At 52.9% G+C, this 69609-nt stretch overlaps 3 protein-coding genes across 11 annotated transcripts; all 3 read right to left on the bottom strand.

The window, feature by feature from the left end:
• Window positions 1-14217: 14217 nt before the first annotated feature.
• Window positions 14218-19650, bottom strand: LOC101323292 (uncharacterized). Of its 3 annotated transcripts, none has more exons than XM_033863461.2 (3): window positions 19484-19650; window positions 16681-17571; window positions 14218-14928 (listed from the first exon to the last, which is right to left on the bottom strand). In XM_033863461.2, the coding sequence occupies exon 2, from the start codon at window positions 17541-17543 to the stop codon at window positions 16929-16931; it is 615 nt and encodes a 204-aa protein (XP_033719352.1). In that variant the 5' UTR covers window positions 17544-17571; window positions 19484-19650; the 3' UTR covers window positions 14218-14928; window positions 16681-16928. The 3 variants fall into 3 exon arrangements, with proteins under 3 accessions (XP_033719352.1, XP_033719353.1, XP_073666162.1); XM_033863462.2 differs by having other exon boundaries at window positions 19488-19650; XM_073810061.1 differs by lacking the exon at window positions 19484-19650 and having other exon boundaries at window positions 16681-19428.
• Window positions 19651-27044: 7394 nt separating this feature from the next.
• Window positions 27045-47662, bottom strand: ZNF775 (zinc finger protein 775). Of its 2 annotated transcripts, XM_073810056.1 has the most exons (4): window positions 47538-47579; window positions 37500-37580; window positions 36049-36221; window positions 27045-30068 (listed from the first exon to the last, which is right to left on the bottom strand). In XM_073810056.1, the coding sequence occupies exons 3-4, from the start codon at window positions 36101-36103 to the stop codon at window positions 28549-28551; spliced, it is 1575 nt and encodes a 524-aa protein (XP_073666157.1). In that variant the 5' UTR covers window positions 36104-36221; window positions 37500-37580; window positions 47538-47579; the 3' UTR covers window positions 27045-28548. The 2 variants fall into 2 exon arrangements, with proteins under 2 accessions (XP_073666157.1, XP_033719351.1); XM_033863460.2 differs by lacking the exon at window positions 36049-36221 and having other exon boundaries at window positions 27046-30068; window positions 47538-47662.
• A 3605-nt stretch (window positions 47663-51267) lies between these two features.
• On the bottom strand, window positions 51268-57005 carry REPIN1 (replication initiator 1). 6 transcript variants are annotated; one of them, XM_073810055.1, is made up of 3 exons: window positions 56458-57005; window positions 55597-55782; window positions 51268-54049 (listed from the first exon to the last, which is right to left on the bottom strand). In XM_073810055.1, the coding sequence occupies exons 2-3, from the start codon at window positions 55739-55741 to the stop codon at window positions 52338-52340; spliced, it is 1857 nt and encodes a 618-aa protein (XP_073666156.1). In that variant the 5' UTR covers window positions 55742-55782; window positions 56458-57005; the 3' UTR covers window positions 51268-52337. The 6 variants fall into 6 exon arrangements, with proteins under 6 accessions (XP_073666156.1, XP_033719350.1, XP_019789483.2 ...); XM_033863459.2 differs by having other exon boundaries at window positions 55597-55711; window positions 56458-57004; XM_019933924.3 differs by having other exon boundaries at window positions 51268-54052; window positions 56458-57003.
• Window positions 57006-69609: the final 12604 nt, after the last annotated feature.

Here is a 69609-nt window from a genome sequence, read left to right as displayed (position 1 = left end):
CGCTGTTGCGAGCGGGCTTCCTCTAGTTGTGGAGATCAGGAGTAACTCTTCGTTGTGGTGTGTGGGCTTCTCATTGCAGTGGCTTGTCCTATTGCGGAGCACGGGCTCTAGGCGCGCGGGCTTCAGTAGTTGTGGCGCATGGGTTTAGTTGCTCCACGGTATGTGGGATCTTCCCGCACCAGGGCTCAAACCCATGTCCCCTGCATTGGCAGGCGGATTCTTAACCACTGCGCCACCAGGGAAGCCCTCCAAAAGCCTAGCTTGCAGCCGGTGGCCTTGGGGTCCCCACAAGCCTCTCTCTTTGGTGCCCAGGACTGAGTCAGCACCTTCTGAGAAGCAGAGAATGAGGTTAGCCTCATAATATACTTGAGAGTCGTTAAGAGATTAGATGATAAACGTTATCACTACACACACAAAAAGGTGAGGGGCAGAGGTGTTAACTAACCTCATTGTAGTAAACATTTTGCGATATATACGGTTATGAAATCATCTCATCATACACCTTAAACTTACATATATAATATGTCAAGAATATCTCAATAAAGCTAGAAAAAATTTAAAAGTCACCCTTCTATTTAATAAAAAATAAAGTTCACCACAAGGTGTGACACCCAGGTCCCCTGACTTCTCGTCACAATGTTTTCTGTCTTTCACTACATGCGTTCCAGAAGCCTAATGAATTATAAGAGAAGCCGGGCACCAGGCAGCCAATCTTCCTGCAGCTTCTCCAGGGCCCCACAGAGCACCTGGAATTAGTTGTTCATCGGAAGATGTTGGCAACTCTCCTAAAAATAACCCACCAAGTAATCACAATCTACATCAGTGAAAACAGGAAGCAGGTTTTATTATCTTGCTTTTAGAAAGGGAGCGCTTGCCTGGGGAGGTAGAGAAAATCCCGCGGGGTCCCAGCTGGCAACAGTGGAGCAGGTGTCTGGCCACTTCCTGCAGCTCTGGGCTTTCTCCAGAAGTGACCCCTTGGTCGCCAACTTGAGGGCATCACCCTCCTTGCAGCTGGAGGACCTGTGGATCCAAAACACTCCTCAGGCTCAGCGCCTCTCTGCCGTCTCCCACCAAGGGGATCCTGGCTGTGGGCCCTAGCACCTTCCCCGCAACCTCCAATCCCACCCTGTCTGGAGCAGCCTTCCAGGCACACTTGGTCTGACTTTGCCCTTCTCTCCTCCAACTGCCCAGGGCCCAGAAACCCACTGGGCTGGGCCTGTTGCAAGAGTCTAGCTTGGGTGGACCCTCCTTTGGGTTGGTTCAGGCGTTTCCCCTGGGAGCCCAGCACTAGGCTCTCTCCACACCCACCTCCTGCATCCTCTCTCCATCTCCACACCCACCTCCTGCATCCTCTCTCCATCTCCAGGACTACATTCTTTGCATCCTCTCTCGGTCTCCTCCACACCAGCCCTGTACGTGGTCTTACTTTTGTGCAATGAACTTACAGGACTTCCCTCAAACATCTTGTACATTGCCTTCAACCAAGATATACCTGTTACAGGTGAGGCCTCAGACCCAAACAGACTGGGGTCTTTCCAGCCCAATTGGACCCCCTCAGCTCCCCTGTTTCTGGATGGCACGGTGCCCACCACAGCTCATGGCCTTCCTCGGATCTCATCTGGCCCCAGGACGATTCCAGCCAGAAAGGAGGGATCCGGGCCTCACCAGGTGGGACTGCAGTATCTGGAAGGGGAAGATGAGGTGCGGGGGGCATTTCAGACTCAGCATCCCACCCAGTGGGGGGGGCTAACAGCTGGAAGGTGGCACCAGTAGAAGGGTTTCAGGCACTAAGTCCAACCCAAGGAAAAGCTGCCTCCATTCTATTCACTGTGGAAGCGAAGAAACGTCTGGAGCCCCAACTTCCATTTCTAAAACCCCTCAAATTAGAGAAACAGAAATTCCTCATTTTATTCTTCCAGCCTCGAGTGAAAGTTCTGGAGGGTTTATTGGGGCCCTTTTAGAAGTCCTGGAAACCTCAACCCACTGACAATTCCATTTCCATACCCGTACCCAGGTTCAGAACCCTGGGGCCAGCCATGCCCCTCCGGGCCCGAGGGTCCCCCTGACTTTCCCCATCATGCAACCCCTCCACCTGCTGGGTGGGAAGCAGGTGGCCAGGAGGGGGTGGTGCCTGTGCTCAGCTGGGACGGAGGATTGAGGGGTGCAGCCTGGAAACGGACATCGAAGGAAGTGCTTTGGAAAGAGGGGGACGCATCATACTGAGTGAAGTGAGCCAGGCAGAGAAAGACAACTATCATATGATAGCAGTTAACATGTGGAATCTAAAAGGATGCAAATGAACTTATTTACAAAATAGAAATAGACCCACAGACATAGTAAACCAACTTATGGTTACCAAAGGGGAAAGGTGGGGAGGGATATTTTAGGAGGATGGGATTAACATATACACACTACTATATATTAAATAGATACCCAATGAGGACCTACTGTCTAGCACAGGGAACTATACTTAATATTTTGTAATAACCTATAAGGGAAAAGAATCTGAAAAAGAATAGATATATGTGTATATATATATATATGTGTGTGTGTGTGTGTGTGTGTGAATCACTGTGCTGTACACCTGAAACTAACATGCCATTGTAAATCAACTGTATTTCAATTTTTTTTAAGTTAGCAATAAACAACAAAAAAAGAAAGAAAGAGGGGGACGCTCGCCAACAGGCACCTGTGCCTTACTTCAGGCAACCTTTGGAGTGCAGAGGACCAGACAATTCCTGTTAGGAGCGAGTTTCCCCAAGATCACAGCTAGAAGTGGCAGAGCTGGGATTCTAACCCAGTTTTAACACCAAGACCCATGCTCTTCCTACCACAGCCATTTCTGTCTAGTGGCCACTGAAAAGTCAGCGGAAGCCTCTTCAATCCAAATACCTGCTTCTACCAGTCCCATGGCATCACCCCCCGCCCCACCTTGTCCAGAAAGAAGACCCAGAGCGTGGAGCCCAGAACCTGTCTCTACTGGAAGTTGACATTAACGCTGCATTTCTTGATGTGATCCCTAGTCATTTCTAGTGTTCCTCAGAATTTTTCTAAATTAGGGCAAATACGGAAATTACTTCCAAAAATTCACTCACAGTATTGTTACAGCTGGGCATCAATCTCTGAAGTACTGGCAGGGGCTCAGTGTCCCCCACCTGCTCTCTCACTGTTCCAGAGGCACCGCGCTGCCCTCCCCCGCGGGATCAGAGCAGGAACATAGTCACTCTAAAGAACTGGGATTCTCTCAAAAATTATTTATGTCATTTTTCCTTTTAAAAACATTTAGTTCAAAAACAACAAAAAAGGGCCTCCCTGGTGGCGCAGTGGTTGAGAGTCCGCCTGCCGATGCGGGGGACACGGGTTCGTGCCCCGGTCCGGGAAGATCCCACATGCCGCGGAGCGGCTGGGCCCGTGAGCCATGGCCGCTGAGCCTGCGCACCCGGAGCCTGTGCTCCGCAGCGGGAGAAGCCACAACAGTGAGAGGCCCGCGTACCACACACACAAAAAAAGAAAAACAACAACAAAGACCCTCAAAGCATTCCAACGTAGAATTAACATTCTAGAGGTCAAAAGTCGGTTCATACTCAACTATCTGACGCACAGCAAAGAGGTCTTTGCTGCAATTTTATTTCCTCAGTAGCATTTGGAAAACTTTTCAGATTTTCCAGTTAATCTATCCGTAAGTCAATCCGACCACAAAATGATTTGGGTCAGTTATCTAATGAGATCATCTTTCCCCATCTTGAAAGGACTAGTAGAATGACATTACTCCCTATGTAAATTAAGCAGGGCATCTTCTTAGCCCCTGCCCCTTCTCAGCCATCCTGATCTCTTGGACAAAAGGAAAGGGCTCAAAACCAACATTGCCAGTCAGCCTCAAACACCTCCTCTGCCCCAAAACATCCACAACACTCCCGTTTCTTCGGGAGTATTAAGAAGGGATCTTTCAAAAAGCCAGAAGGATTAGGCAAAAACATACCTCAACTGGTTATTAAGGAAGCTTTCCAACACACAACAATGGTAGACAGAGGCTCTAATGAGCCCGATCCCCTCTCGCCCAGCTTCAGATCATCAACACACAGTCAACACTGTTTCATCTCTAACTGCACCTTCTCACGCCCATGCCCCAGACGATTCTGAAACAAATCCCAGAGAGCATTTCATTCCCTATGTATCTCTGAAAGCTAAAGATCCTTTTATTATGTAAGCATAATAACCTAATTGTAACTGAGAAAGAATTAACAATTCTGTATTATCGAGTATCCAATAAGTGTTCAAATTTCCTCAATAACATCTACATTTTATCAATAGTTTTTATTGAAGTATAGTTGATTTACAATGTTGTGTTAATTTCTACTGTACAGCAACGTGATTCGGTTATACATATACACATTCTTTTTTTATATACTCTTTTCCATTATGATTTATCACAGGATATTAAATTTAGTTCCCTGTGCTCTACAGTAGGACCTTGTTGTTTATCCATTCTGTATATAAAAGCTTATATCTGCTAACCCCGACCTCCCACTCCATCCCTCCCCCAAGCCCCTCCCCCTTGGCAGCCACCAGTCTGTTCTCTATGTCTGTGATTCTGTTTCTGTTTCATAGATAGGTTCATTTGTATCATATTTTAGATTCCGCATGTAAGGGTAATATCTACATTTTAAAGATTTGCTTACAGATGAAAACAGCCCACAACTTTTCAGCTAGTGGTTGTTTTTCCTGCTCTTATTACGTGCTTCCTTCTCTCACATCCTGTGGTCGACTCAGCCAGCCGATGGAGTTGGCGTATCAACCCCTTTGGGGTCTACTCCCTTTTTAAAAGTCCCTCTAACACTTTCATGAGCAAACTTTCATTGCCGGCTTTTTGGCTCATTCTGTTTGGAAAGTTACTCTATGTTTTCTCCTTCTCCCTTCTGGAAACTCAGAAAAGAAACACGTGTTGAATTTCACTACCTCCAATTTTCTCCCCTGTATTAGCCATCAACCTTCACTTCATCTCTAAGGGGACAGTTAACTTTACAACTCTGCTTTTATTTATTTATTTTTTTTACTCACTTCCATAGGGCACTCTGCAAAGCCTCATGGTTCCATTTATTCATTCAGAAAGTATTTACTGACCGCCTACATGGTCCCTGACTTGTGCATTATAATAAAAACGTGGCCAGGCTGGCCTTAGAGAACAAAAGTCCAATTCACTCAGCATCAGTTCTCCAAATGTGCGCTAGAGGGCGCCACTCTCCCATTGACATCTGTTAGAAAAGTCTGGCGTGACTAACTCACTACGCAGCTTATGTAAGCTCTCTACACCTCACCACATAGTCAACCAAATAAAGAATCTCACACAACTTTCTCCTTAAAAACGAAATAAATTCCATTTATTGGATGCACAGACAAAAAGAGAGAGAAATTACATAATTCCCCCAAATAGGTCCATTTTTCCATTAGACATCATAGACAGAAAGCCTAGGGCTTATAGGTTTTGCAAAACTATAAAAATGTTGCAGACTATTTTTTCATTGCAAAATACCAAAAGAAAACTGAAAAGTTAAAATCAATAAATATCTACAGAGAGCAACATATCAACTTTGCTGTTACATGTAGTCTCAAAAGTATTTCATTACATTTGAAACTATTAATAAGTTTAATTTGCTATATTATAAAATTTCCTGAATATGCCCCAGTAATGGCCAAAAACCCCGTGTCAGTTAACACAACAAATATTTATATAGCACCTGACGTGTGCCAGGCATTGTACTGTCCTTGGTGCTTACATCTGAAGGGGGAGATCATGAACAAGCAAACAAATAAATAAACAAGGTCATGTTTGTGATAAATGCAAGAGAGAAAATAGAGCTGGTTGATGTGAAAAAGAATAGATGGGGAGTTATTGACCTAGAGTGTTTAGAAAAGGCCTCCATGAGATGACAGCTCTACTCATACCTCAGTGGCAAGAGAGCCCTGGGAATATCTGGGAGCAGAATATTCCAGAATATTCCAAGAAGAGGGAACAAAGGCAAAGGCCTAGTGGGAGGGAGACGCAAAAGGGAGGAGATATGTGGATATATGTATATGTATAGCTGATTCACTTTGTTATAAAGCAGAAACTAACACACCATTGTAAAGCAATTATACTCCAATAAAGATGTTAAAAAGGCCTACCCATGAAACTGTGATAAAGAAGAGTAGGAAGAGACCACAACAAACAAGTGCTGCAGAGGTTGTGGAGAGAAGGGAACCCTCCAGCACTGCTGGTGGGGAGGTAAACTGGTGCAGCCACTATGGAAAACAGTATGGAGGACCCTCAAAAAATAAAAATAGGGTTACCATATGACCCAGTAATCCCAGTCCTGAGTATATATCTGAAGAAAATGAAAACATTAATTCCAAAAGATACATGCACCCCAATGTTCATAGCAGCATGATTTACAATGGCCAAGATATGGAAGCAACCTAAGTGTCCATCAACAGATGAATGGATAAAGAAGAAGTGATGTATATATACAATGGAATACTACTCAGCCATATAAAAGACTCAAGTTTTGCCATTTGCAGCAACATGGATGGACCTGGAGAGTATTATGCTCAGTGAAATAAGTCAGACAGAGAAAGACATATACTGTATGTTATCACTTATACATGGAATCTAAAAAATAAAACACGTGAATGATATAACAAAACAGAAACAGACTCACAGATACAGAGAAATAGTAGCTACAAGTGGGAAGAGGGAAGTGGGGAGAGGCAAGATGGGGTAGGGGGACAAGAGGTACAAACTACAAGACGTATAAAATAAATAAGCTACAAGGATACATTGTACATCACAGGGAATATAGCCGATATTTTATTATAATAACTTAAAGTATAATTTATAAAAATTTGAATCCTTATGTTGTACATCTGAAACCAACATGATGTTGTAAATCAACTATACTTTAAAAAATGTTTTTTAATTTAAAATAAAAAAGCAGCGGAGGAGGAAGGTATAGTGTAATGGGAAGGGGGAAGGATTGCACAGAACAGACAACAGAGGTAACCCTAAAAAGAAGCTCTGTTTGGGCTTCCTTGGTGGCGCAGTGCTTAAGAATCCACCTGCCAATGCAGGGGACACAGGTTCGAGCCCTGGTCCGGGAAGATCCCACACGCCGCAGAGCAACGAAGCCCGTGCACCACAACTACTGAGCCTGTGCTCTACAGTCTGCGAGCCACAACTACTGAAGCCCACGCGCCTAAAGCCTGCGCTCCCCAACAAGAGAAGCCACCGCAATGAGAAGCCCACATGCCGCAGTGAGAAGCCCGCGCACTGCACTGAAGAGTAACCCCCGCTGGCCGCAACTAGAGAGAGCCCACATGCAGCAACGAAGATACAATGCGTCCCAAAATAAATAAGTAATTTTTTTTAAAAAAGAAACTTTGTTTGGTTTTTGTTTTGTTTGCTTGTTTGGGGTTTGGATTTTTTTATTGCAAATAAATTGAATTTTAGCAAATGCTTTTCCTGCATCTATTGAGATGTTCATGTTTTTTCTCCATTACCTGCTGCAGTGGTATATTTCTTTAATAGAATTTTCTGATGTTGAACCATCTTTCTATATGTCTGATAAAGCCTTCTTGGTCACGATGCATTTTAAAATATATTTCTGGATTTTATTTGCCAATATCTCATTTTGGATTTTTGCGATTCTACTCAAGGGTGAGATTGGCTGAAAATTTTCCTTCATTGTCCTGTCCTTGTCTGGTTTCATTGTCAAGGTTTTACCAGCCTCATTAAAAGAGTTTGGGAGTATTTTTCACCCTATTCTCTGGAACAGTTTGTATATGAAGAATTACCTCATCATTAGAGGTGGACAAGCCTTCCCAGTTAAAGCTATCTGGACTCCTATCTTAATTTACTTTTATCTTTCTTATTATTTTTCTCCTTCTTTGGGCATATTCTGTTGTTCATTTCCTAACTTCTTAAGTTAAACTCTTGACTTTTTGATTTTCAAAATGTCCTCTGTTCTGATGAATACATTTAAAAGTAAAATTTTCCTCTTGCATGACACAAGGTTTGAAACATAGTGTTTTCATAGTCATTCATTCATAAATATTTTATCATTTCCATTACAATTTCTTCTGTAATCTGTAAATTATTAATAAGTGTGTTTTTACATAAACACATAAATTCCTGAATATACAGAAGCTTTTGTGGGTTTTTTGTTAATTATAGGTACATATCGTTTTATGGCGCTCCACAGATAATGCATTTTTTACAAATTGAAGATTTATGGCAACCCTGCGTCAAGCAAGTCTATCTGCGTCATTTTTCCAACAGCCTTTGCTCACATCACGTCTCTGTGCCGCATTTTAGTAATTCTTGCAATATTTCAAACATCTTCATTATTATAATATGAAATAAGATGTTAATACTTGTGTTACAGTGATCTGTGATCAGTGATCTTTGATGTTACTACTGCGACTTACTGAAGGCTCAGGTGGGAGTTAGAAGTTTTTAGCAATAAAGTATTTTTAGATTAAGGTGTGTACACTGTTTTTTTAAAGACATAATGCTACTGCACACTTAACAGACTACCGTATAGTGTAAACAGAACTTTTATATACACTGGGAAACAAAAAAAAATTCACGTGACTTGCTTCTTTGCGATATTTGCTTTATTGCGGGGGTCTGAAACCGAACCAGAAATATCTCAGAGGTGTACCTGTATTTCTAATTTTATTGCATTCACAGAATATTCACAGATTGTATTCACAGAATATGATCTATCAGTGATATCTGGGTTTTTTTTAACGTTGTCCAATAAGTGGGACTGCTGTATTCACTGGCTCTGTTTCTTGATTTTCTCATATTGCAAGATTTCCTGAATACACTCCAGTGATGGCCAAGAGAGCAGTCCCATTTTATACAACCCTCTCCAGGCATTAGGGAGAAGTGACTGTAAACATACCAACCAGGGAGAGGCAATAGGAACAGAAAGAAAATCCAAAGGGGATATTTTTGTTCCAACTCCAGCATCCTACGCAGAGCATGAATCCAATCAAAACCAACATTCACGCAACAAGGCCATCTACCTGGTCACTGGGGGGCTGCAGAGAGATTTGCACAGTAAAAGTGAGAGAGAAACCAGAGCACCGGCTGGACCAGCCAGACAGCCCCGGACCCTGTCAGCCCCCTCCTGGGAACATGTGCTCAGGCATCCCTCAGAGTTCCCGGGATTCATATTTTGCCATCACCCTGGCCAGAGCTACTGGGTCTGGAGTGTACCTGCCCCCGGTACTCACAAGCCACATCAAAGTGTGGGGAGAATGAACTCTGTCCAAGGGGTGGTGACTAGTCACACCAAACCTGTCTCTGGGATTCTGTGGGGGAGACAGAGAGGGACACACAGAGCAGAGGGCGGAGATGTCAAGGGCAGTAGCAGAGAGAACAAGCATTATCCTCGAAGCAGCAGGCACCGTGAGCTAGCGCGGAGACGAGGTGGGAAAGCGACGGCCATGGTGTCCCGCTCCACCAGCCTGAAACATGCTGCTTCTTATGTGCAAATAAAGATTGAGAGCTCCCCAGCCCCCGGAACTCTATGGCGTCCATTCCTCCTGCAGGAGACCACAACGTACACACCCCCAGTAATTTCTGGGAGTGCTTGCATGCAGTGGAGGCTGCCTGTCCCCTCCGTCCCTCAGCCACTGTCTCTGCCACCTCTCAGGACCCACATGCACCATCATGCCACCTGGCTCCGGAACGCCTCTTGTCCCACACACGGACACAGTTCACGCTGCTCCTATCAACTAAGGCTCTCTTGAACCCACATGCTTGAAACCTGATCTCAGGAGTTGCTGCTTGTCTCCTAGCAGATTTCCACAAGCTGGGGAAGGACCAGCTCAGCCCCTCGGGTCTTTCCCACATCTCAGAGGCCCCTGTCCCCAGGCGTTCTGACCAACAACAGCCTTTTCAAAATGATTATTATTAAACACAACAGCTAACATGCTTGGTCTGAAGCATCTGCGTTTGAAATGCTACCCAAGTCTAAAGCTAGGTCGAGAAAAGCAGTGGGTATTTGTTCTACGTGGGTTTCACCATCTCACAAAGCACATGGCCACCTCCAATCTGTCCATCTACCAGCAGCTCTTCGATGAAAGCCTACAGCACCACGCAGAACTAAACAAAGATGCTACTCACGATCTCTTGTCTGTGCAAGAGCCTTGGAGCGTGTATCCTGCTGAGACACTGCCTTAGGTTGGGGTCCTTGGAAGCAAGCCTGAGTCAAGGATTCTGTTCAAGGGGAACGAGAACTGTTAGGAGGTGCTCTCTGCAGAAGGGAAGTGGGAAGTGGGCTCTGGTGGAGGAAGGAGCCAGGGATGTGGTCTCAGCAGGACCCCCGGGTCGCCTGTTCCCTCGGGAGCCCCGAGCAGAGGCTGCACTTGGAGCTGGCCCCTCTGGGGTCAGCAGTCACTCACAGTGGTAGGGGTGGGCTGGGGGCAGCCCCCTGAGCTGGGCAGCTGGGAACCATTAACAGCCGATGCCCACGATAGCTTGGAAAGGGGATCCAGCGGGGCACAGCCACGGCACACACCCTCTCACTTGGGCGTTATTAGGGTGAGGAAAGTGAGGCTTCGTGATGTTTTGAAGGGGGGTCATAAGGTGGGTGCAGAGACCAGGTGGAGGAACTGCTCTGCTTTCTCGGGGCTGGCCTTTTCCTGGGCTTTTCTCTTCTGTGCTGTGTTCTGTGTTAATGGAAAATTCTCATAAAGCCAGGCCGGGCCGGCCAGGTCAGGATGGGCACGGCTGATGAATGCTCTGCTCCCCAGGGCGGGGGTGGGGGGCGACCGTGGATGGGATCCTGGACCCTGGTGGAGGCAGCGTCTCGTCTCTACACCCCACAAGCTGCCTAAGAAAACACACGCTTCAGTTTGCTCCCTTTAGACAGTAGGGTCGATGGCATGTCGGAGTCAAAAGGTCCCCCTCAAAGAGGGGGGAAGCGAGGTAGGGCAGACCACCTGCACACACGATGACGGCCTGGGCATCTTGTTAAAAGGCAGTTTCTGGGACTTCCCTGGTGGTCCAGTGCGTAAGACTCTGCACTCCCAGCGCAGGGGGCGCGGGTTTGATGCCTGGCCGGGGAACTAGATCCCGCATGCATGCCACAAACTAAAGAGTCTGTGTCCCCAACTAAGACCCGGCACAGCCAAAATAAAGAAATATTTTTAAATAATAATAATAATAAAAAACCCGGTGGTTTTCTGTATATATTTTTTTAAATGCCGTTTCTGATTAGAGTCGGGAGGGGGGCTGTGATCTTGCGGTTATAACAAGCCACCAGGTTGCTGGGCTCCCACCTGGAGTCCACTCGCCCGCCTTCTCGCCTCTGGGCTCCCCTGGTGGACCATCCCTTCCCCACGCGCAGACCACGGGCTCCAGGCGGAGCTGACCCTCTCCAGGCAGTGTGTGCCCAGGCCTGGCCATCCAGCGCGTGGCGTCCCCCAGGCCTGGTGCGGCCTCTGCCCCGGCAACAAGTATCGACCGATTCCAGCCGACGACAGTCAGCCCTGCAAGGGGTTCAGACCGTCAGGGAAGGAGCTGAGCCTGAGCTGGCGGAAGGCCCAGCTACTGCCCGCGCCTTCCTGCCCCGCGAGGCGGGAGGCAGCTGACACGAAGGAGGGCGGAGCCGGCGTCACGGTCAAGTCCCCGCCCTTCTCAGTTACGGAGCCTGCGGTTCCCCTTTCTGGTGTTCGTGGATTTGAGTTGAACAAGGATCCTGCCTGATTCACCTACAACAGCCCCGGGTCTCAAAAGACCCTGTCGTTGCGTTACTACCGCTCAGGACCCTCTTTGGCTGATAGAGACAATTGATGCAACCCCAAATCTGAATCAAAGAGTAAGGCACAGAAGGAAGGTTCTGGAGTGAGCCTGGGCCACGAGCAGGCCCAGCCCCTCACCAGGAACAGGAGGAAGATCGCTCATCCGCGTCTCGGCAGCGCGGTGGCAGGCCGGGCGTAACTCCAGTCTCCAGAGCCTTCTGCTGCGGAAGACTCCCGGGCTGTGAAGTGGCAGTGGCCGGGCCCACCCGCGGCAGGAGACAGCGGCAGGACAATGACGGCACGCCTGCCCCTACGTGGGGCTTTGCAGTGCGCACGGTGTATATACACATTCATCCGATTCTCACAACCCACGAGGCAGGAGGAACAGATAAGGAGACCAGGGCCCGGAGAGAGACGCGACCAGCCAGGGCCTCTGGGTGGGGATGGGCCAGCCCACCTGAGGGTGCTGCGGGAAGCACCTCGAAGGTTCTCAGCAGGTCTGCCTCGCTGTGCACCGAGCAAGCTGCCGGGGGACTGCCCCAAGGGGCCCGGTATCCATTACCCACATCCAGGTAGTGGCCATTATCCACGTGGGGGAGCCCGAGCTGACTCACTGCTGTGGCTTTGGAGCGATGCGACCTTGAACGTAACTCCTCAAGAAATGATGGAGGCGGAGCTGGAGGCCACCTCCCTGCTCCCAGCTGAGCCCCAAATGACCACTCCTCACGTGAGCTGATGTTGAGAGAACATTGATTCCCCTTGGTCAGCTCCAGCAAGCGTCAGCAACCTAGGGAGACGTCCAGCCTGGACATCCATTGACACACGCTCCTGCGGAGTCGGTGAGGGTGGGGTCTCTCCTGTCCCACTGCCCCGAGGAGGGGAGAACCCAAGGCCTCCTGCAGCTGTTATTGCCCGGGAAAGCCAGCCCACAGCCAATAAGATACACTCACCAGAGGACTCACGTCCCCCTCCCCGTCACACCTCCCATCACCTCCCACCCGACAGCCTCCAGCACTGGACCCACCAGCCAGTCGGCAACTACTTCCTGAGTGTTGTGAGCCCAGCCCTGTGCTAGACCCTCCTGGGGTTCAAGAAGGAATGACACAGCCCTTGCCTTCAGGGAGCTCCCAGTCTCAGTGGAGGTTTCACATGCACACGCGCGTGCACACACACACACACACACACACACACACACACACGCATACACACGGGAAACGGGAGTACCGTAAGTCCCCTACATACGAACGGGTTCTGTTCCAAGAGCATGTTCGTAAGTCCAATTTGTTCATAAGTCCAGCAAAGCTAGCTTAGGTACCCAGCTAACACAATTGGAGGGCAAGCTGCAATTTCACTCACACCTGACGCTGATGGAATGCACGCTCACATCTTTGAAAGTTCGCAATTTGAAGGTTCATGTGTAGGGGACTTACTGCATAAGACTCCACACGAATTTCAGGCGTGTGATAGTGTGTTAACACGGGAACTGTTCAGAGGAGGGCGGAACGTGGGCTTGGTGGTCGGGAAGGCAGCCTGGTGGAGAAGAGGGCTTAGCCGGGGGTGGGGGAGGGGGGCACAGGCCAGAGCAACAGCAGGGGAAACAGAGGCAGGACCGAGGAGGGAGATGAGAGGAGAAGGGGCAACTGTGAGGGTCCTCTGGGTTGGGCCAAGGATCAGAGAGAAGGAAGTTCCAGAAGCACAGGGCCTCATTTCCCTGACCTCCCCCAGAGCAGCCTGTTATCCCAGAGCCTGGCATATGGCAGACGGTAAGAACCTACAAGCAAACTGCACTGGAGACAGGAACCCATGGGGGCCTCCTGGCAACCCTGACCAAACCTCAGCTCAGCCCTGGGACCTCTCACCTCAACACAACTCCCCCACGCCCCGCAGCACTCACGTCCCTGGGATTTGACCTACATTTCAGGACTAAAGGCCTCTCTCCACCTCCAAGGGTTTCACTAACTATAAGCTACCTCATGAAGTCTGGTTGTCATCAAAACCCAGCCCCGTCCTAGTCGGTCCCACCTCTTCTGATGGGTGGTCCAGTCTGGGGAGGCTGGGGAGCTCCAGGCCAACCTGCGCAGGTGTGAAGCCCGGAGGAGCCCTCGCCCTGCTGCTGGCCCGGCACCCCTCCTCCTGTCCCGCTGTGAAGTCCGGACACACAGAAGCTTATCTGCCAGCCTCTCTCCCTGCCCGGAGCCAGGGGGCCGCAGCAGGGAGGCTCTACTTCCTCCCCAGCCCTCCCCCTATCCTGCCGAGCACCAGCCAGGTACAGCCCCAGCAAGCAACCGCAACCCAGAGAAGACCAGCCCAGCCCAGCGAGCTTCCAGCATCTGGGGAAGGGAAGGGAGGCTCCAGAAACCTGATGCGCTGTTTGTTAGGTCTGGGAGAAAAGAGTGACTAAAAGAGGCCCCTCCTCAGAATTCTTTATTCTGAACAAGGGAAGGAAGGGCAGGGGTTGGGGAGGGCAGGGGATGAAATGCTACTCAAATGGAGGCCCTGACCTGGGGCTCTGTGTCAGGTAAGGAAGGAGTGGCGGGTTAGTCCCGGGGCCGAGGATCTCGGCCTGGAGTCCAGGAGCTCCTGGGATTGCTCGTAGATTCTTGCATCCACGTGACTATCTGTGTCTTCCTGGGGAGAAGGTTCATAACCTTTGCCATCTTGTCAGAGGGCTTCACGACCCCAAAAGTGTTAAGAACGTTGCTCTGAAAGGAGAGTGAAGCCTGCAGGTATGTGCACACCTGGGGGAAGGTCTTGTCTCTGGAGCCGAGTCTGCTACCAACTTGCTGTGTTCTCCTAGGCAGTTCACCTCCCGTCTCTGGTGGGCCAGGCGGGAGCAGAGAAGCAGGCGTCCCACACAGGCACCGTCCCTGCTGCCACGGGAGAGCGGAGGCTCACAGCCAGGCAGTCAGCACGAGCTCTTCTGCGGCTGTGACTCCCAGCAGGTCCGGGGAGTTTCTCCACCAGGGCGCAGAACCTGCCTCCAATTCCAGGCTCCATGTGTCCCTCTGCTGTCAGCTCCCGAGGTAGGTCTTCTTAGGGGACGTGTCCTCATGCCGGGGCACAGGCCCAGGGCCCCATTCCTAGTCACTGTGTCAGATGTGCCTTGCACACAGCCCAGAGGTCCTGTAAAGTCCTCATCTGTTCACAAAGACAAAGAGACCAGGGTCAGGTCTGGGGTGGGATGTGGCCCTGCCCAGCCCCCGTCAGCCATCTCTCCAGGGCTACGAGGGAGCAGTCATGGGCCCCCTGCACCCATCCAGGACTTTGAGTCCTCTTAGCCCCTACCAAGCACCCAAGCATTACTAATCCCATTTACCAATGAGACAACGTGGGTTCAGGGCACTTGGTGACTGGCTCCAGATGTCCTGGGTCCCGATTTAATCTCTTAATCTCCACCACTAAGTACTAGTCCACAGTGCAACAGCCACCTAGGGGCGGCAGGCAGAGGACAACTGATCGCTGAGAAGCCCCGTGGCTCTAAGGAAGGGCAGAGCGCAGGGATGGGTCTCCAGCGCTGAGCACAGGACTAGGTGTGGAACAAGGGCTCTATGAGAGCAGGTCCTCTGCCAGCCCCCAGCTTCCTTCCTCCCAACCCATTACCCAGATGCCATGTCCCCTTCAGACACCCACAGCCCCTAGCAATGCCCCTGCCCAGGCTCACATTCCCACATCCCCAAAGTCCCATTTTCCCACCTGTAAGAGCCTCTCTTAACAATGATACAGTAGAAATGAAGGGTCTTGGGGTCCAGAACCCAAAATGAGGTCCAGGCTTCTACCGCTGCACCGCTAGCTCCTACGTGTGATTTAGGGCCAGCTTGGGTGAGTCTCGGTGTCCTTGTCTGCCAAATGGCTGAGAAGCCCAGGCCTCCGAGCATCAACTTGGAATCTGAGGCCCGGGGGACGGGTCCTGGCTCTCCCCTTTCTCACTGCATGACCTCGGCCAAGCCTCCTGGGGAGCCTCCCTTTCTTTTGCCCGGATGACCCCAGGACCTCGAGGCTCCTGCCCGTCCCACTTCCATCTCTCCTCAGTGCTTCCAGCTGTCCCTGAGCTGCACTTGAGATCACTGGGCTCTTCCCATTAAACAGCTCAGTGTCCCCTCTCTCTGCCACAAAGTCCTTTGTAGAGCAAATGTGAACCTCCAAGGTAGGACCCCTGCCTTGGAAACCTTCCACACCCTTGTTCTCCCTGTTCGTCCCCAGGACCCAGTTCAAGCCATCAAATTGCCTTGGGCGACACCATTCACCTCGCCTCCCAGAGCACTTTGCAGTCTGTCCCCACAAGAGCCGACAGTCGGCATCACCCTGTATGAGCGAGCACCCCAGGGGACAGGGCCTGTGGCTGTGCTCTTCCCAAGAGCCCTGCACGGCACACTGCTTGGCACACTGGGGCGCTCAATTAATGACGTCACCCTCTCTTGTCTGCTAACAGCAATTACAATCCTCACAATATACCAGGGAGGAGGACCCCTCATCATTAGCCCCAACTCACAGATAAGCAAACTGGGTCATGAAGTGCAATGACTTCTCAAGGGTACCAAACAGTAAGTGCTGGCGCCAGGAGACCCTAGGGGCTGCGGGTGGGCTTGCAGATTGTGGAGAGCACGCCCTCCGGGTCGCTTTCAGGAGACCCTAGGGGCTGCGGGTGGGCTTGCGGATTGTGGAGAGCACGCCCTCCGGGTCGCTTTCAGGAGACCCTAGGGGCTGGGGGTGGGCTTGCGGACTGTGGAGAGCACCCCCTCCAGGTCGCTTTCAACTCTGACATTCAGGAAATGAAGATCTAGTAAGAAGCTAGTCGTAGACCTAGGAGCTCATTACGCCCCACCTCCCTCACCTGTCCCCACCTGACCCCGAACAAGTCTGAGACGGGCTCTGGCCAGCGCCGGGTCTCACCTGCTCTAAGCCGGGTGGGCCTGCGGAGGAAAACCAACGCAGGGGCCCAAAGCAGCCGTGTGCAGCCAGCCAGAGGGTCCTGGGGAAGGAGCGGAAGGAGGCGGCCCACTCCTTTGAGACCCCAAGCCAGCCCTCCCAGTCTCCCGGGATCCCAACCAGAGAGGGGGCCGAAGCCCAGCGCCATCTCCAGAGGTCACGGATGCGGCTCTGGGGCAGAAAACAGCCGGAGGCAGCAGGTCCAGCGCGCATCAGAGCACGCGGCCTAAATGGGCCGCCTGGCCCTCGGGCCCGTGGCCGTGGCTGCGCTGGTGGGTCTTGAGCGAGCCTTCGCGTGCGAAGCTCTTGCCGCAGCGGGCGCAGAAGTAGGGCCTCCGCTCCCCGAAGACGCCGGGGCGGCGCGGGTGCGGCGCGGGCATGCGCGCGTGGGTGCGCTGGTGGTTGAGCAGGAAGCGCGGCTCGCGGAAGCAGCGGCCGCACTGCGTGCACTGGTGCGGCTTCTCGCCGCTGTGGATACGCTGGTGCGTGAGCAGGTTCTGCTTGAGGCTGAAGCAGCGCCCGCACTCGGGGCAGGGGAAGGGCCGCTCGCCCGTGTGGGTGCGCTGATGCACCTCGAGGTTGTGCTTGACGCTGAAGGCCTTGCCGCACTCGGGGCACACGAAGGCGGCCGCGCGGCCCACTCCGGCATGCGCCTTCTGGTGCCGCACCAGGCTGGGCTGCTGCGAGAAGGTCTGGCCGCACAGTGGGCAGCGGTGCGGCTGCTCCTCCGCAGGGTGGTGGATGACCAGGCCTCGATCGTCCCCCAGGCCCTCCTCCCCGTCCCCCACAGGGGGGGACCTGTCCCCGGAGGACGCCAGTTCGGTCATGGGCGCTTCCGGCTGCAATCACCGGCCCCTGGGGAGGCAGAAGCAGAGAGAGTAGTCAGGGGGCACCCGAGGATCACCCAGGCCCCAGCCTCAGGGAGGACACTCCCCTGGGCTCCCACGGCTTCCAGAACCCGCCACTCTCCAGTCCTGTTCGAACCTGTGTCCCCCTGCTGGAATGCCCTTCTTTCTCCTTTACCCCTAATCACATCCTACCCCTCCTTCAGGCCTTTCTAAAATGACACTTCCTGCTAGAATCCTTCCTTGACCTCTTCAGCCCCTCCGGAGCCACGTGACCCAACCCTGTGACCCTCACTCATCACACAGCATGCCGGTCTGTCAGGCCACCTCTGTCTCCCTGCCCTGTGAGCACCTTAAGGACAGAGATGCTTGCTTTTTTTTTTTTTTTTTTTTTTTGCGGTACGCGGGCCTCTCACTGTCGTGGCACAGGCTCTGGACGCGCAGGCTCAGCGGCCATGGCTCACGGGCCCAGCCGCTCCGCGGCAATGTGGGATCTTCCCGGACCGGGGCACGAACCCGTGTGCCCTGCATTGGCAGGCGGTCTCTCAACCACTGCGCCACCAGGGAAGCCCAAGAGCTGCTTCCTTTCGTGCCCCGCATCAAACACTGTGCCTGCCACACAAGGCATTGAATCAATGCTGATGAGTAATATTCAGGGACTCCTAGTATTGTAAGTTATACTGAACCTGGATGCGTCTTATCTCTCCAACCAGATTCTCAAGAAGGGGGGTAGGGAGGTGCATCCCCAATCTGGAGGGAAGGGTGGGTCAACAGTGGTTTAAAGATATTTTTGCAGAGCTTCAAAAAAGAAACAAAAGCCCCGTAAACTTGAAAGTAACCTCAGTTAAACATTAAGGCAGCAGCTCTTTGTTTATCAAAATGAGGCATGCCTGTAAAAGGTTTGCAAGTCACTGAACCACACTGTGAGCTCCCAAAGGGCGGGTCTCAGCTTGATTCCTCTTGGCATCTGGCATCGCCCCAGCAAAGCCTGGCCCAAGGCTGAGGAACACTCAAAGCTCAACAAACACCCCCAAGTTCAGTTCCATCCCGTTCACACTGGTTCTCCTAAGGATCCTCTTTCCCAGGGCACTGTGTTCCTCTTAAATTGTTTCCCACTGTCCTCACAACAGCCCTGAGGAAGGGGCAGGCTTATTGAACCCCACTTTATAGATGGGGAAACTGAGGCTCAGTGAGGCCCACTTACTTGCCCAGGGTCACACAGCAAGGTGAACCAAGACTAGGCCTTAAGTTTCCTCACTGTCAAAATCTCTTTTCAACATAGTAGTTGCTCACCAGCTAAGTTCGCCTCAAAACACACAAACACACAAGACCACCACCCTCCTGGCCACCATCACAGCGCCATCAATACCCAAAGGACCACTGCTTCTGGGGCACTGTCTGCGGCCACCACCCTCACACCTCCCCAAAACCCTAGGCTCCTGCTCTGTAGAGCGCTGGGGCCTGCTGGGAGGGAAGGAGCTGGCCACTCCCCTGCATTTCCCCACCCCCAACTGGGAAGCTTGCTGGCCCTTCCCCTGGTCCTCCATGCAGACCTTCTCCACACTTCCAGATCTCTCTGCTAACCACAAGCTCAGTGGACCTATCGGCAGAGTGGGGTCCCAGAGGCACCCCCTCTGTCTCCCCCTACCCTCAGGCTGGGGTGGAACGCCACTCACCCAGGAGAAGGGGACAAGTACTACTTGCAATAGACCCCACCCACAAGTCTTTCCCCAGGCAGCTGCATGGACGTTTGCAAAGACAGATCATCGCTGTCCCCTTGGCCAGTCTCAGCCCGGCCTTGTCTCTGGGCAGCCTCCCCACTCCCCAGCTATACCCCTGACCAAGGGCCCCGCCCGCCGACAGCGTCCAAGGTCTTGCCCCCCCTGTCTCCCCAAGGTTCCTCCATCCCATCCCACACTCACAGACCAGGCTGCGCCCCAGTTCCTCCGGCCTCCAACAGTGGCTCTTTCCTCGAGTCTGCGCTGCCCAAGGCAAATACGGTAACTCTCCGCAGCGCCTCCCGCGCCCCTTCCACCCTCATAAAGACGGCCAGCCTTCCGCACCGCTGTCCTTTTCAAATACCGGCATTAATCAAAAGAGCTGACCCCACCCACCCGACCCCCCCGCGCACAGCCTTGCCAATTCCTGAGGCCGGAGCGATCCTGGAGAAATATGGTAAACTCTGTGTCGCAACCCCACCCCCACTAAAATATGTAGGCCTCCCACTCTGCTGCAGCAACCCACCCCATTCCGCTACAAGCACCGGCTCCCTTAGGGAATTCATGCAACCCACGCCCTCCCGCTCCCGCAGCGCCGGGGGGGAACCACGCAACCATGGATAAATACATAATTAAGTCGCTGCGCTCGCCACTCCCGGAAAGGGCCTGCGCGGCTCCCGGCAAATACGGTAGCGCGCCTGCAGTGACCCGCCCCCAGGGGCCGGCACTGGCCTCGGTAAATACGGTAATCTCCCGCCGAGGCCCCAGCCCTGGCCTGGCCCGAGACTCACGTGGCGCCGCCTCCCCAGCCGTCCGTCTCCTCCGCAACGCCGCAGTAGCCGACGTCGCCGCAGCCGCACAGCAGCCCCGTGAGGCTGGGAGGTCTAACTCGCCAGCAACCTGGCTGGCGGAACAAGGAGGGCTGCGAGCCCAGCGCCCGCCGGGACAGGAGAGGGAACCAGGCGGGGGCCGGTCCGGGGGCAGAACGCCCCAAGGGCCGGGTCGCCCCAACTCCCTCCGGGCCCCCTGCCCCAGCCATTCCCGGTTCAGGATTCCCCGAGGCCCCATTCAGCAGTTAGAGCCTCATCCTCACCTCCCTCATCCTACGGCAGGGCTAATAGCCCGGTCAGGCCCGCAAACTGACCCCGGCGCCTAGGAAACTGGGTCTGGGGGCGCTGGAGGGACAGAGCCTTTCCCTGCAAGAGAGAGAAGGGAGTGAACGCAGGAACGCCCCCGGCAGAGCCTTTCTGAGCAGGGGTTTCATGGGTGGGAGACAGAGCCCACCCTACCATATGGCTCGGGTTATGCTATTAGGATGAAGGGGGGAATAGAGGAGACACACCCCTACGGTCCAGTCCTCTTCAGAACTGAGCCCATTATAGTCAAGACAAAGATATTCTGTGAAAGAGCCATTTATAACACCCAGGGGAACCAGCTGGCGTGCACAGGGCGGGGCTGAATTCGTTTCCAAATGTCATTTAATAATACCCCTTACTTATATATTACTTCTCTTATTACAATGTCCTTTGTCACATATTATCTCGCAGGAGCCTTCCAATAATCATGTGCCGTCTAAGTTATACAGGTATTATTATCCCATTTCATAGATGGGAAAGTAAAATAAAACTGAAACACAGAGCGGCTCCCCCACCCTCCCTACTCCCCTGCAACCCACAGCTCTGAGTGACAGAGCTCAGTGGAAAGGTAGGCCCAGCTCACTCTCCCTGGCATCACCCTGGTATCTTGACCTGCAAACAGAAACAGTGTGCCGAGCAGGATGAGAAGTAATCATCTCATCCAGAGTGAGAAAATGCCTCCAAATTTACATTTTGTAGACAAAGAAACTGAAGCTGGAGAAGGAAAATGATTTTTTAAATTAAAAGTGCTAGAGGAACATCAGCTAGCCTTTTCTTCCCCGGCCCTCTGTAGCTGCCAGGTGGATGAAGCAGCTGAGATTCCGGAAGGTCCAGGCAGGGCTCCTTACAGCAGACAGTGGATATGGCTGTTAGGGTGGCATTATCCCTGATGAGGGGCTCTAGAAGACACAGGCCTCCCAGCCTCAGGAGGTCCCTCCTGCAACTCTGCAGGCGCCCAGTGTGCCTTTCAGAGCCTGGGAAATGAATTCCAGGTGGGTCCAACCCTCGGAGTAAAACCAATCCCTTTCTCCCGACACCAGACCTGAAGGTCAGGCCTGCCAGCTTTCACAGCTCGCCCCGTAGACCAGTCCATCCCAGCAGGTCCGCCCTGGGTCACTCTCAGCCTCTCAAGGACCCACCTCCACCCCTACCCCCATCCATGCTGCTCCTGTGGCCCCTCACCGAGGTATGTGGAGCTTCATGAGTGAGACATCCCAAGGAGATTGGTATTTCAAATAGAGGCAACAGGGAGGGAATTCTGGGAAGCCCAAAGAAATGAATCCACCAGGATAGATGTTTACCCCAGGGTGCTCCCCTGGCATTAACAAAAGGACCCCCTAACCACTGATGATAACCCGTACCCACACTCTGCCCCGGGGCCTGCGGAGCTTGGCCCATGGAACAGCCATGCCTCCCAGCTCTCCAGCTCTTGTTGCAAAAGTCGTCACCTGCCAGAGGGACCAGCTTTCATCCCTCCCGCAGGCCGCAGGAGAAATGGGGACACTTAATAAATGACCAGAATTTTTCAAAGGCAAAATCAAGAATATACCTGAGGATGTCACCTATATTTTTAGCAGCATTTTCTAGGTAACCTGTGCCAACGTAGAAAGGAACACAGCTGGGGATGGGGGAGGGGGAAGCCGACAACACCACCTATAACTCATCTCTCAGTGGGAATGCCGAGGGCTCTGGGAGGCCTCCATCCCCTGCCCTGCGTCTGTGAGTGTGACTTCTGCTGAGTCACTTCGTTTCTCTGCTTTCATACACATACACTCCCACACGCATCTCCCCTTCCGTTTTCACGTGCTGTGGTGAGCACAATAGAATGGAAGCGCAGAGATATTCTGCAAATGCAGCCATGCTTCTTCGCACAGGCAGGGCCAGAGGCTGGCATGGCGATCCCCACCACTCCACAAGGCTCATGTGACAGCTGCACTCTGGCCCTAACAAAGGCCTGGGCTTCTCACAGCCGAGAACAGCTGGCCCGTGACCTCATTCTGGGAAGAGGCATGTGCAGCTCAGCCGAGTCCTGCCCAGCGCACGGTATTCCCTCCCCCACCTCCAGGGTACACCGGCTGGACAAACGATCCCCAGGTACTCTTCCGGACCCGCGTGGTCCCTCGCAGAGATCAGCCTGGTCATCCTCTGGCTCCCCCGGCTCTGGGCTGCATCCCCAGGGCTTCTGCACTCAGCTAGGTGACCATGCTGCCCCCTACCAGCTCCTCCCGTCTCCCCAGATTGGACGGTGATCCCTAACATCCCTCCCTGAGGCACCTGTGCTGACTTCAGATAGGGATTTAGCTCACTTTTGTTTTCCCACCAGGTCCTGAGCTCCAAAGGGCAGGGACTGTGTTTTCAGCATCTCTGTATCCCAAGTGCCCAGCATATCATAGGCCCTTGGTCAATGTCTGCTGAATGAATGAATGCACGTCTGCAGATTCCACCTAAGAGTGGTGGAGGGAAAAGGTGGCCCCTCAGCCAGCAGGTGTGCCGATGTAATGTAAGGGATGAGGGGCCCCAGACATGGCTCTGAGGGCTGGGAGGCACTGCGAGACCGGAATGGTGACGTGGGGCTCTGGGCACGAGTTCACATCTGCTTCAAAGTTCTTTTTCCTTGAAGTTAAAACCCAAGATGTGACCTAGGACATCAGTTCAACCTCTAAGCTTGCAGTGTGCTTGATACCAGTTAATTTCTATGGCGACTGAGCTCTGTTTGGGGAAAGTCCTTTCCTTCTTCTTCCGTGGTACAACTTCCATTGCCACAAATGCCGTGCAGGTAGCCACACGGGGAGGTTATTTTTAAATGACCATGGCTCTCATTTATTGCCTGCTGTGTGCCAGGTACTACACTACATGCCCTACATAGGTCCCTTGCCCAAGGCCCCGCAGCTTACATGGTAAAGCCAGAAGTTAGCCCCGGAACTGACTCTACCCACGATTCCCAACGTCGAAAGAAAGTTCTAGATGGGGGTGAGGGGCAGGGCTGAGAGAAAACATTTCTACTTCTTCTCAATAGGAGCATTATTCCCAGGGCTGTACTGTCCAGTAGCCACGCATGGCTTTTTAAATTTAAATGAATTAAAATCAAATAAAATTGAAATTTCAGGTCCTCAGCCTCACCCGCCACAGGGAAGGGCTCGACAGCCACACGTGGCTGGTGGCCATGGTTTTGGGCAGCACAGATCCAGAACATTTCGCCATCACAGAAAGTTCTCCTGGAGGGTGCTGCTCTAGGGTATTGCCCCCTCCAGATCTGAGTGACCCGGGAGACACCATTCTCTTTTTTTTTTTTTTTTTTTTTTGGCGGTACGCGGGCCTCTCACTGCTGGGGCCCCTCCCGCTGCGGAACACAGGCTCCGGACGCGCAGGCTCAGCGGCCATGGCTCACGGGCCCAGCCGCTCCACGGCATGTGGGATCCTCCCGGACCAGGGCTGAACCCATGTCCCCTGCATTGGCAGGAGGATTCTTAACCACTGCGCCACCAGGGAAGTCCCTATTTTTAGATTTTTTTTTTTTTTTTTTGCGGTACGCGGGTCTCTCACTGTTGTGGCCTCTCCCGTTGCGGAGCACAGGCTCCGGACACACAGGCTCAGCGGCCATGGCTCACGGGCCCAGCCGCTCCGCGGCATGCGGGATCTTCCCTTACCGGGACACGAACCTGCGTCCCCTGCATCGGCAGGCGGACTCTCAACCACTGCGCCACCAGGGAAGCCCACCATTCTCTTTTTAATCCAGAGTTCAGCCCATGGGGACCCATTCGTTTCCCTCCCTCCGCTAGGATCTAGTAAGAGCAGTGATATGAGAAAACATACTATCTCCAGCCACAACACTCCTCCTCTTGCCAAAGGTCAAGGATAGTTCTTTACCAAACCCAAATTACTTTAAAAAGAAAAACCAAAGGCCTCAGCAGCACCCCCTACTCCTGCCAGGCGCTCTCTATGAAGTCCCTGCCGGTCCCGCTCTCTCCCCTGGTCAGGGCACCTCTCCCTGCAGCTCCCTCAGGCTGGGCAGCCTGGAACCACACCCTCCCAAGCAGGCTGCCGCCTGGCCAGCTGACTCAAAGCTCACGTTCCTTGCCAAGGAGGAGCATTTTCCCCGTACCTAAGTCATCTGTCTTAGCTGCCAGGCTGCTCCTAACAAAGGACACAAGGGTGACGAGGGCAGTTCCTGGAACTCCAACCCCACCAAGCTCAGCTGGTGTGTTGCAAGCTTGGCCCTGGGTCCCCATCGCAGACAGGCACTTACCTGGCTGTGGACAGGCTATAAATAAGTCTTTTAAGATCTTGGTTTATTTACTCATGGTTGTTTTCTGTTCCCCCAAGCAAGCCTTTAATCTCAGCATGCTCCGGAACATTTTGAACTGCAAACCACGAGGGTAGGTCTGACCTTCTTGTCTTTGATTTTTATGGCGTGTCTTTTCCTAAATTTTCTCTGACCTAGTTTATTTTTAAATGAAATGGAATTAAAATTGAAGTTGACAATGCCAGGCCTCCCTCGGAGAAGACTGCCATCATGACAGCAGAAGAGGTTTAGGCTAACAGGAGACCTGGGACCTGCCATCCACTTGCAACATGACCCACTGGACTAGTCCCACCGTCCCCCTCCCCCTCCCCTGTATCACTGCCCTGCCCAGGTCATAACTCGCTGTGAGATGGTGAATAAGAACGCCTTGCTGACAGAGCTGGGGCTGGGAACGATTTGTTGAAGAGTTGACCATAGAGATTGTTCCAAGCTGTGTATCAAAATGAGTTTCCACAAAGGCCCAGGAGCTCCTCAAGGGCGGGGTCTGTGACTGCTATGGCCTGCATTGTGTCTCTGCAAATTTATATGTTGACGCCCTACCCTCAATGTGGTAGCATCTGGAGACGGAGCCTTTGGGAGGCAACTAAGAATTAGCTTTAAATGAAGTTGTGAGAGTGAGGTCCGCCTGGTGAGATTAGTGTCTAAGAAGAGGAAGAGAGAGACCAGGTCCTTTCTCTCTCTTTTACTTCTCCCCCACTCCTTCCCGCCCTCCCACCATGTGAAAACACCGAGAGAAGGTGGTCATCTGCAAGCCAGGAACCGAGCCCTCACCAGGAGAAGACTCTGCCAGCACCCTGATCTTGGACTGCCAGCCTCCCGGACTGTGAGAAATGCACGTCTGTCATTAAAGCTCCCAGCCTGTGGTGGTGCTATGCTGGCCCGAGCCGACTAAGACAATGGCTTATTCATCATGGCATCCTTGAGGTCTGACACAGTGCCTGGCACACTGGAGGCTTGTTTAGTAAATCATTGCTGTGCCACCGTGCCATCCCAACCTGGTCAATGGGACGCGCACCTCGGTAATTCTTCACCCTGATGGACTTGGCCTTGTCCCCATTGTGACCCAAAGCACCCACTTTTGAAGAGGTAGGTCCCCTGGGGTCAGTGAACAGGCATCATTCTCATGACTGGTGGGAGAGGGGAGCTGCGATCAGACCTCATCGACCCCGAGTCTTACCAGTGCAGCTGTTTGATTGGTGGGAGAGGGGAGCTGCGATCAGACCTCATCGACCCCGAGTCTTACCAGTGCAGCTGTTTGATTGGTGGGAGAGGGGAGCTGCGATCAGACCTCATCGACCCCGAGTCTTACCAGTGCAGCTGTTTGATTGGTGGGAGAGGGGAGCTGCGATCAGACCTCATCGACCCCGAGTCTTACCAGTGCAGCTGTTTGATTGATCTGATCACTAAACACAGGTCATTTGTGAACGATAACACATCCTATTGTATGGAAACTCCTGCTCAACTGATCTCTTCAGTATCTGCCTGCCCTGCCACTCAGGAACGTGGTTTAACAGGCCTCTAATGCAGACATGGTACCTCTGGGATGCTTCCTGGAGGAGCAGGGCTTGCTTGAGTTGGCCTCAGAATTTCAGGAAGCAAATACCCCATCATTACAGTGGGTTTTGATGAGATCCCAAGCGTTTTGCTTCCCTGAGCAGGGCCGGCAGGAGAGGGGCAGGGCTTTGCAGGGAGACAGGGCAGCACCCAGGGCTGGGTCAGAGCGTGCTTAGGAAGACCCTTCTGATTTGGCCCCCGGCTGGTCCTCAGACCTGCACTCCCAGATGGGCACACCTCACCCATTCGTGAGGTTTCACACAGCTGGGTTTGTGATCAAAGGCCTGGACCACGAGTCAGCGGCCCTGGCTGAACATTAACCATCACCAGAATTGTGTTACCCAGGTAAGCTGGATCACCTCCATGTCTTTTTTTTGTGTGCGTGTGGTACTCGGGCCCCTCACTGTTGTGGCCTCTCCCGTTGCGGAGCACAGGCTCCAGACGCGCAGGCTCAGTAGTTGTGGCGCACGGGCTTAGTTGCTCCGCGGCATGTGGGATCTTCCCGGACCAGGGCTCGAACCCGTGTCCCCTGCATTGGCAGGCAGATTCTTAACCACTGTGCCACCAGGGAAGCCCTCTTTTCTTTTTTTTTCTTTTTTCCGGTACGCGGGCGTCTCACTGTTGTGGCCTCTCCCGTTGCGGAGCACAGGCTCCGGACGCGCAGGCTCAGTGGCCATGGCTCACGGGCCCAGCCGCTCCGCGGCACGTGGGATCTTCCCGGACCAGGGCACGAACCCATGTCCCCTGCATCGGCAGGCGGACTCCCAACCACTGCGCCACCAGGGAAGCCCCTCCATATGTCTTTTTGTGATGCTACAACACTTCAGGCTCCTGCCAGATGAAAGGGATTAAACAAAACCTGAGAAGAGGGGTGAACGGAAGCCAGGGTGACCGCACAGCTCCTGGAGAAGATAACACTTCTCTGAGTTCAAGGGAGAACCAGGCGGGCCCCTGCTGGTCCTCCCTGGAGGCAGGAAGGCACAGTTTCTCCTACAGAATCACCCTAGCGTTCCCCTTTTTCCTCCCACTTCCCAGCTATCCAACCCTGGTACCCCGATACCCATGCCCTCTGCAATCCCGTCCCCTCCTGTGGGAAGACATGGTCCAAGGCTACAGCCAGGCTGGAGCCCCGGGCTCTTCTGCTAGCACTAGGGCCCCAGCCGACCCTGCTTTTGGAAGGGTACGAGGGGTGACTTTTGAGGGGCTAGAGGTCAAGGGGGGTATGTGGGAAGTGATCAAATTGTCTTGGAGAGGGAACAGGGGAGAGAATACTGCCCTCCACCCCCAGCAAGAACTGGCCATGGGGACTGGCTGTGCTCATGGCCAAAGCTCCCTGCCCTCGTCCTGGGGCAAATGGATCCCTCCGAGCACACAAGGACCCAGAGAACAGGAAGGGCGGCTTAGAAAGGAGACCACATGAGACAATCAGTCCTTCATTTCTCTCTTCTGCAACACCGGCGTTGATAGGGATCCGGGCAGCGCCCGCCGAGTCAGGGCAGCACATTCGCTGCTCTCCCGCTGCAGGTCCCTCCCCAAGGTACCAAACCCCAGCGGAGACCACCCCCGCCCCCCAGTCCCAGCCCCTGACCGTCACTCACACACACACACACACACACACACACACACACACACACACACACACCGTCCTAGGGTCAAGCCGGCCACCACAGCACCCTGGGCAGCGGGGCACTTGGTGTTGAGGACCATCAAACCATTCCCTCCTTCCAAAAACATGTCTTGAGTAGCCATTAAGTGCTCAGCACTGGCCTCGCACGGGCATAGGCGTGCCCCTCCCCAGCCCCAGCTCCCATCTGGGTATCACTCAGTCTGTTGAGACTCCCCCACAGGGACGCCCCTGGGCTATCTGGCAGCTGAGCGCAGCTGGCTGGTGCCGCAGCTGACCAGTCCAGACCTGCGCCATCTCACCCAGGGAGCCTCGCCCAGGGCCGTCGACAGCCCCCGCACTCAATGCCCGAGGGCTGCCGTCCCACCTCCAAGGAAGGACACAGACGGGCCTCAACCATCACAGACACATCCAGGCTCCAGGGTGAGGATGTCTGATCTTACCTCCTCCCTCAGCCCTTCCCGGGACTTTTCCCGGCCCCCGTTTTGGGATGCTTGTGGAATTCTGTTCTCAGGTCTGAGAGCCTTGAAGAAAGCACCTTTTGATAGGGTCTTACCCCCTGGGGTTCTAAAAGCCACCATTCCTGGTCATTCCCCACACGCACCACGCAAGCATCCCATCCCGCCCATGGGTCTGCTTGGGTCCAGGCCCCCTAGAGCGCCGCGCCCTTGGCGCTGGGGGTGGGCGCCAGGGCGCCCCGGTGAACGCGCTGGTGCTTGAGCAGGTGCTGCTTCTGGCGGAAGCCGCGGCCGCAGGAGGCACACAGGAAGGGCCGCTCGCCCGTGTGGTTGCGCCGGTGGCGCGTCAGGTTGGGCTTCTGGCTGAAGCGGCGCCCGCACTCGGGGCACGGGTAGGGCCGCTCGCCCGTGTGGATGCGCTGGTGGATGGTGAGCGCCGACCACCACGAGAAGCTCTTGCCGCACTCGTTGCAGATGAACTGGCGCGGCTCGCCCGGCCCACCCGCCCGCGCCCGGCCCCACGGCACGTCCCCGGGCCCCCGGGCCGGCGAGGGGCCGCGCGACGGCGGCGGCAACAGGCCGGGGGCGCCCTGGGCGGGCGGCTCGGCGGCGGCGGCGTGGGCCTGCTGGTGGGCCCGCAGCGCGGCGCGGCTGGGGCGGGGCGCGGCCGGGGCGCCGGGCAGGTGCGTGCGCTGGTGCTTGAGCAGGTGCTGCTTCTGGCGGAAGCTGCGGCCGCAGTGCGCGCAGGGGTGCGGCCGCTCGCCCGTGTGGTTGCGCAGGTGGCGCGTCAGGTTGGGCTTCTGGCTGAAGCGGCGCCCGCACTCGGGGCACGGGTAGGGCCGCTCGCCCGTGTGGATGCGCTGGTGGATGTTCAGCGACGACCACCACGAGAAGCTCTTGCCGCACTCGTTGCAGATGAACTGGCGCGGCTCGGCGGGGGCGGCGGTCCGGGCCCCGGGCTGGCGCCACCAGCTCTGGCAGAGCCCCAGCCAGGCCCACTCGGGGCGCCCCCGCCGGGGCCCCGGCCGCGGGCGACAGCCCCGGTGGGCCGTGGCGTCCCGGAGCAGCGTCTGCAGCCCAGCGCGGGTGCCCTGGCGGTCCCGGGCGTGCGCGCGCTGGTGGATGCGGAGGCCCACCTGGTGGCGGAAGCAGCGCTCGCACTCGGGGCACGGGTGGGTGGCGGGCCGGGAGTGGGTCTTCTGGTGCTTGAGCAGGTGCTGCTTCTGGCTAAAGCGCCGAGCGCACTCGGGGCAGCAGAAGGGCCGCTCGCCCGTGTGGTGCCGCTGGTGGCGCGCCAGGTTGGGCTTCTGGCTGAAGCTCTTGCCGCACTTGCCGCACGGGTACGGCTTCTCGCCGGTGTGGGTGCGCTGGTGGATCTTCAAGGTCGACCACCAGCTGAACCTCTTCCCGCAGTCCGGGCACACGAAGTGACCCTCGCCGGCAGAAAGAGCGGGGCGCAGGGGGCTGGGGGTCACCCCCGGAGCCCGGCCTGCCGGCCCGCCGTCCTGCTCGAGGGGAGGGGCCCACCTTGGACCCCCAGTCTCCTCCTGTCCCCCCCAGGCTCGAGGCTTCCCCACGGTCTGGCATGGCGGGAGGCTCCGACGCTGCTGGAAAATGTTCTCCTTATCCTTCTGGGAAAGCGCGGCCTGTGGCCCCAGCGCCTGCAGCAGCCACTCTGGCTTCTCTTGCTTGATCTTCATGACCAGCACATCTCCTGCCGGAGGCAGAGGGAGAGAGACGGCGAGAGTCATTCGGTGCTCGGTGGGGTGGAGGGAAAGGGCGGGAGGGAGGGAAGACGCGTCGGGAGGGCAGAGCTTGGCAGAAAATGGGGCGGGAGGAAAGGATGAAGAGGAAGAAGAGAGGAGGGAGGGTGGAAAGGACAATAAAGGGGAGACTGGGGTGTGCAGGAGGGCAAAGAAAAAAGACAAGGAAGAAACGATAGGTGAGCGTTGCTGTGCCAACGACCCCGCTGCCCGCCTCCTCCACCCTGAGGCCCAGGGGAGTCTTCCGACGCAGGAAGCAAGCAGAAAGTGGTCAAGTTTCAAAACATCTCCTTCTCTTCCTAAGGGGACGGATGTGCTGGACACTCTCTGGACGAGTGCACGTCCAGTCCCCCCAGAGGTTGGGCAGCCAAGCCCCGCATCACTGCCAGGCCTCTCCGGGGCAGCAGCCGTGGTGCGTGCGCACCTTACCTTCTTGGCAACCTCACCTTTCTTCAACGAAACCATGAACAAGAAAGTAGGCCAGAAAGGTCTCAGCACCCAGAATACGTGTTGCGTCGTCCTTGTACTAAACGAATCCTACGCAGCAGCAGCGCACTCTGCTGCGAACCCACCCCTTACACTGTGCTCAGGTCAGAGGGTGCTTTGCTTCTGCGCTCATGGACATAAGCCATGATGGAAAAGGTTTCCCGTAGACACTGCATCCAGACTGTCTGATTCCATTTATACGTAGGTCGAAAGCTGGCAACTAATGGGCGAGTTAGAAGGGTAACGGCCCCCTGACAGAGGGCACTGTGGTTGGAAGGGGGCCTGGGGCACTTCTGGGGCTCTGTCAATGTTCTCCTTCTGGACCTGGGTGCTGGTTACATGGGCGTGTTCACTTGGGGAATTTATACAGCCTGCGACCTGTGCACTTTTCTGTGTTACACTTCAAGAAAAAGTTTATGTTCAATAAAAAATAAATGAAACAGTTGGGAACAAAGAAGAGAAACTCTAAACAGTTGCCAATCCACCTGCCAGCGCAGGGGACACGGGTTCGATCCCTGGTCCGGGACGAGTCCACGCCCCCACGGAGCAGCTAAGCCCACGCACCACAACTGCTGAGCCTGCGCTCTAGAGCCTGAGAGCCACAACTACTGAAGCCCGCGCGCCTAGAGCCCGTGCTCCTCAACAAGAGAAGCCACCACAATGAGAAGCCAGAGCACTGCAACAAAGAGTAGCCCCCGCTCGCCGCAACTAGAGAAAGCCCGCGCGCAGCAACAAGACCCAACGCAGCCGGGAAAAAAAACAAAACAAAAAAACGCTGCCAATATTAAAAATACAACAAAGCAAACCCTAAGGAAGTAAGAGGAAGGAATTAATAAAGACAAAAGCAGAGATGATAGGATAAAGGGAACATAAAGATAGAAAAAGGATTCTGATAAATCCCAAAATACCATGTATAGACATTACATCAATTTGAAAAATCTATATAAAATGGATGATTCTGCGAGGAAAAATAAATTAACAAAACTGACTCAAGAAAAGGTAGAAACCATGTCTATAGAAACAATTAGAAGAGACTGAAAAGAAAGCTAAAGTTCAACCTCGAAAATGGGTAACTGGCCTCTGAACCGTACAAAGAGGTTCTACTAAAACTTCACGGCAAGGACTCTTCCCAGCTTACATAAACTGTGACCATGACTGGGGCAGGGGGCGGGGGGAAGCTCACATGTTAACAGGACCCAGAATAAGACAAGGGTGGGGTAGCAGGAAATTATAGGTTTATCGTTCTTTGAAAGTAGATGCAAAAAACAAACAAGCAAAAACACTGGCAGAGCAAGTGTGGCGGCGTTAAGAGAACGATCTGTCAGGGCTTTGCTGGGTCTTCTCCAGGAAAGTGAAGATGACTCAACACAGTTCATGACATTAACCTTTTAAACATTAAAAACCTTATACTATCTCAATAGATGTGAAAAAGTCCCAGGATAAAATTCAACATCACTTCTGGAGGGAGAGAAGGAAAAGGGAAAGGCGGGAGGAGAAGAGAGGGAGGGGTAAAGAAAAAAGGAAGGAAGGAAGCTCTTAGCAAACTAGGAACATAAGGACATTTTCTTAGGTTGACAAAGGAGCTGTATTAGAAACGGCAGCAAATGTTATAACCGAAGGCAAAAGACTAGAAGCCTATTCAAGTTAGGAGCAAGGTGAAAAAAGAAAGGTATATATAAATCTTGGAAAGGAGGAGAGAACTGTCATTTGCTGATAATTATTAACCTAGAATGTGTATGAGAATCCACTGATGAAGTTTTAGAAATAAAAGTTTCAACAAAACTGCCAGATAAAAAACATTAAAATTCATACCTTTTTAAAATGGCAATAAAGTAACTGTAAGTATACCTAATATATCAGCAAAACATAAAGAAAACTATTAAACTTTACTGAAGGGATGAAATGTAAATAAAACAACAGGTACATCATATTCCTAGATAAAAGCTCTCCATACCAAAATGTTTAAATCCAGTGTAATCCTAATTAAGTAAATTATAACATTTACTATGTGTGTAAATCACCCAGAAATTCTAAAAATGAGCAAGGAAGAATTTGGCTTATGCAACATTAAAAGCTAAAATACTATCACCACACATCCATTAGAATGGCTAAAATGCAAAACACCGACACCACCAAACGCTGACAGGGATGTGCAGCAGCAGGAACTCTCATTCATTGCTGGTGGGAATGCAAAATGTTACGGCCACTTTGGAAGACAGTTTGTCTGTTTCTTACAAAACTAAAGATACTCTTACCATACGATCCAACAAATCACTCTCCTATGTATTCACCCAAAGGAGCTGAAAACTTATGTCCACACAAAAACCTGCACACAGATGTTCACAGCAGCTCTATCGATAACAGTCAAAACGTGGAAGCATCCAAGAGATGTCCTTCATTGGGTGGATGGATAAACAGTGGTGCACCATACAGTGGAGTATTATTCAGTGATAAAGAGAAATGAGATCTCAAGTCATGAAACGACATGGAGGAAACTTAAATGCATATGACTAAGTGAAAGAAGCCAATCTGAAAAGGCTACACACTGTATGATTCCAACTATATGACATTCTAGAAAAGGCAAAACTGTGGAGGCAGTAAAAAGATCAGTGGTTGCCAGGGGTTGAAGGGTCAGGGGCAAAGGGATGAACAGGCAGAGCACAGAGGATTTTTAGGGCAGTGAAACTCCTCTGTACGATACTGTAATGGTAGGTACAGGACATTAAGCATCTGTCCACAGAATGTACACCACAAAGAGTGAACCCTAATGCAAACTATGGACTTTATTTAATACAAATGTGTTAATAAAGGTTCATCTATTGTAAAAACTGCACCATTCTCATGCAAAATGTTAATGACAGGAGGAACTGTAGAGAAGGGTATAGGGCACTCTTCGTCCTTTCTGCACATTTTCTCTGTAAACCTAATACTGCTCTAAAAAATAAAGTCCAGTTAATAAAAGTCTTGACTGATGCAGTTGCATTGACATGGCTGTTCCATAGTGAGCCAGGTGAGGTGAGGCTGTAAGTGAGAGTCCCTCCCACCACTAAAAAAAAAAAGCTAAAAACAACCATTAAAAGTGTAGAATAGGGCTTCCCTGGTGGCGCAGTGGTTCAGAGTCTGCCTGCCGATGCAGGGGACACGGGTTCGTGCCCCGGTCCGGGAAGATCCCACATGCCGTGGAGTGGCTGGGCCCGTGAGCCATTCCCGCTGAGCCTGCGCGTCCGGAGCCTGTGCTCCGCAACGGGAGAGGTCACAACAGTGAGAGGCCCGCGTACCACAAAAAAAAAAAAAAAAAAAATCATTTCCAGATGGATTTAAGTGTTGGTTTAAAAGAAGCAAATACAGTATTAGAAGAATTAGGAGAATTTGTTTCGAATCTAGAGGTAATTGGTAATCTTCTTCAACAGGATGCAAAACATAAAAACTAAATTTAAAACCCCTGTACGACAAAGGATACTGCATATGCGCAAACTAGAAATGATCGTGTGGGGCAGCCTTTTCCAACAGAGCTTTCCACAGAGTGAAAACATTTTACATCCAAGCTGTCTGATACATGTGGCCTCTAGCCGCAGGTGGTTACAGAGCACTTGGAATGTGGCTAGTACTGCCGAGGAACTGAACTTACTTTTTTTAATTTAAATCTAAATTTAAATTTAAATAACCGTATGTGCCTATTGGCCACCTACAGGACAGCACACGTCTATCCCGAGTATATAGAGGACTCCTATAGATACGATGGAAAGAGGTGCACCCTCCCTAGTAACCAGCAAAGTGCAAAATAACAGTGTAGCATCTTTTCACCCATCAGAGCAGCAAATGCTGAAGAGGTTGATAATATCCCGACTTCACAATACACATGGAAATTACATAGGAGGATAAGTACAACATGGATATGCTGGGGGCCTAAACGAATTCAGACTCTTTGAGGACGACTTGACAGTGCTTATTAAAGTTATAAATGTGTACAATCTTGCACGTCTTCCACCCAGCAATTTCACTCTAGGTGTTTATCCTAAGAAATACATGTGAGTCCAAAGAGGAACGCCTAAGTATATTCACTGAAGTGCTATCTGTAATTAGGAAAAAGGGGGGAACAACCTAATGACCCATCAATAATAGTCTAATAAAATTTTCACTCCCGTCATAATGTGGAATACTACGCAGCGATTGAAAAGAGCTATATATGCTCGTGTGAAAAGATTTCGAAAACACTTTAAGAGAAAAAAACAAAACTGAAAATCAGTATCAGTCGTCTGATCCAACTTATGGAAAATAAAACCATACCTCTCTGTACATACACATGCCCGATCCAGGACGGTTCACACCAAACGCAAGACGGTGGCCACCCTGCAGGTGATATGGACCATAGCAGGACTAGATGGAGAAGTCAAAGGGGACTCACACTTTATATGTGTTATTTGAATATTCTCATAAAAATTCAAACATTATAATTTTTAAGTCTTTAAAATATCTTAGGAAATAAAGAGAAAACCTCCCCTCTAATCTGGTGGCCTTTAGTTTTGAGGCCAAAGAGCTCTGCTCCACTCCACAGACTCACTGGCCACGTGGGGGCAAAGAAACCGATGTGGTGCCCGTGGGGGCAGAGGTGGCAGGGTGGGAGGGTCACAGAAAGCACCTGCAAGGGGCCAGCTTTCCACCTGGCGAGATGACGCTGTGAGGCCTCCCCAGATGTTCGGTTGTGAGAGGTCATTTTATCAGGAGGAATAATTTGAAAATGAAAGTAGTGATTTAAATTGGGTATGGCAGGAATCGAAAACGCATGTGTAATGAGCTTCACTGATTCAAAGAATGTTTCCTTAGATGCACTGAACTGTTGGCCAGCCCCAGTATTTAACAGGGCTAGCTGTCAAATTGGTGGTCATGTACTGAATCCAAAACATACTCCAGTCAGAGGGGCACCACTGTCCCCACGCAACAGGGCACCCACTAGTGCCCCAGAGCCCCACAAAAGCCACTGCCTTCCCCTGATCAAACCTGGCCTTGATATCCATCACAGTGGCTGGGTTGCATGAGGAGGCCCTGAAGCCCAGGGGTGGCGCGTGTAGACCTGTGACGTGTGTTGCTGGGACTTCAGTCGTCACGGGCACCTTCCCGTAGGGATCAGGCGCTGATACAGAGGAAAACAGGCTTGTGCCTGCCTGTCCCAAAGGTACTGGTCCTCAGTCAGCGTAAAAAGCTCTAAATGGTTCAGATAAGATAAAAAGGTGCTACAAGGAGAGCTATTGCTTAATGGGTAGTTTCTGACATTACGGGAAAATCTGAGAAATGGATGGTGGTGATGGCGGCGCCACAACGTGAATGTGCTTCAGGCCACAGAACCGTACCCTTAAAAGCGGTTAAAATGGTAAATTTCATGTTATGTATAATATATTTCACCACAATTTAAAAAAACATATAAAATAAATACAAAGTAAAAGGTACCTGAAAGAGGTAAGCTCCCAATTATCTGAAAACTCTGGCTTTCCAGAAGAGTCATTCCTTCAGCCTGGCCAGCAGGCGTGGCAGCCTGTGGAGGCTGAGCTCACGGGGGCCCCCAGGCCCCAGTGGCTCCAGGGTCCAGGCCGGTGTTTTTCTACCTCTTCCCGAAGCTGCAGCTGCGGTACGGGGCAGAGAAGGCCCTGGTGGAGCCCATCTCTCACGTCTGCATTAGGATCTCCCTTATGAGTTTACGTGGGCAAAAGGGTCCTTCAGCTGAAATGTTTGGAACCGTCTGCCCTAGGTTTTCCTGTAATTACTGTAATGTCAGCCACACACACACACACACACACACACACACACACACACACACACCTCGAGGGCTCTCAGCGTTCAAAGCGACAGCCTGGGGCAGGGGTTGGGGGGGACTGGGAAGTGGGGTGGCTGAACTCACTGCCCAGAACAGTGTGGTGTCCATATATCATACTGCCTCCTTTGAGCTGGTGTTTTGTTTCTTTTTTATCCAATTGCCTGATTTTTGTCTCATCTTAGGCCCACTGCAGGGATTGTCCTGGGAGGGCGGGGGCTCTGGGGTCCATAGGGCAACTCCCCTGGAAGGGGTGGGAGGTAAAGGAGCCTGGTCACTGTGCTGAGCGAGGGGCAGAGTTCCCAGGCCTGGGCCGGTCCCCTCTCCCGGGGCCAGAGCCACCGTGCAGCCCAGCTACACCCAGAACAGGGCCTGCCACAGAGGCTGAGAGCGGGTCTCAGACCAGGGGCTGCTCCATCCCAGAAGCGGGAAGCAGGTGGCTGGGGAGGGGTCTCCACAGGGTACTTCCCACTCTCAGCGGCACCTGCCCCCTGCCCGGCAGACACCAGGACTAACTGCTGTGTTTCCTCACCACCGGCTCCAAGGGCATCAGCTGACACAGACCATGAACTGTGTGACCCCGGGAAGCTTAATGGACTGAACTGGAGACACCCTCCTGACCAACCACCAGCAGGGCTTGTTGCGACCACGTGTCCTCCCCAGAGCGCTGGCTTTCGGCGTGTGATCAGCGCCAACACCACGCACTCCCTGATCTAGCGCTTGACAAACACCTGATCTTCCCCCAGCAGATTTCTGCACGGGGTGTGTGTGTGTGTGTGAGTGTGTGTCCGTGTGTATGTGTCCGTGTGTGTGTGTGTGTCCGTGTGTGTGTGTGTCCGTGTGTGTGTGTGTCCCTGTGTGTGTGTGTGTCCGTGTGTGTGTGTCCCTGCCTGGCAAGCACAGGCTGGGCTTTGTCAGTTCTTAGCCCCCTAGTCTGTGTTTGCTCCATCCTTGGACGTGACCTCAGTGTCCTGGTCCCACCGTGGGGTTCTACAGGCCACCAGCAACTCCTGCTCAGCTACAGAGAGACGGGGAAGACAGGGCTGGGGAGGGGGCCGTGGTGGGCTCCCACCTGCCCCTCTTCTCTTACCTGTGCTGCTGTCGCCAGCCAGGCCACTCTCCATCCCCGGAGGTCCCTCGGCATCAGCACGGCGGCTCCCTGCCCGGCCGTCTGTGGGTGAGATGGGAGCAAAGGAAAGAGAGTTGGCCTGTGGGACAAGGACGAATGCCACTCACGGGAAGCAGTCCCTCTTTTTCAAAAGCTTTTCTATGACCTCTGTCGAAATGAGCAGGATTTTTTTTTAAAGCACATATACCTGCTAGGCAGGTAAAATGTGTATAATTCCCATTTTATGAAGAATAAACTGAGGCCAGAGAGGGCTGCTGACATGCCCCAAGTCACAGAGGTGGCCGAATGGCAGAGCTGGGCAAGGTCACTGGGTTTCTAACTCCCAGACCAGAGCCTCATGCCCACACTCTCATCACCTGCGGGGTGGGGTGTGAAGGATGCCACAAGAGAGAACCAGGAAACTCAGATAAGTTTAGAGACACCCCCTACCCTGCAACGTGGTCACGAGGACACCCTGGAGGGAAGAACTGTCCCTCCAAAATCGCCAGCCACCCCATCTCTCAAAGCCCCCGTCCAGGTTCCCCCGCAAACCCTTCTGGGGCCTCACAGCCACCCCCCACCCCCGGGCAAGAACACACGTGGCCAACCTGGGTCCTAGGGACCTGATTCCTCATCCACCAATCTGGGGCTCATCTTTTTTTACTCTTCAGTCTTTTTTTTTTTTTTTTTTTTTTTTGCAGTATGCGGGCCTCTCACTGTTGCGGCCCCTCCCGTTGCGGAGCACAGGCTCTGGATGCACAGGCTCAGCGGCCATGGCTCACGGGCCCAGCCGCTCTGCGGCATGTGGGATCTTCCCGGACCGGGGCACAAACCCGCGTCCCCTGCATCAGCAGGCGGACTCTCAACCACTGCGCCACCAGGGGAGCCCCCTCTTCAGTCTTTTGAACATCTCCCGACTGGCTCATTTGGTGCCTGGAACGTGATTGGGACGGGTCCTGCTGCTCTGACCCCTTGGCGTGGCCCCTGCCCCTTCCAGGCCCCAGCCTAAACGTCACCTCCTCTGAGTGGCCTTCCCTGGCAGCCCCGTGTAAAGTCACAACCCTAGCCCCACCTCCCATTCCTCCCTGACACTTTTCGCCACCGGACAGGATATTTACTTCTCTGCTCATTCCCCGACAGGAATCGAGGACAGGACTTCCCGGGCTCACTGCCGAGTGCCAGGGTCCGGGCCAGAGCCCACACGTGGAGGGCACCAAACAGCCGTGTGTGGCACGAACATGCTGCTGGTTACGTGCGCTCAGGGATGTGGCCGCTGCACGTGGTGCTATGGGCGCCACCCCCCCCCGAGGTCGGGGATCTCATTTCCTACGCCTGCACCCCCGGACCCCCTGCACTCCCAAACAGGCGCCAGCCTCTGCCCCACGAGACGGGAGGCTGGGCTCACGCTGCAGGACCAGGAACCTCTCCTCGGCCACCGCTCGGGCTCGGGGAAGCCAGCCTCCCCTTGCTCCACACCTCGGGCCCCGGAGAGCCTCCCAGAAACCCCATTCTAAGGGTCTCCCCGCTTCCTTCTCCCAGGTCCCCTTCCAGCGGCTACTCCGGGGACAGGGACCCAGGCTGGAGATGTGGACCCTGCCCGGAGAGGTGGGGGGCAGGGGTGTCAGGGAGATACAAATCTGAGAAATAGAAAACTCACCCTCCCTGGTGCAGAAAGGGAAAGAGAACCGTCCCCTTTCTTTCAGAGTATTTTCTTTAGAAAACTTCTAATTGGAAGTTCTTTCTCTGCCCCTTTGAGGTGCATGTAAACCTTTTTAAAGCTCACTAAGCCTCTTGCCGGCTTTACAACCCAGGACTGCCTTTCTCGAGGACCTGGGAGCCATCTCTCCGAAATGCAAACATCAAGGGAACAGCGGCCAGTGTCCCCTGCCCGTAGGAGGTGGGAGCCTAACTCTCCAGCAGCGCCGGGCTCCGGGCTGCAAACCTCCTCCCGTCACCAGGATACAACAAGTGGATGTTTCCTTTGCATAAAGGCAATTAGCTATCACGGGTGGCCTCCCAATTCCAGGCGAATTTAGGGTGAACTCCGTGTGACAAACGGTCAAGTCCTCTTACCCAAGGACTTTCCCTGGAGAACACGTGTGCAGTGGGGTCGCCCCTGCTGGACTGTGTAACAGGTGAGATTTCTGTCTACAGTCTCTTAGCAAATTGCCTGTGATGTGCACCACATTCCAGTCTAATGCTTATTCAGTTAAAAACTTGTTTTCTTTCTCTCCTACTTTTGCGGGGAGTTTTTCTGAGTTGGCAGGAGATTTGGTTTTTAATTCTATTTCCCCAAAAGGGGTCTGTTACGCGCTCCTGCTGTGGGTTACTATAGACACTGAAACCTGCCTGTGGTGCAGAGAAAAGGGGGCCACAAATGAGGGCAGGAGAAGGCCCCCCCTTGGGGCCCCTGACGGGTGCCAATGCTCCTGCCTTAGCACCACATTTTCCTTCCGGGTCACTCTGCATCCCAGGCCGTGGGGTAGCCTCTCACCAACTGGAGATTTAATGTCTGCCTAAGGAGACTCAGAGGACTGGCGGACAAAGAGGCCGCTTTGATATGGGGAACCTCAGACGGGGGGTGGAGGCTCGGGCCACAACTCAGGGCAAGGACAGCGGGTGGGACTTGGGCTCATTCACAAACCCCTACACAACACAACTGAGGCCCCTTGAGCCAAATCAAATCAGTCCTACTTGATCCGTTCTGTCTTAAGAGGTATTATGGACTCAAAATCGCCTCGGGTGGCAGAAGGGCTTCAATTCTTGGTGACCAGTTCACAGGGAGTCTCTGAGCTGCACCAGAGCTCATGGTCCGAGAAAGAACAGAAGTGGAAATGGAAGGAAAGGACCCTCGTGGGCCCGAGGGGAAGAAGGAAGAAAGGAGAGGGCAGGGGACAGGAACAGGGGGCAGGGGCTATGTCTTGGGGGCCCATCTCCACCTGTGTGCTCAGGTGGGATGTGTCTGGAAAACAGGCCAACAGGTGTCCTCAGACAAACCCCGAGACAAGCCGAACGGCAGAAGGTCCCTGCGTGTGGCAGCGTCTTTCCAGGCCGACCAGGCCCCCGCACACCCCACCCTGATGCACCGCACTGCACACCTCTTCTCGCCCCACCAGACACATCACTCAGCTGACTGGAGAGAGAGAGGCCCAGGGACACGGCGAGCAGGCCGCCCAGCAGAAGACCCTGGCCAGAAAACAGGAGGCAACGGGGGCCGATCCCCATCCACCAGTGCCCACACCGAGTCCCTAAGGGCCACCTGGTCTATCACCCAGCTCCCCGACCCCAATCTCTGATAATCTTTGCCCTCCCTGCCCAGCAGGTCCCCTGGAGGGTGGGACACACGCAGGGGGTGGGTCTCAGGACAGGGCCCCAGTCACCTCCTCCTTCCCAGCCCCTGGCTCTGGGTCAGGCCGCAGTTGGGATGAGAGCCCCTTGACGGGGAGGCTTTGCGGGACAGCTGCCGTGACAACTGCCGCGCCACACAAGGCGGGACTGTGGCCTGGGGCAGGTGCTGAGGTCTGGGGGCAGGGAAGGTAACAAAGGGGCTTCGATCTTAGCAGAAATTTGGGGGGAAGGCAGACAGCAGCTGGGGGTACACAAAGGCCACGGGCCGGGAGAGGCGGTGCAGGGACACGTCTCCAGATCTCAGGGCCCTGGACCTTTTCCACCAGCCAAGTACACCTCTCTTCACAGACTCAGGCCCCGTATGGGGAGGAAGGAGATGGTGCCTCGTGTGCCCTCTGTCACCAGTAGAGTGGGGACCGGCCACGTGCCCTCCACCAGTAGCTCAGGCTTTGAGGGATGCATCTCCCCAACTCCAGCCGAAGGCCCAGCTCACAGGCCCTGCTCAGCTAGGAGCCCCACCCAGGGCGACACCATGTGCCACCGTCCACCCACGCGCACAGTCCCTCCCCACAGGAAACCGCGCACAGGAGGCAGTCTTCCCAAGGTACGCTGCCCACCGAGCTGACCGCCCTCACACCAGTAGCTCAAGTCCCCCGGGGAGCAGCCCAGGCCAGTGTTTGGAAGAGGATGGGCGAGGGCCTGCAGGCTGCAGCTAGCCCTCACCCTGAGGGTGTGCTCTCGGAGTCCTCCGGGGGGATGGAGACTGTCTGTCCTTCCCTCATTCACTGAGAGGGCGGGGGCTTCCCTGGTCACCTCGGTATTGACCTGGCTCTGGAAAGAAAAGGGGGTGACGAACCAAGCCTCGGTAGGGACAGGGAGACCGACTGTGTACCGGGCACTCAGCAAGCTCCGCCCACTTCGTCCTAAGGAGCCCGGGCTCTGAGACGTTAAGCGGTTTGCTCAAGGTCACACAGCCAGTAAGTGCTGGAGCCAGGACCGGCGAACTGGGGTGGGCCTGCCCCACCCAGAGGCCCTGCTCCTGGACCATGCTGCCTCCAAGAGAAGGTGCAGAGTGTCCCAAACCTTAAGTCACCAGGGCCTCATTTTCAGGAGGCTGGCCTCTAGACCCACATGTTGGTTATTTAAGTGTGTATAAATTAAGTTTAAGATTCAGTTTCTCATCCACACTGGCCACGCTTCAAGTGTTCAACAGTCACACGTGGCTAGAGCCACCGTAACATCCAGCAGAAAAGAAGACTTCCAGGTTCACGAAGTTCTGCTGGGCAACACTGCACTAGACATAAAGCTCCAGGATGGCGGTGGCCCTGCCTGCCGGGGCCTGGGACGCAGAAGGCGCTCAGTTTATACTGGGTGAATGAATAAATGAATGAACGAATGAAAGAAATGGGAAGACGGGGCCCCTCTGGCCCCAGTGCTTCATCACCAACAACAAATACCTCAGGACAGGTTAATGATGTCCCCGGCCTGGGAAATAGATCTCAGTTATCAGTGGATGTTTCATTTAAAATATACAATCATAGGTGGTTGCCAAGGGGGAGGGGGTTGGGGGAGGGATGGAGTGGGAGATCAGGGTTAGCAGATGTCAGCTTTTATATATAAACGGATAAACAACAAGGTCCTACTGTAGAGCACAAGGAACTATAGTCAATATCCTGTGATAAACCATAATGGAAAAGAATATATAAAAAAAGACGGCCGCCCTGGTGGCGCAGTGGTTGAGAGTCCGCCTGCTGATGCAGGGGACACGGGTTTGTGTCCTGGTCCGGGAAGATCCCACATGCTGCGGAGTGGCTGGGCCCATGAGCCATGGCCGCTGAGCCTGTGCTCCGCAACGGAAGAGGCCACAACAGTGAGAGGCCCGCGTACCACAAAAAAAAAAAAAAAAAGAATGTATACATGTATAACTGAATCACTTTGTTGTACAGCAGAAATTAACACAACATTGTGAACCAACTATACTTCAATAAAGAATATTGATAAAATACAGTCATAGGCATACGCGAAGAAACTGATCTAAACACTAAATGCACACAAACATATCCAGAGACGATCATATCTAACATCCAAGGCGGCTAAGTACACAAACGTTCAAAGATACAAAAATACAGAGATACTCATGCACATGAGAATACCTGCAAAATTGCATATGCAAAGTACAGAGAGGTTGAAATATTAAAACATCCACCCATACACCTACAGATCCAGAGACACAAGTGTGCCCACGTGAACCGCACGAGCACAAACCACTCCCCTTTCACACTGGAGAAAACAGCAATGGACTCCCTGCTGACACAAGTAACCTCACAATCCATGACCATCCCTCCAGGTCCACTGCTCCGAGGAACGGAGCTCAGGGGGCGATGCAACCACCAGGAGAGGGAGCGACAGCAGGTGATGGGGAACAGTCACCTGCTGGGGTACCGGTGGGGTAGGCTGAGGGGGGAGGGGGGCGGCGTGAGGCAGCAGTGCTGCAGCTGGAGGGGAGAAGCTGGAGGGGCACAGAAAGCCCTAGAAAGAGGACAGGGCTCTGCCCGGCCGGCCAGTGCAGCCCCAGTCCCAAGGCCACGCTGCAGGGGTCTGGCCAGGAGGCGGCAGCAGGCCGTTCCCCTCTCCCCTGGGAACCTGAGCCCAGACTCCTCGGCCGAGTCTGCCCCTCGCAGTGCACTCGCATTGGCTGCCCCTCTCCTCAGGCCCACGCACGCCTGGACCCAGGATCAGGAGCCCTGAGTTCTAGCCCGCCTGTCCTCTAGGCCTAGGTTCCCAATGGCGAAGGTGACTGAAAACGCCTGCTTCGGGGGCTTGCTGTGAGCATCAGGTTGGGGTACACACTAGACTTTCGAAATGGTCTTTTCTGTCTTTCTCGCGGCCTGAGAGCAACCCACACCCGAAGGTTCTGAGCCCTCTCTCCGAGCGCCCCATGGCCAGCCCACCCTTCCTAAACCGTTACCCTTCAAGCTGCTTCAGAATCTCTGGAGGCCCCCCGCGCCCACACAGGAACCCCAAACTCTGCTCAGCAACGGAGCCCGCCTCGCAGAGGAACCGGGCGTGGACAGCTTTCACGGTCAAGGCTACCTGCAGAGCTGTGCTGACAGAGCAGCTCCAGGTACCACCTCTCCCGGGAGATGGAGACTGGGTGGGGAGACGGCCTCCTCCGGGCCAGGCTGTGGGCCAGGGGTAAGGAGAGCAGGGCCGGGTCTGGGCCCTGAGCGCCAGGCAGGGGGCTGGACTAAAGAGAGCCGTGGACGCTCTGCCGGCTCAGCTCAGGCGATCCCCGCGGCCTCACACCCCGACTCTGTCGCGGGGAGGAGCTGGTGTAGCCTTTGTCTCCCAGGACTGACTGCACAGCCCCCAGGCCCTCTCCCAAAGCCAGTCCTACGCAGGCCACTCCCACGCGAGGCTGGTCCCTGGGCTTGTGCTCTGGCCCATCTCTTGATAATCAGCGCTCTCTCCAGGCGTCGGTCCCCCATCCCTGTACCCACTTCACATTCCTCTCCTCCAGCGTTTCTGACCAAGGAGGAAATGCAAACCATCCCCAACAAGTGGCTTTAAAATGGTATTGGAAAGGCAGGGCAACTGCTGTTCCCACCTTCTATGGCCCGGTGCCCGAGGACAGACAGGCAGGCCGAGTTCCTAGCCCAGACCAGGTGAGCGTCACCTCCACCCACCACCTAGAAGCCTGCCTCCCCCCGACATCCCAGCATAAGGCATGCCCGGCATCCTTCTATAACTCCCAGAACAATCCCCGAGCCCCTCCAGGGCCCCCACCCCATCCTTCTCTCCCATCAGCCTCCCTGCTCCTCCCTCATTCCTCTCTGACTTCCCAGATCTACTCACCACCGGATCAGGTGTCCCCATGCACCCTCACTGTTACCTCTTCTAAGCCCTCGCCCGTCCTCCCCCTTCTCCCCATCCCCCCCTTCCTACTCCAGCATCTGCAGACCTCAGCCTTCCAAGCACCGTGGGGTCCTCAGTCCCAGGAGAGGGGACAGCGGTGGGGAGGAAGAGGGCGGGGCAGGCCATCGTCCCACAGAAAGACCACACGTAGCGTAAGGAGCCCAGGACAGGGAGGCCAGAGACCTTGGGACCGGGTTTGCTTCTGGTTAGTCACGTGACCCCAGGCCAGCTACTTTCCTTCCCTAGGCCTCAGTTTCCCCATCTGCAAATGGAAATAATGCTTGGTCCTCTGTACAGAACTGTTATATCAAGCAGTGGGAGGGAAACATTGCGAAAGGACTCGAAAATGTTCACAAAGGTGCAAGATGAATTCTTTTTAGGTCACTGCATTGCCATCACCCCCTCCCCACTACCCAGTTGTCAGAACTGATAGGAAGAGCCCAATTCAGTGACTTCAGTTTGCTTCCGCCAGCACTCCCTGGGAACCAGGTCCAGGGCCGGCCAGGGCAGCCAGGGCAGCTGCCTTATCCCATCATGCCCGCCCACCTCCCAGAGGTCCCGGATTCAACCCCTTGCCAGTCCCCAAGGCACCTCCTTCCAGGACCCCTGCCCCACCTGCCCTGCCCAACATGCACACCTTTGCTGGGACTGTCACTCCCCCACCTCCCCGCTCCCAGGCCTGTCCCCCACCCATGGCATCCCCATCCCCAGTCTTTGCTCACTTGTCTCCCTTTAGAGGATAGAACGTCACCCACATTCTTCTGCCCCAAATCTAAGACTCAGGAGCCCGCCAGGGCCTGGGGACCCCCATTACCTGATCGAAGGCAAGGGATGAAAGCAACTGCTAACAACACTTTGGACAATTGCCACATTTCGATTTATGAACACTTTTTCACCCTTGCTGCATTCAAAGGAGCCTGGCAAGGATAAGGAGTGTTTCCCCCTTTTTGGATGAGGAAAGCAAGGCCCAGAGGGGACATTCCCTGCCTCAGAGAAAGTTAGAACTCAGGTCTCCTGCCCACCTGGCCCACCCTCCCTTGCAGGCCACCCCCATCCTAGGAAACCTTAGACTCCTCAGCTTAACCCTCACCAGGGGAGCAGGTGCCTGGACCAGCTCTGCACTTGGCCCTGGGCATCCTTTGCCCCTCCAGGCGGGACTCATGAGGCCTCTCAAAACTGCCACCACCTTTCACTACCGCAGAGCACAGCCCCCACAATCCACAGGTCACTAAATCATACCAGGGCTGTTTTAATGCCTCCAGCGTCTGCCACCGCTGCTGCCTTGGTTCAGGCCTCAGCACTGCTCACCTGGAGACTGCACTGCTATCATACCTCATCTTGCCCCTCCAATCCATCCACCACCCAGACTCAAAGCAATTTTCCTAAAATTACAATTTAGACATGTTACTACTTTGCTTAAAACACTTCAGTGGGTCCCCAGCACATTCAGGTACTGCTAAAAATTTCTTGGCAAGACCATTTAAAATCTGGCCTCTGCTCACCTCTCACTGTACCACCAACCTACCCCCATTGTCCCCAGATGCAACCTCCTGACCTTGCCGTGTCTAGGGACACCTGTGACCAGTCTTGGAATACCCTTGCCCAACTCTTCTCTGCCCAGCCCAGATCCAGGATCACTTTCACCAGGAAGCCTTTGTGGATACACCAGGCTCAGGTAGGGGCCCTTCTCTGTTTAACCTGTGCACCCACCCAACCCAGTACCATCTACATAGTATAATAATAATTTGTCTCCGCAAGAAGACTGTAAGCATCTTAACACAGGGAGTGTTTCTCTCTCCCCAACACCCAGCACAAGGTCCAGCATGCTGTAAACCATTCATAAAAATTTTAACAAAGGCACATTTAGATGAAAGAAACTTAAGTCCAAAACAGATTAGAAGCATAGAGTCATGGAACCTTAGTATTGAAAGGAGACTAATAATACCCTCTAATATTCTCATTTTACAGATGAACACCTGGACCCAAAATGCACACCTAATAGTGGAGCCTGGACATAGCCGGCCTCGAGTCGGGGCTCTGACCACACCCCACCCCAGGTCTGGTGGACCAAGACACACACCAGGCTCCATCCTCCCAAAGGGCTGGAGGGGGCGGCATCTCTATACCCTCCACCTTCACGAGGGAAGAAACCCCCAGCGCCTACCCCCAGCCCCACTGAGATCTTGGCTCCTATGCCTGTCTTCCTAGGATGGAGGTTTCGGGGAGACCCCTACACACACTCCTCCAATTTCTGTGGTGCTTCCCTCTCATTGTTCTCGCCCCCGATCCTCAGGCCCACTCATTTAATCATTTATTAAGCACCTACTATGTGTCACTCTGCGGCGAGCACTGGGGTTCCCGCCCTGCAGGAACTCGATCTTTGGGGGAGGCTGACACCGCTCCCGAATATCGGGACAGGCTCTGGCAGAGCGCGCCCGGAGGAGCCGGGGGGCAGTCCCCGCGCTCACCTCCGCGCCTCTCCCGCTCTCACGCCCCGCTCCAGCTCTGACCCGGCCTGAAGCCCCTTCCCACGCACGACCCGGGCCCCTTTCCCCGTGAGCTGTGCGGGGGTAAAGTTCGGGGCTGAGAACGCGGGGCGCTCGGGAGACCCCGAGGCCGCCTCCAGCCCGAGTCTGGGTGGAGACAGCGCGAGAGGAGCGGGGCCGGACGCTGGCCCCGCGGCACGGTCCGTCCCTCCGCACGCCCCTCCCCGCCCGGATTCAGAGGGACTCGGAGGGAGGGGACGGGAATAAATACCTTTGACTTTGTGGCTAAGGTTAACGGGAACTGCCACCCCGGGGCGACTTGGGCACTGAGCTCCCCGGCCCCGCCAGTCCCGGGGCAGGCGGGGCGGGCACGCGCCCCTGATTGGCTGGCGGGCCTGGCCGTCCCCGGGGCCGCCCGGCCACCTAATTGGCTGCACCTCTCAGATGACCAGCTCAGCCCTATCGGAGAAGTCTGCGGGGCGGCTCCTTTGTTCTCCGGAGCCAATGGCCTGCGTGGGCGGGCTGACCTCGCCTCCCGAGGGGCCAGTCGCGGCCCCGCCAGGCACTAAAGCGTTGGCCGTGGGGCGCTGGGCCCGGTCTCCCAGGGGAGGAGGGGCGGGGGCAAGTCCGGAGAGCTGGTGACCCGACGGCGCGGCAGCACCCTCTCCTTCTCTCCGTGGAGCTCTCCCTCCCCATCCAGGCCGCGCAGACGCGCGCTCTGAAACCGATCCAGTCGCTCGGCAACTCTCGGTCCGACGCCTGCGACGCGCCCGCACCGCCCTTGGTGCCGGGATCCGGGGGAACAAGACGCACGAACCCCGATCCGACGATCACAGTCGAGTGTGCATGTGACATGGTTGTGGCACTTGGCACTACGGCACACCAGGTGTTAGAGTGAGATGTGCGAGTCTCGTGCGAAGGGAGAGAAATCGCCCTCCGCACTCACGCGGCCCTAGGCACGTCGTAGCCGCGTGATAAATGAACCTGGGGTCTCCAGGAGAGACTTAGACATCATTAAGTCCAACCCCTCCCTTTTTGTTGAGGAAAGAGCGACCAACGTTCCTAGGTCGAGTGTTACTGCTGATTTAGAGGCGGGGTCCACATGGCCAAGGAGAGTTTTCTGTTCCCAGAGACCGTCAGGAAGGAGAATTTTCACATCTACTCACCCAGATCGGAAGGAAATGCTCCTTTATGTCAATAAAATTCCTCACACTGCTACCTCAAAGGGGGCCGGCCAGCCAGGGCAACTCCCACTGGCAGATTCTCTCCAGAGCTGCCCAGAAACCGCCTTTGGGACAGGAGGTTGATATCAAGAGAAGCTGGCCTCACTCTGAGAGTTGCTACAAAACTTACTGTTAAGCCTATGGACCTTATTCTAATGGGTCAGCAGCTGCCTACTAGGCGTTTGCCATGGGCCCAGCTGCCGTTAAGCCTCATAACACAACAGAAACGGGGGACCCAATTCTATCAGTTTTGCCACAATCTTCTTGTGCAGTTTTTACGAAAGATACTTTCTGTCCCTGGACTTTGACTTATTCCTCTGTAAGAGTTAATAATTTTCTAGTTACAGTCGGCCTTCCGTATCCACAGGTTCCACATCTGTAATTTCAATCAACAGCAGACTGAAAATATTCGGGGGGGGGGGGGGAACTCCAGAAAGTTCCAAAAAAGCAAAATTTGAATTTTCCCAGGCACAGGGAACTATGTATATAGCATTTACACTGTATTAAGTATTGTAAGTAATCTAGAGGTGATTTAAAGTATACAAGAGGACATGAGTGTGTAGGTTATATGCAAATACAATGCCATTTTATATATAAGGGACTCCAGAATCCAAAGATTTTGTTATCCACGGGGGGGCGGGGGGGGGGAGTGTGGGGGGGTTCCTGGAAACAATCCCCAGAGGATACTGAGGGACAACTGGGTTTTTGCAGGACCCTAATTGGTTCTATCCTCTACAGAAGCATTTGTAAAGTATAAAACCCTGCCCAGAGGCCAGAAATCACTAGGCCATCAACTCTTCAAATAGAGTCTCATTCATCTTATTTTCTGAGTACCTAGTGAGAGTTCAACCAAGACTTGTGGAATTCCAGCATTGTAGCTCCACATCTGCCCCTGGCTATGAGTGGGGAAGTCATTTCCACTCTCTGGGCCTGTTTCTTCCTTCCACAGAGTGAAAGACTTCCTCCAGATTGACATTTCATGACCAAGGGTACTTCAAGGATGGAAAAAATGAAGCACACCTGGGATCCTATTTCCATGAAGCGAAAAAAGGGGAGGCTGCACGTGTGAGTTTGCAGATGCACAGGAAAAATGTCTGGAAGGCCACCCTCAAACTCTTTGTGGGATTCAAAGAGAAAAGCCATGGGGCCGGGGGAGTGGGGCAAATAAAGAACTTTTACATTAAAAAATAAATCTACATTTTGTCCGCATTGTTTAATTTTGACAAGATAATTTAATACTTTTGTGATTATAAAAGAAGGAGAAACAAAAACAAAAACCAAACCTGGACTCTTTAGAAGAGGACAGCTCCCGTCAGCAAAGGGCTGACCCCTCCAACGGGGCAGTCCCTCCTTCAAGACTGCTGTCAGCATGTGCTCTGCTGAGCAAGGACTTGGGACCCACTTGGCCCTCTAAGAGACTTGGGGAGGAACCATGGGCAAGTTCACTCTGTTCTTACTTTCCCAGCCCCTTCAAGGCCACTTCCATGGCTTTCCCTGAACTTTGGTCCTCTCCTCATCATCTCTGCCCAAAAGCAGCGGGCAGCATAGCATTAGAGGACACAATGCCGGGCATTTCCTTTACAAGTAATGATTTTTCAAAAAGTCAGGAACCCTGATGAGATTCCCTCTACTTCACCCTTCCCCTCCGCCATCCTAACCCTGGATCCCTGAGGACCTGTCCCCTGTTCCCTGCCCATAATCCCCAGACATCTAGCTACTTTCCTTGTCACCCCGCAAAAAGCACTGCTCCCGTCACTTGAAGCCCTGAGCTTCCTTAGAGAGACATATTTAAGTGAGGATTTCTGGAGACAGTGCTCCCAGGCCCTGAGAGAGAATTTGCCATCAATTACACAGGTTTGTTTTTTTTGTAGTTTTTTTTTTTTAACTACACAGGTTTTGAAGTGGCCTCCTAACACCATAAAGCAACATAAGGCTCTGTCTGCTTCCATCCTACACACGTGGAACCCCCCCAAACCCTCATCCATCTCTCTCCACTCACGATCTGTGTACAGGTATAAGTCCCCCCAGACTTAGGCCTCTTTGGGGTAAGACTCTTATTTTTGTAAACCCCCAGTTTCCATCACATCAAGCACACAGTAGACATTTAATACTTGTCTTCACCAAAAGCAGCAGCACCGCAGTTGCTCAATAAACATGCAGCGGTGGTCAAGAGCCTGGGTTTTGGGTTGAACACACCCGGGTTTGTATTGCCTCTGCTGATTACCAGTTATATGACCTTGAGCAAATGTTTTCATCTGTAAAAAAAGAGTACCTGCCGAACTCTAAATTGTTAGATAATTGAAGTAAACTTCTTTGCAAGGTGCCATGATATTAACAAACTGTGGTTGCACCAGGCTCGGTGCTGGAAATCTATGCAGAAACTACTAAGACAGACAGGAAAAGGGCCTATTGATACCTGCCGAAAACAGGCACTCAAATGCACATGAAGCAACCAGTGCAGGGAAGCGTACACATCTGCTACAGATACGGGAACCGTAGCAGGCCAGCCAGGGAGGCACGGCAGGACAGAATCAAGTCAGACGTTTTCTCCCTGACAACTGACACCCAGCAAGGCTAACTTGACCCCTAGAGAGGAAACCCCACTTGCTGGGTGTGCCTGACCCCACCTCGGGGAAGTACGGGCGGGTGTGCAGAGAAGCTGGACAAGCCGGCCACTCGGCCTGTCACCCACCCCAACGCCCAACCCCGTCGGAGGAGAGCTGCTGCCCCTCCCTCCAACACCACAGCTCCCCAGGACAAAGAAACACTTCTCAGCCACCGGTTCTAAAACCAGATCTTTATTCTCTAGTTTGAAAAGGAGGATAAGTGGTTGTGTTTAGTTCCAGAGAACAAGGCCCAACAGTAGAAATTACAGGGAAGCAGACTTCATTCATTATAAGGAAGAATTTCTAACAATCAGAATTATCCTACAGTAGAACCAGGGCCTGGGGGGGTGGGGGGGGGAAACTCCCTGTCACCTAAGTATTCAAGCAGAAGCTGGGCATCCAGACGCTAGAAATGCTGAAGGGGAAACTCACCCCCATTTCCCATCAGCTGGCCCTCCGTTATCAACGGGGCAGTCCTCCCCACTACATGCCGAGTTCTGAAGGGAGTGAAGGCAGGCTGCGGTGTTCAGACAAAAGCCCTGACGCAGGGTGGCTGACAGCCAGGGGATGCCCTAAGCACTGGGAGGCTGGTGGGTAAAGCAAGTCAGACAGGTGGGGAGATGCCCAGGGCAGGGGACTGGATCCTCTGGGAGGAAGGCGAGCCAAGCACTAACAGTAGATGGGTCTCTCCAAACCTGGGTGCCTGTGCAGGGGCAGGACGGAGGGGATGTAGTGAGGCAGGCTGGAGCAGCTCGGCTTCGCCTCCCAGTACTGGAAAAGGCCCAGGTGCCGCCCGAGGCCGGCAGGTTCTCCCAGGTATATCCATCTGGTCCACTTTTCCTCCTGGGCGCTCATTCACTAAGGACTGAACCACACCTACTTCCAAAAAACGAGCTGAAGGAACTCATAACAGACAGAGACATTAAGGCGTTAACACCAGAGGAGAGGGGTCTTCCTGTCCACTGGTGGCCCCTCCGGCCGGAGGGCTCTAAGGGGTGGGTGGAGCTGCTATTGCTACTTTTCCAGGGCGCAGGGCAGTCAGGACTGAACCTTAGCAAACACCAGCTGGAGGCCGGGGTCCCTGCTCTGCAAGTGGACTCCCTGACTGCAGGGGTAGAGGACCCCCCTCTCTAACGGGGCAGGCTCACTCCTCTCCCCCCCCTGCCTACAAGCAGTGGCACAGGGCACAGTATGAATGATGCCCAGGCCCGACCTCCCTCGGCCCCCGCCGCCCCTGCCCCTTCAGACATCATGCTTCTTCTGATGGGCCAGGAGCTTCTCCTCGTCGTCAAAGGTCTGGCCACAGATGGCGCAGCAGAAGGCGCCGTCCCGGATGTGGCTCTTGCGGTGGGTGATGAGGTTGGACTTCTGACTGAAGCTGCGGTCGCAGTCGGGGCAGGCGTAGGGGCGCTCGCCCGTGTGGATGCGCCGATGCGACACCAGGTTGGACTTCTGGCTGAAGGCTTTGCCGCAGTCGGGGCAGACGTAGGGCTTCTCGCCGGTGTGGATCCGCCGGTGTGCGGCCAGGTAGGGCTTGTGGCGGAAAGCTTTCCCGCAGTCCGGGCAGACGAAGGGCCGCTCCGGCGCGTGGTCGCGCCGGTGGGCGGCCAGGTGGCTCCCCTGGGAGAAGCGGCGCCCGCACTCCTCACAGGCAAAGGGCCGCTCGCCTGAGTGGACCCGGGAGTGGGCCACCAGGTGGGTCTTCTTGCCGAAGTTCTTCCCGCACTCGGCGCAGGTGAAGGGCCGCTCGCCCGTATGCTGCCGCTGATGGGCCCGCAGGAAGCGCTCCAGCCGGAAGCTCCGCCCACAGTCCTCGCAGCTGTAGAGAGAGGGCGGGGCCTCCGCCTGGTGGCCGGGGGGCTCCCCTGGGGCCTCCAAAGGCTCCGGGGCCGGCTTCAGCGGGGGCTCCGGGGCGGGCTCTGACGAGGGTTCCGGGGGGCCGGCGGGAAGCTGGGGGCTCCCCGAGCGGGGGGCACCCTGGGCAGACCCTTCGGAGCGCTTGTGGATCTTGCTGTGCGACAGCAGGTTGGGTTTGTGGCGGAAGCGGCGGCCGCACTCGGTGCACGGGTAGGGCTTCTCGCCCGTGTGGATGCGCCGGTGCGAGGTCAGGTAGGGCTTATTGGTGAAGCGCTTCCCGCACTCAGGGCACTGGTGGGGCCTCTCGCCTGTGTGCACGCGGCGGTGGGCGATCAGGTTGGGCTTGTGGCGGAAGCGCTTCCCGCAGCAGGTACACTGGAAGGGGCGGTCGACGGTGTCTCCACCGGGCCGGGGCGCGGTCACCGCAGGACGGCCCCGAGGCCGAGGCCCGAGGGCCTTGGCCGCCGCTTCCTCCAGGGCTTCGGCCACGTGAACCCGCTTGTGAGCAACCAGCTGGTCCCACTGGGCGAAGCTGCGGCCGCAATTGCCGCATATGAAGGGCCGGGCCTCGGGCGCCGGGGGGTGGCAGCGCCGCAAATGGGCCCTAAGCTGCTTTCTCCGCCAGAAGCGTCTCTCGCAGTCGGGACAGGCGATGGGCCGCTTTGCCGCCGAGTGGGCCAGCAGGTGCAGTACCAGGGCCACCCAGCCTCGGAAGCTCTGCCCGCAGAGGTGGCAGGCAAAGCCCAGGTCTGGGGTGGCGGCGGCATGGACCTGGCAGTGCAGTGCCAAGAAAGGGGCGTGGCGGAAGCGACGGCCACACTCGGGACAGGGCAGGGGCAGCCGGGCCTGGCAGCGCCGGGCATGAAGCCAGAGGGCCACCCAGCCCGGGAAGTGCCTTCGACAGTGGGCACAACGATGGGCCCGACCTAGGGCCTGGCTGCCCGGCTGGGCCACGGCAGTGCCTTGTGACCTCAGCCCTTGGGGCTCCTTCTCCAGGGTCTGGGGCGACTCCTGGGAGGGCCCAGAAAGGAGTCGCGGCTGGGCGGGGCCCATGGCCACGGGGCCCCTGCAGCGACGTTCCAGCATCGGTTCTTCCTCTGCTGGGGGTGGAAAGGCACAGTCACTCTACAGAGCCACACAGCCTGCCCCCAGCTCCTCCCCTGCAGACCCCAGGCCCAAGAGGAGCTCGCCCCTCTCCACTCCTGGAGCCCTGGAACCTAGACTACTCTTCTATTTCCTTGTATTATATGATTTAATTCTTGGGCTTCCAGATACCATTTCAAATATATCTGTCTTTAATTCTTTTTTTAAGTTGGAAGATATTTAAATTTATTTTTACTTTCCCACATCACTAATCATGGGTATGAGTGGCTTGTATCTCCATCCGGAAAACATAGCACTATCAAGTTACTATTATATCCAGTGGAGAACTCAGTCTTTGGGTTAATTAAGTCTTTACTGACCCTGGAAACTACCAGAAGGAAGAACCCTGACACTCCTTGGAATCCCCCTCAGCCCGTGTCTGGCATGGAGTAGACACTCTGGTGCTGGCTGTATGAACATTCCTGCCTTAGGACGGAACAGAAAACGCAGTCACCTCTCCCTACAGCGCTTTACGCTTTTCCAAGTATTTCCCTTCTGCCCTCTCCTTATTTCTACTATTTCCTGTTGCCGTATCGGAGCTTCACAGCAACTCAGTGAGGCTGGACCAGAGGTATTAAGTTCCCTGTTTCATAGATGGAGCAACGGTGAGGCATAACAGGGTGATGGGACTTGCCCGAGGGCACAGAGTAAACCAACAGCAGAAACAAGACTAGGGGACAAGTCTTCTAAACTCCCAGGCCAGTGTTCTTTCCTCTAAAATACCTGAGTTTGTAAAGATCTCACAGAAAGAAATTCCAGTGGCCTCTCATTCCTATGATCCTCTCCTGGGCTCTAATCTAAGCCAATCTTGGGGAAGGCACTTTGGCCTCCCTAACCTCGGTCTCTCACGGGAGCAGCCTGGAGCGCCAGTGAAAGCGGCTCTTCTCAGGACCAGGAGGGGAACACCGGATGCTACCGCCGGCCCAGCATGATGCCAGGCCACTGCTTGCCCAGACTGTGCCCACATTCTCCCCGCCTGCCCTCCTCCACCCCCACACACAATTAGGCCGTTTAAGGAAGGAGAGCGCTCTTGAATCCCAGGAACGCCCGCAGCCTGCTGCCCTCGGGGGCGCTCCTGTCTCTGCCTCCCTCGGGTGATAGGGATTATTGGGGCAAGAAAAGGGGAGAAAGGAAGAGACTATAATCTCTGGCCCCTACCGGTCCTGCCCCAACCCCGCCAGGGGCTGCCCCACATTCGGCTCTTCCAGAGCCTGGGAGCGCAGATTCCTGCAGGGTGGAATGACGGATAGACTCCTCGGGACCTTCACTGCCTGCTCACAAGTTCCAGACACATCCTCCTCATTTCCGCAGAGCCTGTACTCCTCTCCAGAAGCACAGACATGACTCATTCCCAGCGGTCAGAATGAGCACAGGGAAGACTCCCAGGATGTGAGAACGTGACCCCTTCCCCACAGGCACCCTCCTTCCACCAGGATGGGGAGGCCTGAGCACAGGGTCCATGGAATGGTTCGAGAACCCAACAAAGAAGGCCACACTCTACCCTGCAGGCTGTGGAGCTGGAGATGAGGCTTTTTCCAGCTCCTCCCGGGGATGTTCCTGCGGCTGGAGCGCCTGCTTCCGCCCACACTCTGGTAGTCCCCAGACGTCAGAGAAAACTGCAGCAGTAAAGACACCCCTACCCCCATGGCAGAGCTCAGACCTCTGAGGGCAGAGAGGCCAGCCTTACCTGTGGGGAGGGGAGAAAAAACGTGCGTGAGGCTGTGAGCTCCCCTAGGGCAGTCATCTTTGTGTCCTCGCCAGCCTCCCCTCCCCCACCCTGCCCCACACCCCGCCTGGCAGTGACCTTACTGGATACTGGATTAATAAATGAACGTGCCCCCTTCACCAAGGAAGCACAGGGCCGCGTTTGAGGGTCATTTCCTCCACTGCTAAGGTCACAGCATGAATTATCCAGGCCGATGGCGAAAAGGCCGGCCTACGGCAGGAACTCTGGAATCCCTGCTGGCTCCCCTCCCCCCACCCTCCTCCCAGCAGGAATTCCAGGTCTGTTTCCCAGGGGGCTGCGCAGGCGAGCTCTGGTGACAAGGACTCGGTCAGAATCCGCTGGCGCGTGCTAGGTGGCAAAGGGCCGTGGAGACCCCACACCCGCCTTCTGTATTCGCGCGTGTTCCCCCCGTCCACGTTCGCGGACACACTGCTCCGCGCTCCCCGAGGGGGCCCTTTCCGGTCCCCACGCAGAGCGCAGCTCGCGGAGCCTGTGCGCAGGTGCGCGGACTCGCCCCCCCCATTCGGTCCAGCAGTGTGCCCCCCCCCAAACAGCGCGCACTCGGTCACGCGCCCGGCAGGTAGGGCCGCCCCACCACGGGCCTGCGTGGAACCCCGCGTCCTGCCCGGGTCGAACCTCTCTGGCGGGGAGCGCGGAGGCGCGTCGCGCGTCCATGAGGCCGGAAAGCCGGCGCCGGCGGCCGCGCTCCCCACCCCGCCGCGGCGACAGCAGCAGGTTCGAGTTCACCACTGCCAGGCCCGTGCCCAGCCCCCCCGCCGGTTCCCAGCGCCACGTGACTACAGGAGCTGCCGAGGGTCAGTCGCGGGCTCGGGCCGGCGGTCGCGGCCGGAGGGCGGGGCGGGCAGCGGGGCCGGCCGCGCGGGATCCCTCCCCCGCCCCCAGCGCCCCCTCGCGGCCCGGGCCCGGGCCGGGGGCGGCCGCCGCGGGCCCGACTCCGTTGCCATGGCGACCACAGCCCGGATTTTCCGGGATGAGCCCGGCTCCAGTTTCCCGACCCTTTGTCCCAACGGAGGACGCACGTCCCTGGGCGACCGCGTGGTCAGCCTGCGGTCACTTGGCTAGATCCGGCTTCGCTGGCCTAAGCGCTCCTAGCTGGCCCGAGCCTTCGAGAGGGCGCCTCCCACCCCCGGGCCGCCCCCTCCTCTTCTCCTGCCACCTCGACCTTTGGCCGCGCCGCGGAACCTGATACCGCAGGGGCTGAGCCTGGCGGGGGGCGCGGCTGACCCGAAAGTCTGCCTTGTGGGTTGTTCAGAGCTGGAGGAAGGAAAGGTCCGATCGGGTGAACTTTGAAACGGGAATGCCCTCGCTTCCAGAAATTAGCGGAGCGCAGGCGTCCCGGCTTCCGCGGCCGCGGGGCGCGGGTCCGGGTCCGGGGCGCAGGGCGGTCCTCGTCCCCGGGGCGTTTCGCTTGGAAACGCACCGCAGCCAGTTGGCGAGTGCGGAGTCAGGTGCGAGTCTTGCGTTCGTGACTCATCGGCTAGCAGGTGGCCTTGGCTTTCCGCACGAAACACTTCCTTGATTTTCCAGGCTTGTACACTTTCACGTACTTTTATGTTTTGCAACACAGGCAACTTTCTAATTATACAATTATTTTTAAAGCACAAAATCTGTTGCATTAATAGGAAATGAAATACAAAAATCTCTCATACTTTACCTCCTAGAGTCAATTACACTTAATATCTTAGTATGTATTATCGGGCATTTTTTTTTAATGCTTATCTATGCTTGTTTGACGTTATTGGGATAATGCCTTACAAAGATGTATTCTGCCTTTTTCACTGAACAATACTGTGAATTTTCTGACATTTTATTAGATATTCTTTTTTTGATATTCTTTTATAACATGATTCTTAATCGCAGCATAAATGCACACAAATTTTCTGCTTTTCTATATCATTGTGGATTCATGATACAGGAGCTGCCGAGGGTCAGTCGGCATGTGCTTTTATTGCACATACTTGATTTAAAAATTCTGGAAGTGGGGAACTGATAGGTCAAAGGCAAAGTATATCTTTCAAATGTTTTCTAAACTATCTTCGAGGAAAATGTATTGGTTTTCTTTTGAGAAATGCCCCTTTTTCCATATCCTTGAAAACACAGGCTATTTTTTCAAATTTAATTTAAAGTTGTTATTTCTCATTGTTTTGAATGTTGTTTCTTTAATTACTAGTTAACTGGCTTGTTTTTCCACGTAGTTATTTATTAACTGTTTGTATTTTCTCTTGTGTGAATTTGCTTTTGTCCCTTTGCCCACTTTTCTATTTGTCCATTTTTAAAAGTTGGGAAATTGACTCCTGCGTATATATCTGAAGAAAACGAAAACATTAATTCAAAAAGATACATGCACCCCAATGTTCATAACAGCATTATTTACAATAGCCAAGATACAGAAGCATCCTAAGTGTCCATCAGCAGACAAATGGATAAAGAAGTTGTGGTGTACATATACAGTGGAATACTACTCAGCCATAAAAGAATGAAATGTTGCCATTTGCAACATGGAGGATATTATGCTTAGTGAAATAAACAGAGAAAGACAAATGCTGTATGTTATCACTTATATGTCAAATCTAAAAAAAAACACAAACTAGTGAATATAACAAAAAAGAAGCAGACTCACAGATATAGAGAACAAACTAGTGGTTACCAGCAGGGAGAGGGAAGCAGGGAGGGCAAGATAGGAGTAGGGGGTTAAGAGGTATAAACTATAAGAGGTATAAAATAAATAAGCTACAAGGATACCTTGTACAGCACAGAGAATGTAGCCAATATTTTAGAATAACTATAAATGGAGTATAATCTATAAAAATTTTGAATCACTGTGTTGTACACTTGAAACTAATATGATATTGTAAATCAACAACACCTCAAAAAAAGTTGGGAAATTGGTTTTACAATATTTCACATTGTTTGGGGGACACTCCTTATACAGTAAAAAGCCTTTCATGGTTTCTGCCTTCGGTGTTATGTTTAGAGCACCCACACCATCCCTCCCCAAATGAAATTTTATGCTTGTATTTTTGTCACAGAAAGTAAGTTTTAATATCTAGTAGTGTAAGTACTCCCCCTATGACACAGGTTCCTTTTTTTCCCCACAACTTTCTTGGCTAAAATCACTCTCTTATTGCCTCTCGCCTTCTGAGATGGCCCACACTCTGTGGAGTATGTTTCTCTCTAAATAAATCCACTTCTTACCTAAAAAATTAAAATAAAAAATTAAATCACTCATTAACCTTCCAAATGCACTTTAGAATTTCTTGTCAATATTTTAAAATGTTTCTTGACAGTATTTTAAAAATCCACTTGAAGAGATTTAAGATTCACGTCCCTCCGTTGGTTCGGGTCTTATTTTACCTCTCACAGTCAAGTTTTCTTATTTGTAGATTAAATAGTATAACTTTTGTACTTTTCCTATAATAAAATTTACAAATATGAAAAAAACTTTGTCAGATACGTTGTCAGAGTTTTAAGGTTCAGAAAATATGGTAGGCTGTATATTGTAGCATGTAGGTCAAGTTTGGTGGTTACAGAAGAATGGATTTTTCTATGAGTGCAATCAGAAGATATTCGAGTTTTTACCTAAATACTTAGTAATAATAGTTAATATTTAGGGAGTCCTTATTTTCTGTCAGACATGGTGATAAACTTTTCACATATGTATCTCATTTAATCCACTTAACCCTAGGAAACATACTCTTCTAGTGCTCATTTTACAAATCAAACAACTGAGACTCAGAGATGTTGAGAAATTTGCCCAACGCCACACAGCTGGATCATGGCTGATAGGAACCTGGCCTCACTTTTCACCACTAAAGTTGTGTGTCTGGGAAAAGCACCAAGTGCTGAGCCCAGCACAGAGTAATTGTGAAATACCTCTTAGTTCATGGGTAGATGTGGCACGTCAGTGCTCCTGGATATAATACATTCCGGCAAGAACCCTCCAGGGGAATTCCTTCACAGACACACAAAGTGCCTTCATCTGTCTGTCATCGGTCTCTCTGAGCAGAAAGGCTCTTCCCTTAAACAACGCCTTAACTACTCCCCAGTCCCCAGCCCCCACTAGAAGTGTCCTCATGCCCCGTTAGGAATTATCCACCTGCTGTACTTTGCTCTTTTGGCAAAGACAAAGGACACTAAGTATAGAACGACGGGGCCTTCACTCTGCAGAGAGAAAATGCAAAGGAGTGGTGAGGGATTCCTGAGCCTTTATGCCAGTCAGAAATTCTAGGCCTTGGTATTCAGGACTTCACCCCTCAGTATGCCTTAGAGAGGGATGTGGCGAGGGATGGCGCTGTGACCGGCCATACGGTCAAATGGCCCAGCCCGATGCAGATTGCCTCAGCCTTGATGCGCCTGCAAGAAAAAGATAGGGCTGTACAGGGTCAGGGGCCCACTGGACAGAGACACTTGAGAGGGGCCCTGGGAGGGTCCCTCTTCCCCTCCAGCAGTGCCTGACACCCACCCCCCCACTACTGGATTAGATGGCAAAGTAGGTGGGTTTGCCAGGGGATGAGGGGAACGATGTCTCCAGAAATCCTCTGTGAAGATGTTACTGAACCCAACTTGGGTCCACTCGCCTGCTCAAAAAACCCAAACTCCCCGCACCTCGGGGGCATGTGAAACTTTCCTGGCCGGGGATCAAACCCGCACCTCGGGGCATGTGAAACTTTCCTGGCAGGGGAACAAACCCGCGCCCCCTGCAGTGGAAGCCCAGATTCGTAACCACCCGACTGCCAGCGAAGCATTTTTAGAAGCCAGGTGAGGGAGGGGACTCGCAGGGTGTGTGATCTGCTGTGGACAAGTCTCTGGTTGACGGTGGTTAACAGGACGGTGTCACAGGGGTTAACACGATCAATCCTTAGGCTCCAGGAGGTCTGGGAGCTACGTGCTCATGGTCATCAAGTAGTTAAATGCTTGCATTTGGGGGATTTTAGCATCTGTAAAGCAACTCAGGAAATGTGCATCAGATACTGTAATCTAGGTACTTCGGGGAGGAGCTAAAGCAGAGGATATGGGGGAGGGGTCTGTCCCGGGAAGGCCCCATAGGGTCCTGCTCGGTTCCGAAACACCCAGGTATTGGTTAGCAGCAGTCCTGTATCTACAAGAGGGAAAACTGCATCTATGTCACAGATAGCCTGTGCCTGTCCTCCCCACAGGACTCACTCATAACACCAGCAAATATTTAATCAGTGCCCACCATCTGCTGTGCCAGCTGCTGGGCCTACCGCGAGCCCGACAGAAATGGTGCTGCTGGCTCTCCACAGTGTGGGAGGGTATTGAGAGGAGCTGGTTTAGCGATGGAGGTATCTCTTGGGTTAGTACTTCGTATGAAACAAAACCAAATGCTTGTTGCTAATTTCTGAATGGATGACCAGGGGAGTGAGAGAGAAGAGAGGAAATCTTCCCTCCAGTGGGAACCGCCGTATTACTCACTCCGGCTTCAGACGGCCTCCCCAAGGCGGGTTTGGAACATCGCACAGAGTCATTCCCAGCGGTGGCGGACCGTGTGGGGAGGGGGCAGGAAGCACACGCACGCTGACCTCGGCGGGGCCACGTCTGCAGGGAGAGCCTCGCGCGGGTGCTGTCACCCGTAGGTGCTCACGCAGCCTCGACCCCGGGAGCCCTCCCAGCTGCCCACCTGGAGAGAAAGCCCGACTGTCCAAGGCCGGCACCATGGGTGAAAGGAGCCTCTTCAGGAAGAGATCAAAGTGCTCCTCCTTCTGCAGTCCCCAAAATGTCCTTAAATGCAGGAACGTGGCCTGCAGGACCCAGGCAAGAACAGGCACTGTAAAGAAGCCCTAGATGGAGATCAAATGTCATCCCCCCAACTCTGCTGCACAAGACACTTCTGTTGCATATCTAGTTCCAGGAGTCCGGGGTTTTTTTGTTCTTTTTGTGGTTTTTTTGCGGTACGTGGGCCTCTCACTGTTGTGGCCTCTCCCGTTGCAGAGTACAGGCTCCGGACGCCCAGGCTCAGCGGCCATGGCTCACGGGCCCAGCTGCTCCGCGGCACGTGGGATCATCCTGAACCGGGGCACGAACCCGTGTCCCCTGCATCGGCAGGCGGACTCTCAACCACTGCGCCACCAGGGGAGTCCAGGAGTCCTTTTTTTTGTTTCGTTTTGCTTTTTTATAAATTTATTTATTTTATTTTTATTCATTTCTGGCTGCATTGGGTCTCCGTTGAGGTGCGCGGGCTTCTCATTGTGGTGGCTTCTCTTGTTGCGGAGCACGGACTCTAGGTGAGCGGGCTTCAGTAGTTGTGTCTCACGGGCTCAGTAGTTGTGGCTCGCGGGCTTAGTTGCTCCGCAGCATGTGGGATCTTCCTGGACCAGGGCACGAACCGTGTCCCCTGCATTGGCAGGCAGATGGATTCTTAGCCACTGCGCCACCAGGGAAGCCCCCAGGAGTCCGTTTTTTTGGAAAGGAAAAGAACATAGTGGGTCAAAAGGAAACCAGGTTTCCTGCAGCGAGAGCCTCTCCTGCCACCTGCTGCTCCTGGCCCCTTCTGGCCGCCCGTAGCCTGGCCTCCCAGACCATTTGATCCTTTTAAACAGAGATCAGGTTGCTCACTCCACATTTTGACGACATAGCAAAGGGCTGCCGCGGCCTCTAAGGTTCCGCCTGGTCTGACCGCCTGCCAGCCCCTCCGCGCAGCCACAGAAGCTCCATCCCACTGTAGGGCCTTTGGAGTTGCTGTTTCATCTGCCTGGGACGCCCTCCCTCCTGCTCTTTATAGGCGGCACTCCTTCACTTTGTTCAGATTTGGGCTGAAGTATCCTCTCCTCAAAACATGCGCCCCGATGACCACCTCTCTCCTCCGTACTCCCACCCGGATGAGGAGGTCCCTGATGCCACTGGGACAAATTGCCCCAAACTCAGTGGCTTAAGGCAACGCACATTTATTCTCTTATGGTTCCGGATGCCAGAAGCCCCAGATCAGTTTCACTGGGTGGACGTCAAAGTGTCAGCAAGGCCACGTTCCCTGCAGAGGCTCTAAAGGAGAAACTGTTGGCCTGTCTTTTCCAGCTTCTAGAGCTGACCGTGTGTATTCTGTGTCTCAGGGCTCCCTCCTCCGTCCTCAAAGCCAGGAGGGTAGCATCTTGCTTCAGTTATCACATCTGTCTCTGCTGTAGTCAGATCTCCCTCTGCCTTCCTCTTACGAGGACACCTCTGATTACATTTGGGGCCACCCAGATAATCCAGGATAATTGTAAGGGAAGATGCAAGTTAAAACTAAGAAAAGTAAGTTTTAATTCTCCCTGGTACAAAAAGGGAAAAACTCTCCCCGCCCTTCCCTAAGAGCATTTTCTTTAGAAAACTTCTAATTGGAAGTTCTTTCTCTGCCCCTTTGAGGTGCATGTAAATCTTTTTAAAGCTCACTAAGCCTCTTGCCGGCTTTACAACCCAGGACTGCCTTTCTCGAGGACCTGGGAGCCATCTCTCCGAAATGCAAACATCAAGGGAACAGCGGCCAGTGTCCCCTGCCCGTGGGAGGTGGGAGCCTAACTCTCCAGCAGCGCCGGGCTCCGGGCTGCAAACCTCCTCCCGTCACCAGGATACAACAAGTGGATGTTTCCTTTGCATAAAGGCAATTAGCTATCACGGGTGGCCTCCCAATTCCAGGCGAATTTAGGGTGAACTGTGTGTGACAAACGGTCAAGTCCTCTTACCCGAGGACTGGCGATGCTTTCCCTGGAGAACACGTGTGCAGTGGGGTCGCATCTGCTGGGCTATAAAATAGGGTGAGGACTTCCCTGGTGGCGAAGTGGTTAAGAATCCGCCTGCCAATGCAGGGGACACGGGTTTGATCCCCGGTCCGGGAAGATCCCACATGCCACGGAGCAACTAAGCCCGTGCACCACAACTACTGATCCTACACTCTAGGGCCCAGGAGCCACAACTACTGAAGCCCGCGCACCTAGAGCCCGCGCTCCGCAACAAGAGAAGCCACCACAATGAGAAGCCCGTGCACCGCAACAAAGAGTAGCCTCTGCTCGCTGCAACTAGAGAAAGCCCACGCGCAACAACAAAGACCCAACACAGCCAAAAAAAAAATTAGGGTGAAATTTCTTTCTGTCTTTGCCATCTCTTAGTGCATTGCCTGTGACGTGCTTATCCAATAATACAGCTGTTTTCTTTCTCTCCTACCTTTGTGCAGGGCTTTTCTGGGTAGGCAGGAGATTTTCTTTTCAATTTTATTTCCCTGACATAATCTCCCCATCTCAAAATTCTTAGGTTAATCACGTCTGCAGTCCTTTTTGCCATATAAAGGAACATTCACGGGTCCTAGGGATTAGGGCCTGAACAGGGACTGAAGCCTGGACAGGGATTAGAGCCATTATTCAGCCCACCATCCACTCCTACCCCATCACCTTCTAGTCCCCCTACTCAACTTTATTGCTCTTCGTAAGTCTTATCACCTACCTGAAATTATTTGGATGTGTATTCAGTTAGATAGTTTTCGTCTAGTTACCCAGCACAATGTAAGCCACGTGAAGGCAGGGATTGAACTGTCTTTTTTAACCACCGCGTAGCCACAGCCCCTAGAAATGTGCCAGCCCCTGGCAGGAGCTCCATGAGTGTTTGTGGACCAAATGGAAGAGGAAATACGAGTTCTTCATCCCATGGTGAAGCGAGTTGGATTAGACCACTCGGAGCTGCTGGAAGAGCAGTCCCAGCCAATCATCAGCCAGTGAACTTCAAACCTCCTCCCTCGGCTACTGCTTGTTAAGCAGGCGATGGAGTCGGACAGAACTTTTAGGGAGACAGAAAAAAACACTTTTTCTTACAGAAAAATTCCAATCAGTATGTGAGTGAGGCAAAGCACAAGGAACCTGGGAGAAAACTTCAGTCCATAGCTCTCCCACTGGAAGGGCTCTGATTGTGGGCAGCAGTGCCTTGAACATATTCCTTTATCTTGAACATTATTGCAGAGTAACTGGAGGGCAGGAATCCTTAGGGAGCCTCTGACACGGCCACTCGCATGTGCAGCAGCGGGGAGGGTGCCCCATGCTCGGGAGACCGCGACTCCCACCAGCTAGGGGTTTGGTCTTAGGACCACACATCGCCAGGAGAAGCTGCCACGAATCACCTTGGTGTGTCAGCCGAGAGAGAAAGTACTCGCTTTCCCCTAGAAATCGACATTTTTACCCTTTCAAGGTCAAATCTCATCTATGTCTTTTGTACTCTGGACTGGCATCAGGCTCTCTCTCCTTCAACTAAATTCAAAAGATGGATTTAGAGGCCGGTGTGTATCCGTTCTTGGTTTAAAATCTACTACAAGCCAAGCTGGATTTGGAAACGCAAGACAATTCTAAACAGAATCTCTGTGAAGCCTGTGATTTAGCAGAAGCAGGTGTATTTTCAAGTGTTTTGTTTCCTGTGAGTGCCATGTGCTGCTGTTTGTGAACTCCATCTGTACCTGTTCACCAAATAACAAAAATGCTGCCTCTAACCTCAGCTCATTCCTACCCAGACTCCTCTTGAAAAAAACCACGCGAGGTAGTTGGAGGGATCAGAGTGTAAACCTGGCTTCAACCTGATGCCTTCTGATCGGCTCCAGGATCAAATCCGGGTCACAGTTAGATTTGGTGCCTCCGGAGTTGGCCCGTGAAGTCTCTGATGTTCTCAGAACTGGTTTGCCTTCGCTGTCTCAAAACATGAGAAGAGAGTTTCCCCTTACCAGGATTTCAGGTTTATTTTGGGGGTGTTATTAGAAATTAAAACAATATAGCATGTTTAACTACTGCACAGTAACATTCTATTAAGTTACTACATCCAACAAATAATATACCAAGTAAAATTCATTTTAAAAAAGAACACTTGAGGGCTTCCCTGGTGGCGCAGTGGTTGAGAGTCCGCCTGCCGATGCAGGGAACACGGGTTCGTGCCCCGGTCCGGGAAGATCCCACATGCTGCAGAGCGGCTGCGCCTGCGCGTCCGGAGCCTGTGCTCCGCAGCGGGAGAAGCCACAACAGTGAGAGGCCCGCGTACCGCAAAAAAAAAAAAAAAAAAAAAAAAAAAAAAAAACCCTTGAAAAGTATTTAATTTCAGGGATTCCCTGGCGGTTCAGTGGTTAGGGCTCCGCGCTTCCACTGCCGGGGGCCCTGGTTCAATCCCTGGTCGGGGGAACTAAGATCCCACAAGCCACGCGGCGCGGCCAAAACACAAACAAAAAAACTGTTTAATTTCATAGTATCTAAACTACCCTATGTGCCTTCCACTGGCTGAGATGCGGCTTATCCCTGCTGTGCGCTGGTTTAGGGTCATAACAAACATGCATATGATATATGAATACAAAACCACTGCAACAAATTGGCGTGATTTATGGGTCAGATGGAGTTAAGAGAAGTTCTTAGGATTAAATCAGGGACCAAAAAGTGATGATAGGCTACCGCAAGTATGTAAGAAAAATAGTTCCACAGCCTTGTTATTTAAAAAAATAGGGAACTGTTAAGGGCAAAGACCTAGCTGGTGCTCACCATCGCCATCTAGTGGTAGATCATGGAGTGCCGTCTAATGGGCTCCTTGGTATCTGTTGGACATTCAGCTTGATATTTGCCTTCTGACCACTCCGATTTAGGAAAATATTTTGCACTCATGAAGCGTCTTTTTAAATGTATTTGATAAAGGTGCAAGTTCCTTTTATTAGTTTGCTGAATTTCCTTTAAAGCCTTATCATAATGGTATGTTACATTAATGGTAAAGTGCATCCCAAGTCTTAGGACGTGGACTCTGCTGGAGACCACAGGCTTTGCTCTGTAAAAATGGAATCAGGTGAGTGCAATGGCCCAAATGAGAGCAGAAGGGCAAAGTCAAAGTCCCCATGCTAATGATGGCTCTCAGCCCCCTGACCCCACTTGGCACCCAGAACACAACCAGCCTAGCACTACTCACAAGCAAAAGCTCACAGGACTCTTGGAAAAATTGGACGGCTACAAAGAAAAGACCTATGGATAATACCAACACTGGGGATCATTCAGACAATAACAAAAAATCAGGCTTACTACCCGATCGCCCTACAGTGCAGTCCGCCAGTTGACAGGGCCCCAGACTTTCCACAAAACTTTCAAGTGGGCATTTGAGGAATGCTTCCGACACGAAAGACCAAAACTATGAGCTGAAATAAGGAGCAGATAGAACTTTTTAAAAGAAATCCCATAAATACAGCATGGTATTTTTAAATAGGAAAGAGCTTTTGACACTAAAAAACACTGAAATTTTAATTTAAAAGTTCAATAAAAGGTATGAAAGATAAGGTCAAGAATATCACATTACTAAAATCAGAAATGAAAGTGGAGACATTACTACTGATCTGACAGAAATAAAAAGTATTATGAGAGTACTACGAACAATTGTATGCCAACAAATTGGATAACAGATGAAATGGACAAATTTCTAGAAACATAAAACCTACCAAGAGTAAATCACAAAGAAATAGAAAATCTGAATAAACCTATAACTGGCAAGGAGATTGAGTCAGTAATCAAAAATATCCCAATGAAGAAAAGCCCAGGACCAGATGGCTTCACTGGTGAATTTTATCAAACATTTTAAAGAAGTAATATGAATTATTTTCAAACTTTTCCAAAATATTGAAGAGGAGGGAACACTTCCTAAATAATTCTATGAAGCCAGCATTGCCCTGATACCAAAGCCAGAAAAAAAAAAAAAAACCTGCAAGAAAACTATAGACTAATATCCCTTATGAACATTGATGCAAAAGAAAAAACCTCAACAAAATATTAGCAAACAAAATTCAGCAGCTCTTAAAAGGATTATACACTATGACCAAGTGAGATTTATTCTTGGTACTTTCAAGATATTTCAACATATTAAAATCCACCAATTTAATAAACCACAATAACAGAATGAAGAAAAAAAATACATGGGGAATTACCAGGCGGTCCAATGGTTAGGACTCTGCGCTTTCACTGTGGAGGGCTCGGGTTCAATCCCTGGTCAGGGAACTAAGATCCCACAAGCCTTGCGTGCAGCGTGGCCAAAAAACAAACAAAAACAAACAAACAAAACAAAACCCACATGATCATCTCAACTGAAGCAGAAAAAGCATTTGACACAATTCAATACCCTTTCATGATAAAACCACTCAACAAACCAGTAATAGAGGGAAACTACCTCAACTTAATAAAAGCCATATTTGAGAAACCCATAGTGAACATCATACTCAAATGGCAAAAAACTGAAAGTTTTTCCTCTAAGATCAGGAACAAGGCACGGCTGTCTGTTTTTACCATTTCTATTCAACAAAGTACTGGAAGTTCTAGCCAGAGCAACTGGACAACAGAAGCAATAAACAGATAAGCTGAACGTCAAGAAAATTGAAACCTTTGTGCATCAAAGTACACTATGAACAGAGTGAAAAAGCAACCCATAGAATGGGAGAGTATTTGCAAATCCTATATCTGATAGGAACTAACATCCAGAATATATAAAGAGCTCCTACAACTCAACAACAAACAAACAAACAAGTTAAAATATGGTCAAAGGAGTTTCATAGTGATTTCTCCAAAGAAGGTATACGAATGGCCAAAGAGCACAAAAGAGTAACCAAAAGGAACAGGAAGATTTGAAAAAGAAGCAAATAGAATGTCTAGAAAATTTTTAATGGAACCTAAAATTTAATAGAATGATTAAAAGCAGATTACACATAACTGAAGCAGAAATTAGTACACCTGGTAAATAATGAATGAAAGATTTAACCAGAATGCAGCACGTAGAATAAAGAGATGAAAAATAAAAAAATACAGAAGGGATTAGGAGATAAGGAAGCTAGAGTGAGAGGGTCTAACAAGCATCTGATCAAAATTTCAGAAGGAAATATTAGGGAGAATGTGGGAAAGGAACTATAAGGCATAATTCAGAGAGTTCCCTGGTGTTTTGTTTTGTTTTGTTTTGTTTTGCGGTACGCGGGCCTCTCACTGTTGTGGCCTCTCCCGTTGCGGAGCACAGGCTCCGGACGCGCAGGCTCAGCGGCCATGGCTCACGGGCCCAGCCGCTCCGCGGCATGTGGGATCTTCCTGGACCGGGGCACGAACCCGTGTCCCCTGCATCGGCAGGCGGACTCTCAACCACTGCGCCACCACAGAAGCCCTCCCAGGTTTTAAAAACAAGAGTGTGTGGAACTTCCCTGTGGTCCAGTGGTCAAGACTTCACTTTCCAATGCATGGGGCTGCTGGTTCGATCCTTGGTTGGGGAGCTAAGACTCCATATGCCTCGCGGCCAAACAAACCAAAACATAGAACAGAAGCAATATTGTAACAAATTCAATAAAGACTTTAAAAAATGGTCCACATCAAAAAATAAATAAAATAAATAAATAAAAAGAAGAATGTGAACTCAGAATTCTTTAGAGTAATTCTTCAGGTGGAAACCTGGAATTCCCTCCTGATACCCCTCTCCGTGGAGCCCACGTTTGGTCTATCATCAAACCCTTTTACTTCCCAGGCGCTCCACTTATCCGCCTGCTTTGCTCCATCTTCACCACCCCCATTTCTGCCACGTTCATTGACAACTGCCTTTGTCTCCTACCGAGGGCGTCCTGCACCTGGACATGTCCCCTCTCGTCCACTCTCTACATACTTGCCAGGGTGAGTTTTCAAAAATGCTGTTTGTCTTGTGATTTTTAAACTTCTGAAAACGAATTTTACACTTTACGCAACAAATTACCCAGACGGTATGAAATTGTAAAAATACGAAGGGCATGCAGTTTCCTCACTTCCCTTTACTTCAACCAGACAGTTC

Source organism: Tursiops truncatus, chromosome 9, assembly GCF_011762595.2.
Source record: "Tursiops truncatus isolate mTurTru1 chromosome 9, mTurTru1.mat.Y, whole genome shotgun sequence".
Lineage (NCBI taxonomy): Eukaryota > Metazoa > Chordata > Mammalia > Artiodactyla > Delphinidae > Tursiops > Tursiops truncatus.
This window is presented reverse-complemented; position numbering and strand designations above follow the sequence as displayed.

Excerpts from the sequence above, each read along its gene's own strand:
- LOC101323292 (XM_033863461.2), bottom strand. The coding sequence starts at position 17,543 with ATGACCGAACTGGCGTCCTCCGGGGACAGGTCCCCCCCTGTGGGGGAC.
- ZNF775 (XM_073810056.1), bottom strand. The coding sequence starts at position 36,103 with ATGACTCTTCTGGAAAGCCAGAGTTTTCAGATAATTGGGAGCTTACCT. Across the intron at positions 30,069-36,048 it reads TGGGAGCTTACCTCTTTCAG|GAGATGTGCTGGTCATGAAG; the intron begins GTACCTTTTACT and ends TGCCTCCGGCAG.
- REPIN1 (XM_033863457.2), bottom strand. The coding sequence starts at position 56,496 with ATGGACGCGCGACGCGCCTCCGCGCTCCCCGCCAGAGAG. Across the intron at positions 55,712-56,457 it reads CCGCGCTCCCCGCCAGAGAG|TTTTCTCTGACGTCTGGGGA; the intron begins GTTCGACCCGGG and ends TTACTGCTGCAG. Across the intron at positions 54,053-55,596 it reads CCAGCTCCACAGCCTGCAGG|CAGAGGAAGAACCGATGCTG; the intron begins GTAGAGTGTGGC and ends TTCCACCCCCAG.